The sequence below is a fragment of the Pelmatolapia mariae genome, linkage group LG16_19 (assembly GCF_036321145.2).
Source record: "Pelmatolapia mariae isolate MD_Pm_ZW linkage group LG16_19, Pm_UMD_F_2, whole genome shotgun sequence".
Classification (NCBI taxonomy): Eukaryota; Metazoa; Chordata; class Actinopteri; order Cichliformes; family Cichlidae; genus Pelmatolapia; species Pelmatolapia mariae.
The window spans coordinates 22520970-22592520 of NC_086241.1; the positions used below are offsets into that span (position 1 = coordinate 22520970).

General features: G+C 39.9%; 4 protein-coding genes across 10 annotated transcripts; 3 read left to right on the top strand and 1 right to left on the bottom strand.

Annotated features, from left to right (window-relative positions):
* The first annotated feature begins 3557 nt into the window (after positions 1 to 3557).
* Positions 3558 to 6549, top strand: col8a1a (collagen, type VIII, alpha 1a). The gene is made up of 2 exons (XM_063499225.1): positions 3558 to 3846; positions 4604 to 6549. Exons 1-2 carry the CDS (start codon positions 3558 to 3560, stop codon positions 6547 to 6549), a joined length of 2235 nt encoding a protein of 744 aa, XP_063355295.1.
* A 2974-nt stretch (positions 6550 to 9523) lies between these two features.
* jagn1a (jagunal homolog 1a) lies at positions 9524 to 11280 on the top strand. The gene is made up of 3 exons (XM_063498850.1): positions 9524 to 9633; positions 10045 to 10097; positions 10183 to 11280. The coding sequence occupies exons 2-3, from the start codon at positions 10057 to 10059 to the stop codon at positions 10643 to 10645; spliced, it is 504 nt and encodes a 167-aa protein (XP_063354920.1). The 5' UTR covers positions 9524 to 9633; positions 10045 to 10056; the 3' UTR covers positions 10646 to 11280.
* Positions 11281 to 11351: 71 nt separating this feature from the next.
* On the top strand, positions 11352 to 25225 carry tfg (trafficking from ER to golgi regulator). The gene is made up of 8 exons (XM_063499525.1): positions 11352 to 11492; positions 13436 to 13649; positions 13782 to 13865; positions 17618 to 17764; positions 18542 to 18709; positions 18827 to 18973; positions 23821 to 23913; positions 24020 to 25225. Exons 2-8 carry the CDS (start codon positions 13466 to 13468, stop codon positions 24409 to 24411), a joined length of 1215 nt encoding a protein of 404 aa, XP_063355595.1. The 5' UTR covers positions 11352 to 11492; positions 13436 to 13465; the 3' UTR covers positions 24412 to 25225.
* Positions 25226 to 25836: 611 nt separating this feature from the next.
* Positions 25837 to 51368, bottom strand: LOC134646230 (target of Nesh-SH3). 7 transcript variants are annotated; one of them, XM_063500032.1, is made up of 23 exons: positions 51078 to 51368; positions 45360 to 45539; positions 45181 to 45249; positions 44957 to 45089; positions 43593 to 43783; positions 43117 to 43160; positions 42315 to 42372; positions 41272 to 41334; positions 40983 to 41078; positions 38098 to 39747; positions 37592 to 37669; positions 37020 to 37202; positions 36406 to 36471; positions 32527 to 32598; positions 31097 to 31219; positions 30657 to 30746; positions 30337 to 30546; positions 29803 to 29908; positions 29146 to 29225; positions 28545 to 28574; positions 28287 to 28445; positions 27562 to 27684; positions 25837 to 27477 (listed from the first exon to the last, which is right to left on the bottom strand). In XM_063500032.1, exons 1-23 carry the CDS (start codon positions 51172 to 51174, stop codon positions 27362 to 27364), a joined length of 4017 nt encoding a protein of 1338 aa, XP_063356102.1. In that variant the 5' UTR covers positions 51175 to 51368; the 3' UTR covers positions 25837 to 27361. The 7 variants fall into 7 exon arrangements, with proteins under 7 accessions (XP_063356102.1, XP_063356100.1, XP_063356099.1 ...); XM_063500030.1 differs by having other exon boundaries at positions 36406 to 36474; XM_063500029.1 differs by having other exon boundaries at positions 37580 to 37669.
* Positions 51369 to 71551: the final 20183 nt, after the last annotated feature.

Consider the following 71551-nt stretch of genomic DNA (forward strand, 5'->3'; position numbering starts at 1 on the left):
TCACTTTTTATGGTCAAAGAAGTCACCCCCTGCTGGCCATGAGAAAGAATGCAAGATGAAAGCACTTGTGCGTGGCTTTCATTACCTAGATTCAGAGACTGTTTCCATCTCATAAAATATACAAGATGAAGTTTGTGTCTAGCTCCATAACCAGCTTACATTTTTAAAATTTGGTTTGTGATGAAGTTGTGACATTCATGACTTCAACTGCCCATGCAAAGGCAGCGGCTAAACATCAACATGTTTTTGCTCAATGCAGAGGGGCTTTGGAGATAAATGCATGGTTGACTATAGTGTTGGTGTCTTTTACTGAGTGTTCCCACCAAGCTAATTGTTTTAAGACTGCAACTCAAACCTTTCTGTGTCAAAGTACACTCTCCCAAAGCCGCTTGAATGACCATAAACTTCTGCATATGCAATGTAGAAAATACAATTGCAAAGGAAAATACCAATTCCAATTTATAATATTAATATTATTATAGAAAGTCTAATTTTTCTTTACTGTCTTTGAAACAAATATCTGTGAGAGGAGTGTGAACCGAATGACACACGGGTGGCATCTGCCTGGCATGGAAATGAAAAACATAGTTGCTGTTCCTGCTACAAATGATTGCCTGTCAGAGAGTCATCACTGAGGTAGTTGGATTGTTTTACACCAGCACTTCAAGAATTAAACTGTAAATCCTACAGGTGTGAGAAACGGCACAACACGTTACTCACGCCATCATGTCTTCTCACATCTGTGCCACATTTATACGTGACTCCATGTCTGCCATCTGTGTGGACACAGAAGAATGATATTAGCACTTAGTCTGTATAACAGAATCATTTAGAGGCACTTTGTTATAAACCCAGGCTTCTCTCTTTCTGTTTTCTCTAATAACAAGTTGACACTTGGAAATTGCTGCCTAATGTTTATGTCAAAGTCTGAAAGTGGCCTTGGTGTATGAATAAGTCTGTAGGGAGGCAACACCTATGTAGAATAATGTGCTGGAGAAAAGCACGGGAGGTAAAGACAGGAGGTATTTCCATCTCTCTGCAGGCACCATAACAACTCTTTAGTGTTGCTATGTGACACTGAACAGACCTTCGTTGTGTGGTGTCTCTGATCTGCAAGTTTTGTCAGAATATTTCCACCACTTTAAAAACATCTATGCATACACACACACACACACACACACACACACACACACACACACACACACACACACACACACACACACACACACACACACACACACACACACACACATATCCACATACCAGCTCTGAGCTGGGACATACCTGAAGGGCAGTAAAACTGCCACATTTGTTTTCTTTGCTTGTTTCATACATATATGGTGTTTGGTCAAAATCATTACACAGTATTAAATATCCATCACTGATATCACCACTGCAAAAATGCATCTGATTATTTTAATCTAAGAAATATTTTAGGCTCAGTTAATGTCTTTTTTCTAACCCACTCACCCAGCCCTTTTAGTCACACCTTTCAGTCATTACATTTATAATTGTGTGTAACGTCTTCAGGCTTCATGCCACCGATAAGAATAATGGAAACACTGAACAGCTTCCAATTCGCATGGGGGGAAAAAAGAAAGAGTCCCAGTTCTTGTTGAGAGACGTCAGTGGCATCCCTGTGGACTCTTTGCCACGTCTGGCCTCTGTCACCGCAGAAACTTGGTGGACTCTGTTCAAAGGCAAGCTCTCATTGGGGGAGACAGTGGCATTGCCATGTCAAAATCACCAGACAGCTGAGAAAAGGTCAAAATGCAGGAAAGATCCAAAGTGCCGGTGATGAAGAGGACATAAAGGATGTGGTTTAGGATGTGAAGCTAGAGATGAGTTGGCTGTAATAAAATTTGGACCAGGACTGTGTTTGAAGCTGTGCATGGAGTAGGGAAGAGGACTCAGTCTGAGATGAAAAAGATACTTTTAAGAAAGACTGAATCAGATAAGTATATACTCAGAGGAGCAGCTTAAAACCATTTTTATATTCAGTGGAGCCAAGAAAAGTTGCTTTTACTTGCTTTGTTTTTAGTTTTCTGTTTAAAGCAGTTTAAGGTTGAAATAATGGATATACTGAAGGACATTAAAAGGTGGTAAAAGCTGCACAGTTGGGCTTCAACTTTATTCGCTGACAGATAAGTACATCTGTACTGACCTGAATGTAAAATGAACAGATCCTACCTCAGCACACTCAGTCTGAGAGGACAAAACCCGATATAATGGCAACGCATGTAATAGACACACCGGTCTACTGTTTGGATTCCTATTACATGCTTTGCCATTAAGGTTGGAGGCCACAGCTTGTTTTATGTGGATCTTGTAGTCTACTTATGCCAAACACAGGTGGCAGAATCTTTCTCTCTGCCATTTTTGCACGATTATTGAGAATTTTCAGCCTTGTTTAACAGTCCAAGGCACTGTTAAACAAGTGCCAACTCACTGCATACCAGTGAGTTAGCTTACAGGTGGCAGAAATACTTCACCCACTTCTAAAAACAAGATAAAAAACAAATGTTCGCACAAGAGTTACTTCCTCTTAACAATCTTCTAGTTCATTCAGGCTGTATAAATCTCCATCATCATCACAATAATAATAATAATAATAATGTTATAGTATTGCACATGTCACCTCTGCAAATATCCAAGGTACTGCTGTGTTACTGCTTAATTATGATCGTTTCCAGGACATGAACTCTGAGAAAAACTGAGATTCTTTGCTGCAGAAATCCAGACAACTTGTATCAATAGTTTTTAAAAATATGTGGTTTTTATGTAAAAATTGTAAATTTGAGTGTCAAATTTAAACTGCAAAAAGCACAAGTAAAGGGGTATCGAAGAAAAATATTTAGAAAATCGTATTAAAATCATATTAAGCATTTTTATGAATCAAAGGACATATATCATCTTAAAATTTTCCATTTGATTGTTATATTTCATTTGAGCTTTTTTCTTCATAAAACCTGTTTGCTAATTTAAAAGATTTCTTCTAGGAGAGTAAAAATAAGAGATCTGAAGATCAAGTGTAATATTAGGACATTGAAGGCATTTATCATTTTTTGTTTAATGAAAAAAATGTTTCTAGAGGGTCATAATAATGATTGTACTTTTCTAGAATATCCTAAGTAAAATTGTCAAACCTAATCACTTTTTTAATGTTAGGCTTGGCTGCTAACTGCTGAGCTGCAAAAGGAATAAAATAGCCTAGCTTTTTGCCAAGCTCACTTCCCTAATCTATTGTGTTTCTCCTTATCGAGATGGTCCTGAAAACAAATTAAAAACTCAAACTTTTTGTCTGCCAATAACAGTGTTATATCTGAGGTACTGAGACTCACGTCAGGTGCAAGTCTATTGTCCCTTTGTATATCCAGCAGAGGGAGACAGAGTGTGGTTGTACACTGCCTCCACTTTGCAGATAGAGCTATCCACTTGAGGTTCATGGTATTGCAAAAAATACTTATCTGCATACCATCAAAAAAAAAAAAAAGTTGTAAAAACATCTGGAGCTTCATCATATCTTGTCTTCTCTACCCACCATACAGGCCTTGGCCATGCCTCCCCTCCTTGCCCCCCTCTTCCTGCTACAGCTTGTAGTTCTTACCTTTGTGAGTGGAGGAGCATACTACGGTCACAAGCAGCATCCTCAGCCATACCAACCGATGCAGCATATCCAACATATTGGCATGGGCAAAGGTGGCTTCCCTCAGCAGCAGTACCTAGGCAAAGACATGCCCTATTTGCAGTATCCCCATTACAGCAAGGAGCTCCCACCAATGCCCATGCACAAGGGAAAGGAAAATGCTCATAAGGGGGGAAGCTACAATGGTGGCAAAGACAAAGGTAAGAAAACAGTTTTAAAGACCTATACCACCAAGTTTAGCAATGCATACATGTGGATTTTGAACCTCTACTATTGAGCTAAAGAATGACCAGTAAACAGATGTCTCTTAAGTTTATAATATAAGTACTTAGTTACACGGTACTATGAAAAGGTCTTGAGTCACCCCTCATTTCTTTACATTTTGCTATGAAAATGGAAATAGATGCAGCAGTTTATTGAAGCATGTACAATCATGAATCGAAATACACTATATAAGGCAAAAACAGAGTTTGTACATTGGAAGTCAGTGTGGGTGGAAGTCAGTATTTGGCCTCCTTTATTTTTCAACACAGCCTCAACTCTCTCAAAAAAGATTTCTTGTAATTTCTCCACGTAATCTGCAGGAATAGTTCTCCAGGATTCTTGAAGGACATTTAAAGCTCTTCTTTATATGTTGGCTGCCTTTTGATCTGTTCTCTGTCAAGATGATATCACACCTTTTTACCTTTTTGTTCTTCACTTTTCCAGTTTCCTCAAAATTTTAAGGGACACACTGCACACCACACCAAGTTTTCAGGCCTTTGGGAATCAACTTGTTGCTGCAAAAATACTATTTTATATCTGCCAACCTGTCATCATTGGCATTTTTATATTAAACTAAAGAAATTGAAACAAATCTTCATTTGTATGTGTCATTTTAAAACTTTATAAACAATATGTGTCTGTGAATTTTTAGATTTATTATTTCTGTGTGAATAATGTACCAATTTCTCACAGGCCAGACAATTCCTAGTGGTGCTGAGGGAATTCCCCAAGGAGAGCCAGGCCCTGCTGGCCCACCTGGGCCACCTGGACCAGAGGGACCTCCAGGACCTCCTGGGCCTCCAGGGAATGGGTTGCCAGGACCTGCAGGACGGCCTGGACCTCCTGGTCCACCGGGAATTCCAGGAGTTGGGAAACCAGGTTTTCCTGGGCTTCCTGGAAAACCTGGAGGAACTGGTATTGATGGCCCTCAAGGAGAAATGGGCCCTAGGGGTGAAGAAGGACCACCAGGACAGCCAGGGCCTCAAGGACCCCCAGGACCACCTGGACTTCCAGGAATAGGTAAACCAGGTGTTCAAGGTTTACCAGGTCAAATGGGGCCCAAAGGTGAGCCAGGTCACAAAGGTCTTCCAGGTTTACCAGGACTGCCGGGACCTAAAGGAGACAAAGGGATGGGGCTGCCGGGACCACCTGGACACAAAGGGCTTCCAGGGCTCCCTGGGCCTGCTGGTCCAAGAGGATTGCCTGGTTTTGGTAAACCTGGATTGAATGGCACACCAGGACAACAGGGACCACCAGGGGAAAAGGGACATCCAGGACATCAAGGGCCAGCTGGACCACCAGGTGAAAAAGGACAGCCTGGCCCAGAAGGTCTACCTGGTCAAGGGAAGCCAGGTCAAAATGGTCTACCAGGACAACCAGGCATGCCAGGTGTGAAAGGTCATCCAGGACCACCAGGTTTGCCAGGAAAGCCAGGATTGCCAGGACTTGGTAAACCGGGACTCCCAGGACCAAAGGGTGATAAAGGTATGAGTGGGCCACCTGGATCACCTGGACCAAAGGGAGATAAGGGTTACAGCGGTCTACCTGGTATGCCTGGACCTTCTGGACCAAAAGGTCCTGAAGGTCATCCAGGTCCTACTGGACCCCCAGGGCCTATGGGTGCACCTGGTCCTAAAGGAGACTGTGGAGAAGAAGGACCTAAAGGTTTTGATGGAGCCCAGGGTGAGCCTGGTCCTCAAGGGTTACCTGGAAAGGATGGCCTGCCAGGAGACCAGGGAGAGCCAGGACCAAGAGGCCCACCAGGACCAATTGGTGCCAAAGGAGACATTGGACCTGAAGGTCTACCTGGTGTTCCTGGTTCTTCAGGACCTCCTGGTCCCAAAGGAGAAAGAGGTGAACCAGGTGAAGTGGGACCACAAGGCCCTAAAGGAATCCCAGGAATGGATGGTGCAGCAGGACCAATTGGACCCCCTGGTCTTCAAGGACCAAAAGGAGATTATGGTCCTCCTGGTCCACCAGGCATTGCAGTTGAAGGAGGTCCAGGTCTACCTGGTTCCATAGGACCCCCAGGAAAAGAAGGTCCATCAGGACCCCCTGGGCAACGAGGTCTGCCTGGCCCTCCTGGACCACCAGGTCCACCTGGAATACCTAGTGTGTCACCTGAAATGGCAGGAGTGCTTTCTGAGATGGGCCCAAGACTAGACGGTGTTAAAGCTGGAAGTTATGGCAAGAAGGGCAAGTATGGAGGCAATGGGGCAGAAGTAATGGGTCCCAGTGGGCTGGAAATGCCAGCATTCACAGCTATAGCAATGACTCCGTTTCCACCTGTCGGCACTCCAGTCATCTTTGACAAGCTTTTGTACAATGGTCGCCAAAACTACAACCCCCAGACAGGAATTTTCACTTGTGAAGTACCTGGCATTTATTACTTTGCCTACCACATTCATTGCAAAGGAACTAATGTTTGGGTCGCTTTAATGAGAAACAATGAGCCCGTAATGTATACATATGATGAATACAAAAAGGGTTTCCTAGACCAAGCATCAGGGAGTGCAGTATTACCTCTACAGCTAGGGGACACTGTGTATATTCAGCTGCCCTCAGATCAGGCTTCAGGACTTTATGCTGGACAGTATGTGCATTCCTCCTTCACTGGGTACTTGTTATATCCAATGTAAAACCACAAACTGCAGAGAGAGAGGCTTTGGTAAGAAGAACACAAGTGCTTATTTTTGTATGACATAAAACACAGATTACCTTACATTAAGCTTACTTTTAATGCAAAGTCAAAGCAAATAGTCTCGTCAACAGACAAGACAAGATAAAATATTTTAAAGAAGATATTAAATCTGGCAAATTAAATCTGTACGAAGCCAAAGAGATGGTTTAATTGGGAGAGCAAAAATCTTTCTTTTACAGCACTGGATGGTATAAAAGAATGTAAAAAAGAAAAAAAAAACAGAATTTAGAAATGGCTACAAAGGTACTTTCATACACGACTTTTAAGAGTGGAAGTTATTAGTATAAACATAGAAGGGAAGTATAAGTAAATGAGGGTAAAAAGAGATGGTATAATGATAGTCACACTGTTGCAGCTGTGTCAGATTTGGTCCCTGTATGTCTTTAAAATTGGCAGCTACCCCATGTGGCAACATATAATGTGAAAGTATAAAATAGTAAGATAGCATTCATTTCAACAGGAAATCTTTTTTTTTGCATGCATATATTTGTATAATCAATGACTTTTCTCTATTGATAACAATAAGTATGAAAAAAAATCTCTTTCAAATGAGAGTTCAGATTGGAGCAATGAAGTTTGCATTACAGCAGTCTGCACATTGCCATGTTTTATTTTTGTTTTTGTTTTTTTAGAGAAATACATTTCTATTTGTGTTGGTATCTACGTTGGGTTGCAGAGGACTAAACTTGGGGGTAAAGATCATTTTAATTCTAATTTTCAGTAGACTGGACTGTTAAGAACAAGACTTGAGTGAAGGAATTGTATGTATAAGGGACGACTGGCACCGGTTGGTGAGCTGAAACAGCAGTTAGTGTACTCTTCTTTAGAAAGACGCTACACAACGCATAGATTGTCAAAATTAAGTCAATAACCTGAGTGTGTTGCTGGCTGATTATTGCTCTTGAGTGAGGTTTAAAGTTTAAGAACGTATCATAAGTTTTATGTTTTATTTTTGTGAGGTAGGTTTGTGGTTACTGTGCTGTATTAGAATTGGAAATAGGACACAGTTTTGCTCTGATCTATTAAAACCACTCAGTATATTCTAATAAATATTGGTACACTATCGTCATAAAATTTCACACTTAACAAAAATTCTTTATCACCAACTAAACAGTTGAATTATATGTCAGTGTTACGTGAAAACAAACACAAAGTTGCATGTTTACAGACGGTTTATAGTGAAAAACAATACTCCACAGCCAATCCCATTGATAGGTAACAAGTCTCTGAACTACAAGTCGCTGAGTCTGAGTCGTCCTTTAAAGTCAAAACCGGTGTTACCCGTTAATATTTTTATTTACTGCTTTTACATAAAAATCAACTGATTATATTCTTTGACTGTTTTGCAGGCCATATTATTTTTTCCATAGAAGCATATCACAGTGCATTATAGTTGTTATGAGTATAATTACAAATAAGATGGCATAATATGTGGAACACAGTTTATAGATGTTTAAAAGAGTGATAACCAAATTAAGTTTCCTGTATCTGCAGTGTGTTTCCTTTACATGTTTTTCTGTATTCATTAATGGACTTAAAGCAAGTGTTGAATGCTGCAGCAATTGATTAACAACAGTTATGTCATTAATTTATTATTATTATTGTTGTTATTGTAATTTTTACTGCTGATGACTTGCATGCAATAAACAGCAAAAAAAAAACACGGGAAATGAAAATGACTTTGGTGCCAATATTGTCATTGTAATCAAATTATGTGTATCAATGTTTCAAGTTTGTTGTTATTGTCTGTGATGTTTTTCTAAATAAAAATTGTTTGATTAAAAGAATTGCCACATATATCATCTTGAGCTTCGCTGAAACCCGTTTGACTAAAGCTGTTATGGCACATTTAAAGAGCAAACAATAAGAAAGCACTGGAAGACTCCTTAGTAAAAAATTTGATAGGACTGTCACACATATCTCATTAAACTCCTGTTAAATAATGTTAAATCCACCAACTTGATAATATTCCATTATGCAAAGCAGGTGAATGGCAGTAAGCACTAGCCATAGTAGCAGTATTTATTCATTAACCCAAGACAACATATGTCATGAAACATTTCTTAATTCTTTGTTTTCAGAAAGCAGTTTATATTTAAAAGGACAAATGAACAACAAGAGTGTCATATCCTTTGTCTATCCTTGAAAATTTGTATTTTATTTTTAGAAGAGATCAGAGGGAGTTTGAAGAGAAATATGAGTTAAAAAAAAAAATCACACTGCCATTCACTTAACACCTCCATGAGATCTGGTTTTATAGGCTTAACATATTTGACCCACTTGACCCTCATGGTTTAATAAACTTTACATCATATAAATATAATTTACTAAATGTAGCCATGCATATATCAGGATGCCTAAAGTGTATTCATCAAGAACTGTTGCCTGAAAATCAATATCGATATTAAGTATGCTTTGTAGCACTGAATTTCGATCTAATAGTGTGATTTAAAAACAATAAAACAAACAAACAAACAAAAACACAGAGGCAGGGTACACTCTAGACAGGTTTCCAGTCTGTAAATATTTATTTACATTTATATTAAATAATTTATATTTAGATAATCAATCATTATATGCTTAAAATGAATTAAATGAACGTATACTAATCAAGTACACTTCATTTGACCAAATTCAATTCAATTTGACATTTTCAATTGTACATATGTAGCAAAATTACCTGAAAATTTTACATGTAAACAAATTTCTTAAAGTCAGCATCTTTTTCGTTTTTGCAGAAAAACATTTTAAAAAATGGTATTTTAGCCCTGTAGAGTGGCGACTAATTATGCTTAATCAACTTAATTAACTTAATCAATACTACCAAATAAAGAGTATCAGATAACAGAACTATTGATTGTGACGTGAAAAGAAGATGCTGATGCTGCCGAGGGCTGTCGGTCGTCAGTGCGCATGCTTAAAGCTGTCGTTGATGTTCACTCAGTCAGCACATCTCCTTTGGATAGAAATTTAAACAAGGAGCTCGGCCAAACGTGGAAAAAGTCAGGTGTAAGCATCATCGGTAAGCCACGTTCACTCTGCTACTATCGTTACTGGTGATAACAAATAAATAAATAAAAATGCTAGACTAACGTACAAAACGTATCTGTGCAAAGTAAACGCTAAACTAGGTTAGCCAGCAGCAGCTAATGCTTCAAATCCCAGCCTACTAGTCTGCGCGAAAACGGCCGTTTTCTGTTTAAATCGCTGTTTGCATCATGTTGTGAGAGCTGGGAAACGGTGACGTTTATTATTATTATGGCTGAATCTGTCTCCTCTATTATCTTTCTCATCACGGTGTCCTTGCATTTACCAGGCTGATTATTCGCACACTGGGACATTAGCAGGTTAAATCTGTCACATTTTTTTAGGAGTGTATGCTCTTTGGTTGCAGTCATTTGCATGTTACATTATTTGTCTTGTGCATTAACAGATTTCTCCAAACATGAAAAACAAACTAAGGATGGCCCCACAGTACCAGATGAAGCAAGTATCTATGTTTGGCATTTGTCAATAAATATGAACATTGTCTCTGAGTTGCAGTCTGATGGTCTGTTTTTCTCTTTTGCAGCGCTTCCCTGAAGTCAGAGATACGGAAGTTAAACGTGGTCCACTTTCTCATCTGGCTGCTGGTGGCCGCGCAAGTGACCGTCAGCCACTTCAACATTGTGTCACAGGACACTGTGTCCATGCCGTACCAGTGGGAGTACCCCTATCTGCTCAGCATCTTCCCTCTGCTCTTCAGCAGCCTGTCCCTCCCAAAGAACAACATCAGCTACCTGGTCCTGTCAATGATCAGTGCAGGGCTGTTCTCTTTTGCACCTCTTATATATGGTAGCATGGAGATGTTTCCTGTAGCAAAGCAGCTCTTCCGTCAAGGAAAAGCCTTCCGCTTCATTTTTGGCTGCTCTGCAGTGACTGCTGCGTACATCGTTATAGTGGTTGCTGCTCAAGTGCACGGCTGGCAGTTGTACTACATGAAAAAACTGCTGGATTCATGGTTTGATGCTACTCAGGAGAAGAAGAACAAATAATGGAGGGGTTTTTTTTTAAAGCTGTGAATGGACAAAACTTGTGTTTTTCATTTTATTTTATTTTATACATGAGTTATGTCTCCTTAGTCTTCATGATTATGTAATATGATTAATCCTGCATCCCTGATTTTCATTTAAAGCTAATGATTGTTCATTTCAATAAACTTATTTATTTAAAGCAGCAGATTGATTTCTTGCAAACACAGTTAGGCTGGGATTGGGATCCAAAGCACCAGCGATAAAAATGGAGTCCAGTCACTGTGACTTCAGCCCTTCTCCAATCAAAGAAAAAAAGAATAATGTTGGTGTCTCTCTCAAAAAAGTCTTCCTATGATTTAAAGAAAATGTGAAGTTCATACTTAAAGTATTAAAGCAATTATTCATACACACACACACTTACAAACTGTTAAACAATATGCTTTGCCATGTGTTTATTTGTTCAGTATGTTAAGTCTACCTCTTATGATATTTTCTTGTTTGGTTTTTGTAATGGGCACGTTCACAGTATCTGCATGCACTGCTGTGTTTAAGATATTCTGTTGCAGCACGAAAACACCAGCTTCGCTTTACTGCAGGCTCTGTGCGTGCTTAGCTATCCGGTGTTCAAAATGTAAATAAATAAACGCTGCTCAACATGATGGCTGAAATTCTGTGAAGGCTCTCAACGCACTTTGTTCCAGTCGGTCTGCGGCTGCGCACACTGAATGCCACGTACTGGTTGACGTTGACAGTCTGGAGGACACTTCCTGATGCTGCTGCCCGGGTCTAGCTAGGCTAGCTAATAGATTAGATTTTCACGGTTTGGGGAAACCCGTGAAATACATCGTGGTCAAGTCGTCTGGTTCAGGTATAAACATGACTTCGAGTTATGTTATAATTTAACTACAAAGCAGTTTCTATGCTATTACGTACTGTTGTGGTGCTAGCTAGCTACGCAGGGAGCTAACGCTACGCTAGCTCGTCCAAACAGGTGTCGAGACTGATACAGAGGGAGTTGTTTAACAAAAGATTCGTCAATTAACTGATCTGATCGAGTCTATGTAAGGTGAAGTAGGGAAATTATCAGTTTATACCTTCTTACCTAGCTCTATTATAGGTAGAGCTGTTAAAAGTTACACAGGAAACAGATTGTTGACGACTCATTGTCATAAAGTAAAAGCTAAGTGTTATTATTCCAGCTTTTTCAGATATACATCAGGAAATTAAACAGATTATTCATTTTTTAAGTGTACGTAACGTATACAGTAAACACTGCAATGGCAGTGGTGAAACGGCCTAATAAGCGTTAGCAGTCAGTCCTGTTTGTTGATGGGCCACTGATAGATGACTGCGACTTTTGCTATTATATAAAAGTTTTACTTTCGCTTCTGTGATATTTTAAGATTTATTTCCAGAGCTCTAGAAATTAACTTGATAGACTCCGTTTCGGTTTAATTTTATCCCAGTCGTACTCATTGAATGTTACTGTACGCTAAACGTTAGCTACCACCCAATCCCTAGCATCCAGCCAATTACTCATCTGGCCCGGACAGAAAGAGTATATTGCTAAGCTTACAACATCAGGAGGTAACGTCAGAGTTAATCCAACTCGTGACTGTACACGAACGATGAGGTTTACGTTAACTTTACACAGTGTGTAAACCCCACCTTGTTTGATGAGTGCAGGCCTCTTATTACAAACCCCCCCCCCCAAGAAATATCCGTTTTACCGGTATGTTATGAGTAAAATGGGTTTTAATTTGCGATTACTTTGTAATCATTTATATGATTCGCCAAATGGCTTTGAAAGCTTTTTTCTCCTATCAGAAGAGATGATATTTTGGGTCAAAGTCTACAAGGTCGTCTGTTATTCTATAGCCTGTGCCACCTCACATGAAGATGTTTGACCCTTAGACTCTGGAGTGACATGGTTTTGTTGCTTTGTTTGATTAAATCATTTAAGTCAAGGGAGGAGTGCTCCTGTTCTGTGTGTAATCCCAAACAGGCCTCAGTCAACATTAAGAGAGTTTTGTGACAGTGAAGACAAGCTGTTAATTTTGGCATATTAATGTAATCATAGGACTGTTCTCACAGCAGCTGACCTGTTGACCTACTTATTCTGACCTAGCATTTTCCACAGTTTTAAAAAGGGCTTAATTAATAAATATATATTCTGTTCTGTAAGATAGACATACATGTCGCTTTGAATGCCATGCACAGTTATTGCTGTTCTTTTAACTGTCATTTTGCTGACTAGTGGTGTCCTGGCACTGCAGTATGCATACCTCCTAAGTAGTTTTTGCGCTCTGATGTTCACGCAGTTAAAAAAAAAATGTTATGACACATTTTTCCATGTTACTGTTTTTAGCCTGCTCCTACTATTCTAGCTTTTTCAATAAATTTCCATTTGAACCCTGCAGAGAAGAGATTATAAAAATTAATGCAAATAAACTGCCTTGGTGTGTGATATGTTTTGCTTTTCACGCCAGCTTTATTTACACATGCAGTTTGGGAAGTTTCTGGATAGTTTCCCAGCAGGGAATGATTTAAGAGGGTAAAAAGGAAATAAAAATATAATGTGGCGCAATAATTGTTTTATCTGAATTAGCCTTTGATAATCACTAAAAACTGTAGAAGAAATCGTAATTGCAAATCAAATTTGAGTAATTATACAACCCTACTTGGTACTAAGGAGCTGGAAGGTTAAAGAGTGGCCAGTGTTCAGTGGGACTGTGTGTCACCCCCTGTTGGGTAATGCCTAGAAGGGTTCAGGGCTGCACTGAAATTGTGAACACCTCTACCTTTGTCAAGTGCTGGGAGCAGAAGAGGTCAGACGGCACCATGAACGGCCAGCTGGACCTGAGCGGGAAGCTGATCATCAAAGCCCAGTTGGGTGACGACATCCGACGCATTCCCATCCATAATGAAGACATTACCTATGATGAGCTGGTGCTCATGATGCAGCGTGTCTTCAGGGGAAAGCTGCAGAGTAACGACGAGGTCACTATCAAATACAAGGATGAAGGTGAGTCAGGACACAGAAAAGGCCTGTGAGGGTGACAAGTGTACTTCATGATGGTAATCTTAGCATATTTTGTTTGAAAGTGACAATCTGCTGTACAGTTAATCATCTTTTGTTCCCATTTCCTGTTTACAGATGATGACCTCATTACCATTTTTGACAGCTCTGACCTCTCATTCGCCATCCAGTGTAGTAGAATACTCAAACTGACTTTGTTTGGTAAGAAATTAACACATTTCCTCTTACGGACTGTATGCATGTTTTTGCCTTGATGAATTCAAGGCTGTAGATCAGGGGTCCCCAATCCCAGTCCACGAGGGCTGGTGTCCCTGCAGGTTTTAGATCTCACCCTGGGTCAACACACCTGAATCACATGATTAGTTCATTACCAGGCCTCTGGAGAACTTCAAGACATGTTGAGAAGGTAATTTATCCATTTAAATCAGCTGTGATGGATCAAGGACACATCTAAAACCTGCAGGGACACCAGCCCTCGTGGACTGGGATTGGGGACCCCTGCTGTAGATGTTTAGTCTCTTACTTCAGCTATTACAGCAGCCAGTCACTGGAGGGCAGTCTAGCTTATTTTTCCACACAGCAAACCTCAGCTCGTTACTGTCCAAATGAAAATGATCTACACTCCCTTCTGACTAATTTGTTTTGGAATTGCTGTTTCTTAGCACCGATTTAACAAACAAACACTATGACAGGTAGTAGATGTGTGTATTTTGTACCAGTTATTCTGGACAGAAAATAGCTTGGAGCAGGTTCGAACCAGAGCCTCTGCAAAGACCTTATAGCTTATGGGTCGCCACCTCAACCTGTTGGGCTAAACCATTGCCCCGCCCAGATAATTCCACAGTCATTCAATAGCTCAGCAGGTGTAACTCGCTGAATAATCAGTTACCTGACCAGCCAATATGCCTCACCCTAACATGTTATTCGGGCCTTGTTGCTGTCAGTAGTAAAAACATTGTGATGAAATTTCTGGGATTTTGTAGGACTTAGTATGTTAGTTTTCCCAAAGTATGATTAAGATAAGTGAAATGGTAAAAAAGTGGACTTTGATCAAAGAGGTGTACTCAACATTGAGATTAATGGGCTTAGGCGAGTTTGTTTTGTTTGCGAGTTTATTCTTTCTTTTCTCTTTTTGTTTTAACTGGGCTACATCCATCCATCCATCCATCCCTTTTTCAGTGCGGGGTTACAAGCAGGCAACAGGCAGGGTTCACCCTGGACATGTTGCCAGCCTATCACAGGGCCCTTGGCTATTTCGCTATAATATATCACTATAGTAAATATGCTGAACACATAACCTTAAGCAGGTTATGTTCATTTCAAATCAGCTGTATGCATCGTAATTTTCCTAATTATTTTTTTCCCAAACATCAAGCTCAGAGTATGATTTAGCTGTTATTCCTCACTGAAGCAGAAGGATTGGAGTTTTAGGTTTAAGAAAGCCTGGCTGTGTCGACCATGCTTTTGCCGTACACGTTTTAGCCTCATTGTTTACAGGTTTGTGGTTAATAGGAGGCTTAAGATTTAAATTATACATTTTATTTGTAATATTTAATATTTTACAATCGTAATAGTCAATCTGTAGTCCCACCCTCCCCTATTGCCACTTGCTTTGGATAGTGATTGAAAGGATGAGACTGCAGATAGAAGTGTTCAAAATGGGTTCCCTCCCTTAGTGGTGGGGTGAGGAGCTCAGTCTCTTTTTAGGATGCCTCTGAGGTGTTTCCAGCATGCCCAACTGGTAGAAGATCCTAGGACATGCTGAAGAGATGATGGCCCTTGCTTTACTTGAGAACACCTCAGTGCCCCCTTGGAGAACTGGATAGAGAGGTCTTAGACCGTTAACTCAGATTAGTAGTAGAAAATTGATGAATGCATGGAAAAAAATGTTTTTAAATCCATAATGAAACACTACATATAAAAATGCATTTTTTAAAATGGGCCATCAGTTAATTATTCTTATGTCTAAGGAAAAAAGGTACACTTTCGCTTATACTGAAGTGTATTGATAATCCTTGCTGACTGAAATGTATATGATCAGATATGCTACATTTTCAGATTTATTTTTCTTTCAGTCACAGCAAAGCTGTATATTAATGCTAGGCGGTAAGAGAAGAAATATTCTGAGCCTGTGAAAATTTAAGTTGATTCTTTCACTAATCAAACTTTCTGGGGCTCCATTTTTACAGTACAGGTGTTTTGTTATTCTGTTAACACAACAACCGAGACTGTGTCCAGTGTTTGGCTTGTGTTTTAGAGGATTGTCTTTCCTGGCTGTAACTAAATAGTGTTGGAGTTTTGTCAGTTTAGAAACAGCATACCAATACCGTTTTTGGGCTCTGGAGATTGGACAGTAACAACCAACAAATATTTGAAGCTTGGAGCACCTGATTGTGCTTCAGTGTCTAACTGCGTGCTTGCTCACTGAATTGTAGACAGGAAGGCATGTCTCATCTGAGTGGACTGTGTAGCAGTACTGTCTATATGTTTTTGTGAAAAAGTTGCTCCAGGGCAATGAAAAGTCAGTAAGTTTTTAGTAGCGATGTGAACTGAAGTGTGTTAAATATCCAATGAACATATTGGAATAGTTATGATTGGCTTAAGCTTACTTTAAGTCAAAGTCCAACTTTGGGGTGTTTAGTATGTAGAACATTACCTACAGCTGCGAAAAAGTGAGACTCGTAACCATAGCAAACCAGCATCAAATCTGTCATTAAAAAACTCTTTCACAATATTAGAAGTGCATCAGCACACATTCTCTACTGTCTAAACTGTGTTAACAACATGATGTTGTTTCCTGCTCTCTGCTCTCAGTCACTCCTGCTGTAGCCTCTATTATTAGGCTGGAAGCTGAAAGATTTTTTTTTTTCTTCTCAAAAAAAAGAGAAAAAGTTGTTTAAGTTCCTACAAATCAAAACAGAGCCCTGGCTCGTAATCGCATGTCTTGACCTCACGTGGAAATTACACCGTCCAACATGTGTTGATATTCAGAGGCAGGGAGAGGAGCTGGAATCCCATGACGGCCTGCGTCTCAGCACAGTGCCTCGTGAGCCCATCCGTCTCTGTTCAGCATTATTCAGTCAGACAGAGAAACTTGTGTGAGAGAGGAATGTGGAGCGACCTCCAGTTCATTCCTTTTGCAGTGGAAATTCACTCTTTGGTCAGTGAGAAGATGTGGTACAGGGCATATAGAGTTGACTATTTTGAAGAGGTTTGTCACATGTTTCCTGCAGATTAGCAGGTTTCACTTTATTGCCAACAACCCGGCTCCATTCTTAGTTAAATGCTTGGCTGTCAGGGTGGGGTGACAGCGATTCCTGCTCAGCTCAGCAGCCGTTGTGAATGGCTTTGTGGAAGTAACCATGTGGTAGATGATCCCAGTAATCCCAGGTATTTAGATTATGGAGCCAACAGATCATCACTCATAACATGCAGATACCTTATTGGCTTCCAAACAACTGGAGTGCAGAAGTCAGATAGTTTTAAATTTACCATTATGTGTTGAGCTATTTTGACTGGCCTCTTAGCTGCCAGGCATTTTTTAATTATTTATTTCCATTGTGATTTTCTGTCCAGTGCATAATATGAAGTTCACCACATGAGTTTATTGTCAGGCGTCAATCCTTATAAACAGTTTTATTAATAAGTCTGGAGGAACTTAGGTGTTTCTGAGAGTGTGAGCCAATGCTGTTTGATTCAGCTGCTGCATTAGAGTCCACTCTGACCCAGATATTCTACTCTCGATTATCATCCAAACCATGATTTATATGACCAGGGAGTTCTAGACAGTAAGATATCACAGTGAATGAGATGCAGTTCCAGTAGTTTACAAAATCGGTGGGAGTTTTGTAGTTTAAAAGTGCTCCACAGGAGCGCTTATGGAGAAGATTTTACTCTGCTTTATTACCTAAATAAATTATCGTTTTCTGATTTCTTCATCTTATTATCTGCAGTTAATGGTCAGCCGCGGCCTTTGGAGTCCAGTCAGGTAAAGTACCTGCGCAGGGAGCTCATTGAGCTCAGGAATAAAGTCAACAACCTCCTTGATACCCTGGAGCCCCCGACAGAGCCTGGTCTGGCTGCTACAGCCCCAGACAGTGGTAAGCACACTCACTCACACAATAGACTATATATAAGCTTGTTATATAATATAAGCCTTTTGCCAAATGCAGTATAGTGTAGTCATAGAAAAAACAATTAAACATGTACACGAATTCATATTATGAACAACTCACTGGGTCATTAGCAACTCTACAACGGGGTGGTTCTGTGATTCTTTTTGTTATAGTTTCTACTTTTAGATCTCTGGGACTCACTATAATCTTGGTAATGTGGACTGCGTGACCTCCTTAACTAATAAAAGTGGTTCATAGTCCACAGTATTGTAGTTGGAGTTATAAGAGCTGTATCCCGCAAAGACATTGGCACCAAACTGAGACGGTTTACTGGAGTCAGTAACTGTTGGATTAATTGAACGCATTTTTTTTTTTTAACAAATATTTGTCTGCAGTTTGACTCTAAATTTGTTACACGCTAGATCAGTCCAGCCCGAGTGTGGTCAATTGCGCCCACATATGCGCACATGTTGAGCAAAAACAAGGTCTCTCTGACTAATCATAGCTGCGACCAAAGCTTTGATATTGTAAGCTGCTACATTAAAAGTTTTTAAAATATTTCTCATTACTTCTTAACAAATATGCTCATATAGTTTTTGGCCTTTAAGGATCAACTGAGTTAAATATAAAAGGGTAATCTGGAAAACTTGCAGTTTGTCAGAAACACCCAGACCCTTATTCGTTTTATTACACTTTTGTCTCCATGGCATCTTAACAAGCTAAAATGTTGTCTTAGCATCACATTTCCTCTTCCCTTTCCAGAATCAGTGGATGGGCGTGAAGGAAAAGTTGTGACAGCTGACCCCACAGTGAAACAGGCCACTCCAGTCAGTGCAGCCAGTATGTCGGCCTTTGATCCATTAAAAAACCAGGATGAGGTCAACAAGAATGTCATCTCCTCTTTTGGCCTGAGCGAGGACCAGGCCCCAGGTAGAGCTGAAGTGCAAATGCTATCTTTGAAAATTGATTGTATTTAATTGTCTAGTTTCTATATCAGGCATCTGTGTCTCTTCTGATCGTCTGTGCATTTGTGTGCCGTTTGTATAGCTCCCCCAGCAGTTGCAGCAGAGGAGCGTTCAGGAACCCCTGACAGCATTGCTTCTTCCTCATCTGCAGCGCCTCAGCCAGGAGTGCCCCCTCAGCCACAGGCTCCATATGCTGGAGTGCAGCAGGGACCCCCAGCAGGCATGGATGGTGAGATGTGTGCACACGCACTTACTGTAGAAAATACACAAATAAAAAAAGCATACAGATCCTTTGACAGAGATATGTGTCCTCCAAAAAAGTAAGCACAGTTACATAATGTCTTTATAAGCACAGGGGTGTCAGAGGCCCTGCAGTGTGGCGGATTAAGCAATTACTTTTTACAGTGGTGCTGTAAACAGAATGTTTTTCCAAATTTGCCACCAAAGTAGCCTTACAAAAATGTGACTGCCTGCTGAGCTACTATGTTGACAAAAGCTCATACAGGAGTATTTCATTTCCAAAGAGTAGTTCTGACTAAAAAAGTCAAAAGTCCTCCCAATCCCAGTTTGTGTTGTTGAACTATTTTTCAATCTACCTTCATTGATTTGAGTTATGTGTGTGTAATCTACCAATAAGTAAAGCTGTAGAGTAGGAAGGATGCACCAACTGTTACTGCTGCCATTGTGGCTCACTAAGCTTTTAGCTTTCATCCTGCCAGAGAAACACAGTAGACCAGAGCTAGTGGAAATTTATGGAATTGAGGAAGATTGTTTGGATCGGAACAGATCAAATGGAGAGAAATATGATTGAATTTAAAAGAGCACACTGGGCCTCATTCACAGTGTGTGTGCACAAATTTGTCTTTAAACGGCGTGTAGGAGCGTTTCACACACAAATGTGGAATTCATCAGTCTTGTCCTTTCACAAATTTGTTTGTACAAAGCAAAAATTACCTCAGAGCACAGGGTGTCAGAGGCCCTGCAGTGTGGGTGATTACAATAACATCCAACAGTGCAGCAACATACACTGCAGGCACAAATGACAAGTAATTTAATTTCTGTCATATTTAACAGTTTTCCAACACAAACCAAAAACCAGGCACATTAAAAAAAAAAGATTATATGTAGCCAAGAAAAGCCTTTAATGTGCTGTTTTCTTTAAACATCTTCTAATAAGCAACGGTTTTGCCTACATGTCACCAGTTCAGGCTAAATGGAAACCACAAACTTTCTTGACACTTGGTGCACATTTGTGATCATGGATCAGTTTTAAAGGCGTACTTTGTTAAAAGCGCTTTCGCTGTCTCGGGTGATGGAGCATTCACTAGCCCAGTTATTGCAGCCTGAAGCTCCTAACCACTTATCTATTTCAGGGCTGGGCTGGAGCAGGATTACACACATGTAATGCATATGTAGCTGATCTTGGGCAAGAATGAAAGCACGCCTTGTGTAGGGCATCACTATTGTTTGCCCTATACAAGCAATATAGGGCCTATAACACTATTATATCTTTTTTTGCACTCACATTAGTGAATGAGCCCCACTGATTTCATTGCATAGGTTGACTGTACTGTGCCTTATGTGTGCTTCACATTGACTTATAATACATTTTTTCCATTTCTCATATTACTGATTATTGCATGTACTCTGACCTTGTTTTTTTGGCAATCAGACCCATTCTGCAGTTGAAATAGCATATTTTTTTTTATAATGACTAATTAACATTTAGTTTAATCTTAAACACAGTGTAACCATGAGCATCCCCATGTAATTAATATTCATCTTTCAGCACGCCTTATCGTAGCTCTCCCTTGGGTGCAGTCTTTAACTCTGAATCATCCTTGATAAAAACAAATGAACAAAACATACCAGGCAGTTTGTTTGGGGGGAAAGTATTTTGTTAACAGAACTACATTCTAGCATCAAGCTCTCAGGGGGATTTGGTTTTACATGCCAATTTGTCTTGTTCTCATTCTCACTCCATATGCAAACTTTTCACTTAACATTTTCTGGCCTAGTTTTTTGTTATAAAAGGCAGCCAGACAGGTGCAGCCACAGAGGTGAAGCATTTTGTATCGTTTCACTTATTGCTGTGAGTGTGCTGGGTTGTTTTTTAGCTTGTGGTTTGGCTCAGCTGAATGTGCAGGCCAGTGGAGCAACGAAATAGCCTCATGTTGCACCCTGTGAGAGCTGTAACTTTCACTCTGAGCAGTCACTCCACAGACTCCTGACCACACCTGCTACGCTGAAGATCAGCACACGAGTTGTATGACTTCCATTTAGCTGGTGGTTTGCGGTTTGGCCTGGTTAGAGCACCAGAACCTATCCAGAGGGCATAATAAGAGTTTAGCTGGTCCAAAAGAGAGAGAGTGGGGATGGTTAGCCAGCAGCAGCAGCAGCACACTATGTTTTATTCAGAAGACCGAACAGAAAGATCAGGATTTTTTTTGTCCTTTTGTCAAAGGAAGATTAAGACAGGAGTCAACTGCTTTGGTCGCCAATATGTAGCCGTGGTCACCAGTAGCATGCAGAGAAGACACTCAGTTGTTCAAAGTAAACGAAAGGTGTTGGTTTCAGAACAAGCCACGACTTTTCCTTTGAAGTCATTCTCCGTTTCTAGTTTGGTTCAAACATTTTAAAGTCAGAATCTTCCATACATACTATGAGTAATCTGCTATTGACCAAAGCAAACGCAAGGAGGGGGCTTTAGTGTATTGTTGTGTCACTGAAGGCCTAATGTGTGGGTGCATCAAACAAAAACGTTTTAGATGTTGTGTAGCTATATACTGGATTTAGGTAGTTATGAGATTCATTCACCACGTCACACGTAGTTAAGCAAACTTTAACCATCCTGCACTCTAACTTTGCTGTGCAGGGAGAAAGCTCCCACAGATAAGAATAACTGTTTAACAGCTGCAGAAATGATCTTCCAAACCCTGTCTTTATGCCCAGCATGCAGCAGGTTGGCATCTTTTCCTTCGGTCGACCCTTTCCCTCACGCTATTCCTGTCCTCGGTTGCAGACTAGTATGAAAGCCTCAAGGCAAATCAGAGCAGCCTGTCAATGCACAAGAGTTTGTAAAACGGTGATCTGTGAGACTAGATGCCAACTGAGCATGTGTGGCCTTTTTAAAAGTAGCCTCAAGCTCACTTTTAATGCAAGCCTAGGTTACTTGTTACCATAAGAATTCTGCTAACAAGATCCATAAGCAGATGGTAAAGATTTTACGCTATCCTTTGATGGACACTTGGCAAACTTTTTTTTACATCTTTGCAAGAAAGAAAGAAACTGTAAACACGTGCGCATGTAACAGTGACTCAGAACAGTTACACGAGACTCTTAGTCAGATGGGCAGATGTGTGTTCGATGTGAAATGTTTATTTAAAAATAGGACCTCATTATTCCTCCTAAAGACAAGTGGAGAGGTCAGCAGGCTTGCAGCCAAAGTGAAAGTCATTCTTCAGCCTACCTATCACATCTTGGTTGACCTCTTGGCTACACTGGAGTGAAATGAACTTCCAGGCAAGAGAGGTCAGACAGCCGTGCATCTTTCCATCTCTGTTACATAACTCTGATGATGGATTACAGGCGAGGAGAACAGGAGAAGCCAGTTTCACACACATGCCTCGCCACACATGTAAGATTCATGTAAGAAGATAACACATGGTTGCCACACCACTGAGGTGTTTATACAGAGACATCAAAGAGGTAGTCTTTCTAAGCATTTAGCTGTCAGGTGTCTCCCAAACCAGTCCAAAGGTTTCAGGCTGAATATTCCAGCAGACATTACTTTGTACTGTATGGAATGTGTTTTTTGTGGAGTAATTTGCCTGGAGCATGTCGTTATATATGGATTTACTTTTGAATGCAGACAGTACAGAACAATCTGATAGGGGCTTAAAATCTCCTTTGAGCTTTCCTTTGGTGTAGATTCTCTAAGAACTGTGGAAAATAAGCACCAGTTTTTACCAGCACTTAATAATCCAGTGAACCCAGCCCTCTTTCATTATGCGTTCTCTGTGCTTTTCATGCGTCGTCACCCTACTTATTTGCCAGGCCAAAGATTTGGGGGTAGTATTTAGGCCTTGTTAAGGGAGAGCACAGTTGCTCGCCAAGTCTTTGCACATTTGCTGAACTCTAAGGCATTCGATGGAAAATGTAATGAACAAATAAAAGTAACAATAACAAAAAGACCTTTCCCTGTCATGAAAGATATACTCCTGATTACTGACTGTATTAAAGGGTGTAGCATGACGATGCTCCAGGTTTAAAGGCCTCGTAAGAATTACTATTTAAAGTAAAGTATTGGGATGATTGGACCTTTAGACTTGATCATTCTCCTCATTTGTCCATAGGCGGTGCAAACCGATGAAGTCACTGTCTGCAAACATAGACGCGTCTTCTTTCTTGCAAAAAAATCCAGGGTTATGTCTCCAAGCCTGCAGTGTTATTCATTTATTTATTTATTTATTTTATGCCTGCTCCTGCACGTGCATGCTTCTCTCTCGCTCGAAGCCAGATTTTACTCTAATGTGCCACAGAGCAATCTCTGTGGGAGATTAACAACAGATACTTCTATCAAAGTGGTTCCAGCTGTTTTCATTAAAGGAGTTGTGTGTTATTCTATCCCAATGCACAGGTGTTTCCGTGAAGATAGTCCCACATGTGTCTGGGGTGGATCAGATAATATTGGATCTCAAAAAAACCAAAGCCAAGTGTAAATGCAACCAAGGGGCTTTCGAGCTGTTGTAAATGCATCCAATTATCTGAGGTCTATCGTAATCTTTAATCCTCCCAAATGTCTGTGGAGGTAGCCTGGTGATAATGGTGGTTAGAATTACACTATTACACCAAAATTAGCTGTTGAAAAGATGCTCTTAAAAAAAAAACCATGAAGCTGATTTGAAAACCAGCTTGCAGTGTTTCGTAGTATAAAGGTTAAACCTCACTGTTCAGTCCAATATTTTCTCCACGCTTGCTGGTGATGAGGATACAAATCCAATAGGCAGTGGTCATATTGCTGTTGGACAAAATTAAATTCTTTGGCACTGATCATGATCGTCCCCACCTCTTCAGGTCAAGTGTACCAACAATACCAAGCTCCAGGTGGATACCCTCCTCAGCAGCCAGGTGCCCCACCGCAGCAGCAGTACGGTATGCAGTACCCTGGTAAGAATAAAAGTGATGCTAGCAGACAAACAGGTATCTGCTGTTCTGTGTAGCCAATTTCTTTTATGTCTGGAGAGAATTAAAGATTCTCTCTCCCCTCTCGCAGCTGGATACAGCCCTCAGCCCGGAGCCCCTCCACAGCCGCAGCAGCAGTTCCAGAACTATGCTCCTCCCTCCTCGCAGGCTCCAGCTCCTGGTGCAGCGCCAGCACCAGGATTCCAGGGTGGGCAGCAGCAGCAGACCCATCCACCTCAGGGAGCCCAGCAGTACCCACCAGGAGCATTCCCACCACAAAACTACACCTCCCAGGCCTCCCAACCTGCTAACTACACCATGCCGCCCAACTCCCAGCCCGGCTCAGGGTTCCAGCCCCGCCCAGGATATACCCCGCCTCCAGGCAACACTGTCACCCCTCCACCTGGAGCTGCCAACCCCTATGCCCGAAACCGCCCCCCTTATGGCCAGGGCTACACTCAACCGGGGCCTGGGTACCGGTAAAATAAGATAGCAGATGTTACTGATCCCATCATCATCCTATATGTGGCTCCAACTGTTTGAAGTGGGTGCAGAAATCTGGTTTACTGCCCTGCACCTTCCCTCTTCCCCTACCCTTGTACAATTATCAAATCCAAATTTAAAAAAGCGCCCCCATCCCGAGTCTGATGGTTAGTGTTTGTACGCTGTCGCTCCAACACACCACTCTGTTCTGGCCCCGGTGTATGCTCCTTGTGTTATTTTTCCCGTCTTTTCCCTCCAGTTCCGCTGTCTGCTCGGCCCTCTTGTGTCTGCCATGGTAAAAAATGTAACCAGTCTGTATGCACACACATGGAAAACCAAAACAGGCTGTTGCACAAACTGTTTGTCCTTTCCATGGTAACGCTTCATTTCGAGAGAAAGATCAGCATTCAGTCTGCATTTACAGCAAAAGTCTCCACATTTTTGTCTTGGATTTCCTCAACATAGATGCGTTCATAAAACACTATCTCGATGAAAAGTTACCCCTTAGTCATGTTTTATTTTATTCTTTTTGATCAATTTCACCACCGTGTCGGTATTAATGATGTGTCAGTGATGGTGGGGTACACTAGCTAAGTGATGGCCTATGGGAGGTATAGATCCCTGTGTCATGAAGAGGACTTTTTTTTGTTTGTTTAGCTTCTAATATCACCTCCAGTAAAGCTAGCTATTCCTTTCTTTCTCTTATCACTGGTTTTTACTAATATCAAATCAAATTGCTCCTTCAAGTGAGATTAGTTGTTTATGTATAAACTGTAACATTTATTTCTCTGACCTAATAAATGATTGAGACCCATTTGGAGTCCCCCCTTTTTTCTTTTTTTTATGTTTTGGTTGTGGTACTCTTGGTCCTGTGATGTCTTGCAGTCTTTTCTTCAACACACTGACTCTCTGTGGTTTTTATGAGTTCATGCCTCTGTTAAGTTTGGCTCGTCTCTTATTGTTCTCCCCTGCCCGGATTTGGAAAACCGTGGTAATGCTGGTATTCCCATTTCATTTTCCTGCATGTGGGATGTGGTTAGCCTTTCATGTCAAACTGTCTCAGTGAGTGAGAGGAACTGAGCGCACCGAGCTAATAACATTTAGACAAGGGTGTGTAATATTTCTCACCACCTGGTGCGTGCCAGACTGAGATTGCTTTCTAGAGGTCTTTGTCCACTGTAAATGATCCGCAGTTATTGATAGCACAGTGTTGGGGTTTTGTGTCTGCCTCTGTTACAACAATGATGCCAAGCATGCTCATGTGTGCAAAGCTGATGTCGCAATGAGTTGCTTTCTTACTGAAAGAGGACTGGTGAGATCACGCCATTTAAAGCGTAATGCATTAGCATTCATTTAACAAGAAAAAGCAAGGGACTGAAATTCATCAAGTCTGCAAAAAGGAACAACTGTTTTCATTGGTTTGCACATTTATTACAAAGATACATACATATATGTAACATATATATTACATCAGACTATTTCCCGATAGGACTGGTAACTTTACTTCAGTCTTCTCAGGTTGAGAGGCAATGACTTGTTACAACCTGTTACGGTGTAGTTAACTGTTCACATAACCTTAAATTGTGAATGGTCTTTAACTTTTTTTTTTAAATCTATATATTTTTGTACAAGTTAAATCACATAACCTGTTGATTTGTGGGATTTAAAGGTGCTTGAAAGTAACAGGTCAGCTGTTTCTCCTTTATATTACTTTTTTGTAAAGACTGTACGGGTCTGAAAGTGAAGCCAAAGTGTTAGTGCTTTTAGGCTGCACTTTTTTCTGTTAGCCAGCAGGGGGTGAGACCCCAGGATACATTTACGTCTATGACAAAACAACTTCTGCTCTTATACCTTTGACCTCACTTGAACACTCTCATAACGAGTTAATGGTTTAATTACAAATCGAAAGTCTTTTTTAATGACATTTATTCAGCCATGTCTCTATAATATATATTTACACACGTATCAGTCAGTCTGTGGTGCTCGAGGGAGATAATGTCCCTAACTATCCCCACTTTCTCTGTCTGTTTGCCAATAAGAATAAAACAGGATCGATTGCTGAAATTATACACAATGCATCAAATCACTGTAGCCATAAAGGCCACAATTTCTTTTAATCTTTTGCACAGCTAAGACTAGAGAACACATTCTACTTGTGCAGTTTCCACTTTGAAGCTCTATTATATTTTTACTCTATAAAATACAGGACAAGGCGACATTAATGGCATCAAGTCTCGTTTCTAAATGCTCCCATAGAAATGCTGGCCTGAGCCACTGATTATTCTCTTTTACCTGAAATCTCTTTTACCACCATCTGTCGGACACTTAATAAACTGTATTTGACACCATATACATATATGAGCAGACGTTTAATACTGTGCAAACTGCAACTGTTAATAATCCCTTAGAGCCAGCAGAAGGTGACTCCTGCATCTCTGTGTGTTTGTGTATTTTACAATCAACCTGTACAATGAACATATGATTGGCACCTGTCTGTATACACATGACCAGTGCGGGCGCGCAATACAAATACTGGGCACGTCTTTTTAGTTTATCTCAAAAGCCCGAGCACACACGATTCAATATTCTTGATAAATATTATCATACTTTATATCAAGTTATTACACTTTGGGAGCCAGCTTCCCAACATATTCTCTTGTGATTAATTGTATGTTCAACATTTTGGATCACTCCAACTTCTGCATTCTTTTGTCCCTAGGGACATTTTTGATCAAGAAATGCACTCTAGAGAGTTTTGTGACGCCTAATAGTTCTGTAGAAGTCCACGTCCAGGACAGAGGTGTGATTTTAAACAGATAGAGCCGTCTACAGAGTCCACGAAAGAAAAGCCCACCTCCCTTCAGGTTCACTCAGGCGTCTTCGATGTCCATCTTCTTCCTCACTACTTAGTCCATGATAAGTCCATCCTCCTGGACAGTCCTGTGGGTTCTTACCACTTTCCAGGTATGGGCGTGCCACACTCATACCAGCCTACGTAAGTCGTGTGCGACTTTCCTCCGATCTCTCCAAAGGAAACGGGCTCTTGTCTCAGCGCTCTGTAGAAGCCTGGCAGCAAACAGAGGAAAGATGAGACTCTGCTAAATTAAAGGCATTAAATAATCAGCGGTTGTTTACAGCTAACCAAAATACCTTGTCTGCTTGGAAGCTGGTCTGCCAGAAAATGGCTGCCAGTCTTGCCATCCAAGAAAGAGTCCACAAACTGACAGTGGTCCTCGCCGTATCCCGTCTGATCCCCTATGTTGTAAAACTTCCCTACAGTGGGGAGAATAGAAGTCATTGTTTAGTTACCGCATAACGAGCTAACTCCCAGTTCATTACAAATGAATTTGAAAAACAGAACCAAGAGAAGCATGTGACCCATCGTTCTCTTCTTTGGTGTTTGAATGGTGTGCGATGCTAAGATGCTTTGCAGAACGAAATCTTTTGAGCTTTTTCATGTTCCATACATGTTTTCTTGGATATGAACAGTACTACTTTCTTTTACATTATTTCCATTTCTTGTTTCACATTTATTGCTGTTTAAAAAAAAATCAGTTTTGGTTCACCTTTTCTCATTACACAGTCATACAAGCAGCTCCTGTGCAGCTCCCAAGTCAATGTCCTCTTAGAATTATGAGGAAACGTTTCATTTCCATGCATCAACTTTTAAACTAATCTAATCTACTGCTTCAAATTTATTAACAGACTCATTAAAAAAAATCAACAAAAAGATGTTGAGGCCAATTTTATGCTTTTACGATAAAGAATAGGCTGTACTGCTGTCCAGTCAAGCCGGTTAAGGATAACATTGTGTTTGCAAGTTATTGTAATGTGCTTGTGGCTGTTCCTGTTCACTCATTTGCTTGCGTAATTACCATTGAGAGTCTCGCTCAGGTAGATCTTGTATCTTAAGGAGTTGCAGAGCTGGATGCCCACAAACTTTCGGTACCAGGTTCTCTTCACGAACTGCTTTCCATTGCATTCAGAGTAGGCATCAGCTTTAAACGGAAACTGAGTCCAGATGGCATCTTTGCCTGTGGGGTTTGTTCAGAATATCAAGAGAATCTGAAATATTGATTCACGACTTGTCGAGCTGGTTAAAATATTGTGAAGAGAGGGGGGAAACAAATCACCTGAAACATACTCGCTCACTCGAGGGTCCGCTGCAGACAGAAGGGAAAGTTGTAATGAACAACATCATTAAGACATTTCAGATTTAACAGGCAGTCATGAGATGTCCTGAAACACTGTGTTAAACAAATCCAGACTTGCGTCAGAGTGTCTAGCATATTATTTACAGTATACAACCCCAACAGGATAGGCTTTGATTGCAGAAGAGCAGGAGGCCAGTTAAGCTAACCACTCAGCCCTCTGTGTTGTCATTTTGAATTAAAAACACAAGAGCTGATCAATGCGAGGACACATTTCAGCTGCTTAATGGATGGAGCAAATTCAGCTTAACGCTGTGATCACCAGGTGCGTGATGTGTTAGAAATGAGCCTCAGAGGACATCTGGTGAGCTTGACAAGACTCAAGATTTGATCCTTAATCAGCTTGCTCCCCAGTGCCATGCTGAAATGATTAGACTAGCAACCGCCTAATAGTACAAGAGAATTAATGCTAATCACAGCCTGGAAAGTAACATGTACAGTGGCATTTACATGCAAGTAATGAGTTTCTTCTGTGAGGGTTTATGGTGGATTTGACCTGCATTAGATGGTTTGTAAAACTTGCCTGACTCTGTGCTAAAAGTTACAGGATCGGAGGAGGGTCCCGTTCCCAGCTCATTCCTCGGTGTTACTGTGAATTCATAACTGAAAAGAAATACATATTAAGGGCAATAATAATAATAATTATACGCTGAAAGATTAAAATAAACAGCAGTGTTTGACAGCTGAGTGTGGGTTCACACTTAGAATAACACACACAGAGCTGATGGTTCTTCCACGTGTTGCGCTCAGATGTGCTGGCAATTGTTCATGTAGCAAACCCAGCCCCAGGGAGGGTTCTGGTGAGCCTTGAGACTCCAGATGCTGAGATCTAATTGAAAACTCAGTGACCCACTCCACCCAGATTTCCTCAGTTTTTTGCCTTGTTTTTTTTTGGTGTCACTTTGGCCATTTTGTGTGAGCAAAACCAAATGTGACTCACTGCACGAGCACAAGAGTTCAGGAGAATCTGGAATTAACTTTAAGTGACGCAAACTCGGAGCACTTCAGTGCAATTTAATACGCCTCTCTTAATTCCATCAGCGGTGAACTTTATTAATGCAGTCAGTCATTTTAGTTCAGCCGGGCTGTATTTGTTCATCTACAGATTTATATGAACAAATCTGGTGTTCGATCCCAAACGAGATTAAGGATAATATCAGGACGTCTGTGGGGTGCGGACCTGCTCTCTGGTTTGAGATTCTCCACGGCTGTGTGGGTCTGGTTGGTTGTCAATACTGACATCTCCCTTCCATTCGGGCCTGTCGTGGTGGACACAACTTCATACTCTGAGAAAAAGAGGAAAGGGAGAACTCACATAGTGCTTTTTATCAAAACATTTCACCAGGATCTATTCATGAAATCGTTCCCAAAACAGTGACATATCTTAATAAGAGACACATGAGAACCGGAGGCAGAACACATCTTTTTGTTGTTGTGATGTGTCACTGGACGCAGACCTTGGATTCACTTGTTGCACGTGGTTTATAAAACAGCTTAAGAAACCATCTTAATATTTTATAGAATGATCTAGGGTAATATCCACAAGGCCACACGTGGTTAATAAAAAGAGATTACAATGTAGTAACCTAAACTCTTAATCAAGACTTGCAAACAAGTATAATGAAATCCAGCCACCTCATACAATTCAGGCCACCGGGAGGCAGTTTCAATCTCCGTCCAGTCATTCGTAAATGTCAGCCTTTTCTCTGCATACCTCTAGTTTCGTTGTCGGTTTTCTGCCAGTCAAGAATGACAAAGGACGGGCAACCCTCCACGGTGACCACAGTGAGGTTGGATGGAGGTAGGCGGGGAGGACCGGTCACATTCTGATCGCTGCCTTCCTCATCGGGGAAGTAAGCGAGGGAGGAGGTGATAGAGCACGGCTCTTCTGGCGGCTTATCCGTCTTGTAGATGACGTGGGGAGCTGTATGTGGGTATGTTAAGAATTTATTTTATTCATGTCACATTAAGACCCTAATTGGTGCTGCTAGAGAACTGATTAAATCATTGACGACAAGTACTTTAAAATCTTACCTATAAAGCGCGGGTTGCCCATACTGTCTACCTCTGACTTAGGCAGGGGCCTGAATATGGAGGAGTTTTCATATATGTCAAAACGGCTGGCTGGAAAGGAAACAGTTTAGAGGAGATGGGGTTAGTTTGATGAGCCAGGAGTCCCTGGCAGCTCTCCCTCTTTTAGTTTTACAGCTTTGGCCCAGGTCAGTGACCAGCTAGCCCAGCACCTGCTCTGGCCTGCATTCAGACTCTTTGTCTGCTTCTTGGTGCTTTTTAAGTTTGCTTTTCTCTTTATCTCCCCACTATACACATCTGCCAGCTGCATCGCCGACGCATTGTCTTTGTTAACGCAATGTCTGCAAAGCTCATTCAGTCTCTATCCTTTTACAGGGAGGTGATTTAGCATGCATGTGATGATGTTCCTCAGAAGAAACACTGCAAAAATGTGCTGCTCGTACTGTTTAGAGCAGGGGCTGCGGTGGTCGTCTGCTGTTTAGGCTCTTGCTTGGGTCTGGCTGTGACCAGCGGGAACGGCTTCAAGATAGACGCCTTTTCTCCTTGTTTCAGGTCCATGAGTTTATCTGAGGACAGAACAGCAGGAGGAGAGTTCAGTTCTTCTCCCTCATTGTCTGACTCACAGTCACACACAGTTGCAATCCATCTGCTCTGGCCATCCTCACCGAGCAACTCAGTGGCCTTTTCCTGGCTGCTGAAAGATCAGAGATTGATCGTCGAGTAATCTCTCTAGTGCTCTTTAAAGGGGAAAGAGTGGTGCCAGAATGCATACTGCTGAGACCGAGGGTGCCCAGATGCGCTCACATGCACACAAAAACACTTACTTAATGCTCATAAGTGCATTTATATGACAACGGTGAGAGAAACTAAGCAGGGAGACAGCTGAGATGTAAAAGGTGAGATAAATACAGCATAATTGCAGTTTTGTGCGTTAGTAATATAATAGAAGGCTTAAGATGGTGGCTCTCAAACTGTGAAGGACATAAAAGCATAACAGCTGTGACTGACTCAGAAAAATAAAAAATAAAAATCATGAATTTAAGTTGAACATATGGTGGGTGTAGCAGGAAAAAGTGTATTTAAAAAAATGCTTTCACACTCGCAAGCCTATTAAAATTTAGTTTTGAAACTGAACAAGAGACTATTTTACAGGGAAGAGAGGATAGCAAGTGATGCTCGTGCAGGAGATGTAGCAGTTAAGCAGACTTCAAACTTTGGCACTCTGGAAGAAGTTTAAAGCAATAGTTTGGATATCTTTGGAAACAGATTTGGAGATGTTCGTACTGACAGAAAAAAAGACTGATATCTGTCTGCTCAGCATGAAACGCAGCATAAAGACATAAAGACTGGACAAAACGGTCTTCCAGAACCTCTCCCTCACTAACTCAAAACTTGATATGTTAGAAAAACCTCAGCTTGTTTATTTATGACAAACTGGTACTTAAACTTTAATAGAATTGTTTTTCTTCCATACTCTTTTTTTAACACTCGGAAGAATGTGTGTGTGTGTGTGTGTGTGGACGGGTATTAACATCTTCATGGGGACCAAAAATTGGTAGTTTACTATACTTGTGGGGACAATCAGCCCTCGTGGGGACCAAAATCCCGGTCCCCACGAGTTTGAAGGCATTTTTGAGACTCAAAATGTGGTTTTAGTGTCAGGGTTACAATTAGGTTATGGTTAGGTTTAGGGTCAGGGTCAGGGTTAGGCATTCATTTTTGATGGTTAGGGTTAGGGTAAGCGGCTAGGGAAAGCATTGTGTCAATGAGATGTCCCCACAAGGATATAAATACACACGTGTGTGTGTGTGTGTGTGTGTGTGTGTGTACACCAGGTGAGGTGCAGTTGCATTCACTCATCTGTTGCCCTCACCATGACTGCCATGACTGCTAGGCTTTCCCACCAGGTTGGGCTTCTTGTTGCCAGTAACAGAGGGACGCAGAACTGCAAGGAATTGTGGGAAACAGAGTCTCTTTCAGAATAAAATTCACAAGTGAAGCAAACAGAAAAGTGGTCAGCACTGGAGAAGAGAACTGAAAACAAGTGTTGATTAATGTAAGAGTGCAAAAATAATGAAAAATGTCAAATTTCAAAGGGGAGATGGATCAGAGCAGACGTACGGAGAAATACTTGCACTAAAAGAAAATAAAAAGAGCACAGACACATAATACAACATAAACTTAATACAAGCAACAATGCAGCAGCCAGACAGGTTGCATGTGACGTGCTTAAAAGCTTCTTTGTGAAATCCTGCCACAGAGGAGTACCACAACCTGTAGCTCATGTAAAGTCAGTGTGAAAACTGGAAATAAAAGTTTGAACCACTCATCCTAAAATCTACAGAACTGAGAAGTGAGAAAACGAAAAAAATAAAGCCAATACTTAAACCAAGGCAGGCCAAATTCTGGGGTAATGAAGCATTTTTTGACTCCACTAGAAAAATGTTTGGGATTTGATGTTGATCGACCATAAAAATGTTCCACAAAGAATGCAAAATAAATAAATAATAATAATAGTAACAATCGGACCAAACAGTGAAATCCGTATCACATCACGTCAGTCTGAGCTGCTTAAATGAACACGAGGAATGAACTGGCTTTTGTGGTTTTGGATAAGTGATCACAAAGAAGTGCATGGTTCTGTAATGAAAACACCTCAGCTACAAACTGTCAAACTCAGTTTTCTTATCGGGAAGATTCTGCTCTGACTTTATGCTTTTGCAAAAAGCAAAATCATACTTAATTAATGTCGTTGTATCACAGAGGAGGTAGAGAAACTCTGGGAGGCTTGACACATAAAAATGCCTTTACGCATTTCATATTTAACTTCTTTAAAGAAAACCTGCTTTTGTGTTTCATTTCCAGAGCCATTTGTCATCTCTTATCTTGGATATTCATTAATGGTTGCTCTGGCAACAAGATAAAAAATAATTGTCTATATAAAGAGGCCAAAAAACATTTAATTTGGGTTTGTCTGGAGTTGACTTCTCCATGGTTAGTATGAATCAGCGATGTCAGGCAAAACAAACTGAATCAATATGATTAACACTGAAAATATAATCTAGGAGGACATCTGACTCACATGTAGTGTACAGCCATGGTAAAAAGAAAGTACACCTTCATCAATTCTAAGATTTCACATATAAGGACATAATGAAAACTAATCTGGTCCTCAGCAGGTTTTAAGATTATTTCAGTACAACAACATATGACATATTAGACCATGTCATGATTTACTTAACAAAACCTAGTGTGTGAAAAACTAAGTACACCCTTACTGGTTCCATAGGAATTAAGAGGGCCAGTGGCAGCCCGGTGCTGCTAATCATATTCACTTGATTAACTGATCATCAGCATATGTGCGCCTCTATAAAAGCAGCAGTGGTTTGCAGGCTGGATTATAAGGCCATTTCCAAATAATGTGAATTCCATTATTCTACAAGGAGAAAAATTATTCAATACTAGAAAAGATTCAAGACATTGGCCAATCTTCCCAGGAGTGGATGTCCCAGCAAATACAGCGCAAGGTCAGACCGTGCAATGCTTAGATAAACTGCAAAAAAACAAAGAGCTGAGCACCTCTACAGGTCTTGGTTAACATGTTAATTGTTAAAGTCCATGATAGTACAATTAGAAAAAGACTGAACAAATGTGACTGGGTCAGAAAGGTTGCCAGAAAATAACTCTCCAAAAAGAACACACGGCAGCACAATCAGCTGATAACAAGGCATAGTCAGGCATGGTGGTGGAGGGGTGATGATTTGGGCTTGTTTTGCAGCCACACCTGGACTCCTCTGCATACCAAAGTATTCTAGAGTCAAATATGAGGCCACCTGTCCTGTTGGACAAAGCTTGGGCAAAACTGGTTCATGCAACAGGACAATGATACCGAACACAGCAGGAAATCTACAACAAAAATAGTTGAAAAGAAAAGAATCAGGGTGTTGCAATGACCTAGTCAAAGTCCAGACCTCAACCTCCTTATAAACCAATGCCTGCAAACCTCAATGGACTGAAGTAATGTTGTAAAGAAGAGCAGGACAAACTTCTACAACTTACAAGTCATAGAGGAAATGATTACTTCCTACAGCAACATACTACTGCTAAAGGTGATTCTGCAAGCTACTAAATTATGCAGTTAGTATTTCGCAAACTGCTTCTGAATTTTGGCATGGTTTCTGTTAAATTAATAATGACACAGTGTAATATGCCATGTGTTGTTGTTCATCTGAGGTTGTATTTCAGGACTATTAGAAATTGGCTTGTACCAGATTTTTCCTGACACATAAAATCTTGGAATTGAAGAGGGCATATTTTGTTTTTACAATGACTATTGTTGTCCAACTATTACCAAAAATAGCCCATAAAATCACAAACTATGTCGATTGGGTATGTGTAATATGAAGAACTGACAGCTCTGACAGCGCTGTCATGGTTAACTGAACAAGAAATGAGCCATCAAGGTGTAAAGTGGAAAGTCAACAATATGTCTACAAAGTGTATGACATGATGAGAGCTGCTCTACAGTTTCTACAGCAGGTGAGTTTGGTTTGATGTTTCACAATAAAACCACTAAAACACCACATTGAGCCTGCAATATGCCAAAAACATCTAACTCAGATCTGTGATTTAAAACAGCAGCAGCAGTGTGAGCGCTGGTTTCTGTCAGATAACTTCATCTTCTTTGGGGTTAGAATGTGAAAATATATGCAACCAAAACACCAAGATTTACGGTCAGGCCAGACAAATATTCCCAGTGAAATACATACCAGCGTCTCACAACACCGGGGTTATTACTTTTGCAACACACACTCAGATTTCATGGGTTTCATGGATGTGATTCAATAACGGACACGTGCATCCAACTATAAGCACAGCTTTCAAAAACAATTTCAAGTTTAAGTGCCAGTGTGAAACTCAGCTCTATAAAGCTATTGTGGACACGCTCTAATTCTTAGTTTCATTAAAAGCACACACTCTGTACCAGCTGCTAGTGTAGTATGCAAAGCTTTCGATATCAACATGAACAACTTAGTTACTTTATAAAGGCAGGAAGGTGAACTATGTGTAGATGCTGTCCTTTAAACAAAGTCAGTGTGAGATTTCTGCTTAGATGAGCGGGGCGGCAGGCAAAGTAAATGTTCCTTTTTTTGTAGAGTTGCTTCCAGAGAGCCTTGCGACTCCTTAAAGACCTCTGAAACTGTCCAAGTTTCCAGAAATAACACATAACAGCTGTGACATGGGACTGAAGCATTGAACCGCTCTACACAACTCCCAACAACAAGGAGTGAGCAGAACGCCACCATTAATACATGCGGTCCAGACGTGGTTTGCATTTGCTATTTGAGATGGATTCAATTATTCTAATTAACTGAGCCTGCCTGGCAGAATGGAAACAATGTGAATCACCAAAAAAAGGGGCAACCCACATTCACCTTTCCCAGCTAGCACTCTCAGACTAATGTAAACCAGTCCATAGACTTGATAATATGAAGACAGTTTTATAATAGATTTCATAATATGTGGCTTCAGTCTCAGTCAAGTGAAAGCCTCTGGGACTGGACACATCGGACAACACAGACCATGACCAGAAAACACTGTCACATTGACGGATAAGCTGAAAGTCACAGAGCGGAAGTGCATTGTGACAAAAAGCACAGATCAGTGTGATGAAGTGGGATGGGGCTTGACAGTGCCTCTGAGGTTAGTGAGTTAGGAACACTGGAAGGCAATTATCTTGGTTTGTCTTTACCGGGTTTTTCTTTGGGCCACACCATACGTCTAGGAAGAGCATTGCCCCTATGATGCGCCCCACTGGCTGCTGGAGGGAGAGAAAGGTCTGTTATATAATGTTTTGTGCCAATGAGGAAAAACATACCAGTACCAAATAAGAAGCAAGGCGAGATATCTGGGTAGTGAACAGGAGCGTATGTTTAAAAGAGAAACAGATACAGAAAGAGAAAGAGAAAGAAGGACTGTGGTGGCTGTGCTGTCGGCACAGCACTTGTCTTGGCATTGGTGGTGTAAAATGTGATGTGTCCTGGCCAGTGCTGTGGCCAGTCTTCCCACCTGGCCAGCGAGAGGGACCGTAAATCATGTTAACGATCCTTACACCATAGACGCCACTGCTGCTCGTGGTAAAAGTGTTAAATACACACCAAGCACATGTGGCAGAATGTGGAGAGGACAAAATTGATTGACTACGGTATGCTCTCACCACATATCATGTAGCTAAAATCACTAGTCATGAGTTTGTTTATCTTCTTCTGTAGCTGTAGTGTGTGTAAGCGTGCTAAGAGAAGGTAATAACTTGAGGTAGCTGCTTGGAAAAAGAAATAAGTGAAGGGAAAGTGAGTATTCCATTACCGCCAGGTGTGCTGGAACTGTGAGAGGAAGTGACTGTCCTGGATGGTGAGAATGGTCTGGCAACATGATTAGTGGAATGAGAAGGAACCCATGTGCGACGCAGGGTGGTGTTTCTTCCTGCTGTAGGAACAGATGAGCTAATGGGAGAACGAGGAACTTCAGACGACCCGAGAACACCAGGACCTAGATGAGTAGAGAGGCAACTGGAAGTTAGTTAGTTTGGAGCTGGAAGGCTTGACCTAGATGGGATAAATGGTAAAGCATGTACGTGAAATGCAGAGGAGCAGACACTGGATGAAATGACAGAGCGCCATAAATGAGATCGAAAGCTAGCCAGACTAATTTGTTTGCGAATGGGCAGGGGTGAGGTGAAGTGTGCTGCACTGAAGATGGAGCCACACACGGAGACAGGAACAACAACAGGACAGGGTGTGTGGGGTGATTGGATGGAGATGGAGATGGGGAAGCAGTGGTTTGAAATACAACTCAAAGCACCATTCTCTGTGTGGCTTGACAAAAAAGCAGAGATGGTAATGGGACAAACTTGTCATGGTGTTTACCATGGTGTTTACCATGATTGTATCTACCAGCCTTCTCTGTAGCCAGGGCAGGTCTTGGTAGAGGCTTGCCCTCTTCTTGTGGACTAGGAGCTGTGTGAAAGAAAACTCACTTTATATCTGGTATAAGATGCTTGTGAACATAGTTTTAGTTTTTTAGTTTTTTGTTTTTTTAAAGGGGGCTTACCCTACTACTATTTGCCAGTTGTTGGTTTCAAAATGAATGCATTCAAAGAAGTTGTTGTGATCATAATATTTAAGAACTCATACACATGTCATGCAGTTATCCTCTTGGGTTTAACTAAGGTATGGATTACTATCAAAATATGTAACTTACTAAAAGATACATTCTAGCTACTTCTGAGATAAGAGATGTAGAACTCTTTCTTTAAAACAGTTTCTTCATAAACTAATTCTAAACTTATGCCCCCATTAAAAATTAAATAATAACAATTAATAGCTAAGGTTTTAATGCTTAAATTGCGGATTACAAATTGTGGATTGAAAAGTAGGGTCTTTACCCGTAGGGACTGCCTGCTTTGAGGTGACCTTGGTGGGATCAGAGTAGGTCCTGGAATGAGGCTGAAGCCCAGCTTGAGGTTTAGGTTGGGGCTTAGATGGAAGTTGGGGGTTAGGTTTATGTTGTGACTGGGCCTTTGATGGAAACTGTGGCTTGGTAATGGGTTGAGGTACAACATGGTCCTGGGTATTTTTTGGAGGTTGTAATTTTAACTGTGGCAGAATTTTTGGTGGAGAGTTTTGCTTATCCCTAATTATTGGCTTTGAAGGACTTTTTGGAAGCTTTTTCAGTTGAGTTGATGGGTGAAGCTTGGGCTGCCTTTTTGGTTGAGAGAGTGGTTGGGGCTTGGTCTGGTTCTTGGGTTCGGGTTGTGTTGAGGGTTTGGAATGGTAAGAAATTATGCTTGGTTTTGATGCTGGTTGGATTCCAGACTTGTGCCTGGTACTTACACCTGGCTGTTGTTGTGGTGTCTTTGGTTTAATCTGTTTTTGTTTATGTGGTGGATTTGGAGATTTATTTTGTGGATGAGGTTGAGTTTGAGTCTTTAGCGGTCTTTCCTTGGTATAGGGAATGTGCTGGGGTGTTGGATAAGTGGATTGAATGGATGACACAGGAGTGGTTTGGGAACTTGGTTGATCTTGTCTCTGAGGCTGTGTCTGGGTCTTACGTTGCTCTTGTGCTAGAGGTTGGGCCTGGCGTTTGGTGTACGGTGTTGGCTGAGGCTGTGGTTCTGATTCAAGATGTGGTGTGGTTTGAAGATGTGATTGGGGTTTTGGTTTTGTCTGAGGCAGTGAAAGGGGGTGGGTATGCTCTGTAGGCTGGGATACTGCCAGGTATTGTTGAGGTTGGGTGTGGAGTTTGGGCTGGACTGTTGTTTGGATTTGCAGTTGAGGTTTTGTTTGAAATATAGGCTGGGCTGTTGATAGGGGTTTTGGCTGTGCATGGAGCTTAGTACGGACTGTTGTGTGGGGTTGTAGTTGGATCAGGACTTTCTGCTGGGGTGTTGTGTGGGGTTGTGGTTTCATTTGAATTTTGGACTGGGGTGTTGTGTGGGGTTGTGGTTTGGTTTGGACTTTTAATTGGGGTGTTGTGTGGGGTACTGGTTGGATCTGAATTATGGACTGAGGTGTTATGTGGGGTTGTGGTTGCATCTGAATTTTCGACTGGGGTGTTGTGTGGAGTTTTGATTTGGTTTGGACTTTGATTTGGGGTGTTGTGTGGGGTTGTGGTTGGATCTGAATTATGGACTGGGGTGTTGTGTGGAGTTTTGATTTGGTTTGGACTTTGATTTGGGGTGTTGTGTGGGGTTGTGGTTGGATCTGAATTATGGACTGGGGTGTTGTCCGGGGTTGTGGTTGCGTCTGGATTTTGGGCTGGGATGTTCTGTGGGGTTGTGTCACAGTTTGGTCATGGGGCTTTGGCAGACGTTGAGCATTAACTCTGGGCTTCGTTTGAGGCTGTTGGGGTTTGGGCTTTGGTAGTACTGAATACTGTTGCTGGAGCTTCAAGTTAGGTTGAGGTTGTACGTGCCCTCCACGATTCTCCACATTTGCCTGGACTACTGGCACAGGTGCCACGGTGGTTGTTATATGTAGTAAAGGATGGAGCTTGGGAGTTAATGGGACCTCAGATCTGGAGAGGTCTCCTCCTCCTGGGTTATGTGAGAAAAAGAAAAGATGGCCATGAAGCCACAGTTGTGTACTGTAAAATGTCATATATAATCTTCTGTTCCATTTACAAAATGTAAAAAAAATATATACATATATATTTTTTTCATCATCCAGGAAAGACTTAAAAGCAAGAGAGCCAACAGTTTAGACCAACTGATGTGCTACTCAGAGCAATTATTGAAAAAAAACCAAACAAGCAACACTGCTCTATGTTTGTCTCATAGTGCAATTTCAATGGCAGACAGGAAAGGCTATTGTGGTTAAGTGTGATGAGCATCTAAATTCACTGGTTATGATGACTTAGTGTGGAAGTTTGATAGACCATTCTAACCTGGTTGTTCAATCTAATGAGATGTTCCCATCAATGAGCGGGAATGAAGAAAAAGAGAAGGTCAAAAAATAAGAGAAGGAAAACAATAGGATTGTTTTAAAGTTAAATGTTAGAGTTGAGGTATGATCTCCATTTACTTGAGCAACTGACTATATCCCATTTTGTGTTTCAGTGTCTACGTTCATGGTCTGAAAATACATATCCAGCACTGTGTTTCTGCAGATCCCTGTGTTTGAGAAGATAAATGTAAAAAAGGAGGGACACGACAGTGAAATACAGGGAAGTAAAAGGAATAACATAGTTTGTTGAAGTTCCTGTTGGAAGAAAAGAAACAATTCCATCATGCAGTTTATTCATGCAGATTTCCACTGCCACCAACTCCACTGCATTAAAAGCAAAAGCCTCTAATCATCAAAAAATGGTAATTACCACACTGTGAATCCTGAAATAAAAATAAAGAGTTTAACATACCAACAAAAAAAAATGCTAGACATGGAAATGCAAAAAAAACAAACAAAAAAAAACCAGTGGATATATCTGAGATATAATTTGGAATATGTATGATATGACTGAAATCAATTTTTTGAATGAGCAGCAGTTAATGAGTTTCTCAGAGCTCATTAAAAGTCACTAATGTCTCAGGAATATAAAATCGTTTTGGCTTGCAGGCTTGTTCAACTAACTTTCAACAAATGAACCCTGAGAACATCATCAACAATCTCTGCAAGCTTTGTTGTTTCCCTAAAATCCCATGCATCCAAGATCACCCACATTATTGCAACCCAAACAGCTGCTCATGCAACTAGTGCAATTCCGTCCATCATTTTACACAGCTGAAATGAGAGCCATGAAGCTTTTCAAAAAGAATCATGATTCTCTGTTTACCAATTGGCTGTTTGTTGATCACAGCAGGTGCAGGTCCAGTAGTAGACAGGGTTTCCTTAGTAGTAGTTGTGGTTTTGGTTGTGGTTGTGGTTGGAGCTAAGAAAAATAGTGTATGTTAGTATAACCAAGAGAAAAGGTATGGGTCTACAACCTGTAGAATGTGCAGGGCAATATTGTTTGTATAATAAAAATTAGCTTTCACGACAGCGATAGAGCAGTCAGTGTCAGACATGTGGTCCAGAGATCTTTCTGACCTCTGAACTCAGTTTTAGGTCAGAAAAATCATTACCAAGAGTCGTCTGTGCGGCTATGTTCCTGGAGAGGGGCAGTCTGCCCCTGGTCTCGTTTTGGACTGACAAGGACAAAGCAGAGATTAAAGTCAAGGAGAGAAAAATTACAATGGCTTAATTTTCACTTCTGAAAAGCGGTAAATGATCATGATTAGTCAGTCATTTAAGAACAGCAAAATGTGTTTTGAAAGAGTCAGTTCACTAAACGTTTTGCACAAAAATGCTTAGTGCTGGTTTAATCCTTTAATATCAAATGTGGTATCTGAGAGCTAAAATTAGGAAATAATTCAAATGTGCATTAATTCATTTTGGTGTCAACAGGAACAATTTGTAAATGCAATGCTGACATTTCATCCCTCTGTCGTATTAATGCTCTTTACCATCTTTTAAAATGTAGAAGTGAATAGCAACCCTTTTGACATTACTGTACACCGCCTAACAACACAACACATCTAACAACTCCACACCATCATAATTGCTGTAGAAAGTAGTTAGTTGATTTACCAAATCAAAACTAATCTTTTTAGACTGCGTTCAGTGGAATTGTGTTAAGCATTTGAGTATCTTGTTTATTATCAGAGAGATTAATTCATGCTGTGGTATGACAACAACCTCAAACATATAATCACATTAAAGACAAATCACTTTAAGGAACACAAAAAAAGGAGTCCAACGGATGATATCACCCCCACAGAAAATTCTTCAGAACTTTATTGAGTCACTCAGGCATTACTTGAAGAGAAAGAAGAGCTAGAAAAGATGGAAAGTCCGTGGAAAGTTCTTGTAGATGTTTGGAATACAGTGCTGAGTACTGTTAAAAACTGTACTTTGCATGCCCAGCTAAGTAAAATTATTTTAGAAGCTGGAGGTATATGGGGAAATCCTGTCTGCAGAACAATAAATTATGGCTTTATTAATATTTCCAGTGTTAAATCTTAAGGTAGGGGTCAGTAGAAAGGAATTCAAACAGAGCTCTCTAAGCAGCAATAGATTCTGCCTTCTGTATCAAATGCAACTCAGCAGTGTCTCTCTGTTTGCTTACCTGAGGAAGCGAGGTGAGGAAATGAGGGCAAGGAACGGGGACCTGAAGGTACAGGTTTCTGATGGGTGAAAGGCAAAAAAGACATGAAGAAAAAGTGGGTGTTAGTCTATGACTATCATAACAGGTCAAAAGAATTAGTATTTGGGCTGTACCACGTCTTTTCCTTTGTTGCATAACCTATAACCTATAGCCTCTTTACACCATGTCAAGTTGGTAAAGTCCCTAGTGAGACTCTTGTTATTCAAAGCTTTCCTTTAAGGGCAAGTCCTGAGGCTAAATCTCAACAGCTGTGCTGTTTTATGAGATCGGCATGATAGAGCAGAGCCGCGCTGTTAGAAAATTTGTGCCACTTTTCTTCTCTGAACTCTTTTCAGCATTATTATCCCTCCTCCCTTGTGCCTCCAACTCATCTCCCTTTTTTTTTAATCCCCACTCAAGTTAGCTGTAGCTGCAGACTGCTCTCTTTGGCTTGACTGCTCTCTCAGTCCTGGCTGCATCAATGCCGTTTCCATTCAGCAGTTGGATGGAAAATTAATGAGGCAAACAACCCTGAGAATAGCATAAGCTCACCAAAGTGTACAAGGACTCTAAAGCAGATTGCCCGTTCCAAATGCACAACCAGTTCCTTTTTGTTTTCTTTGATTAATGGAAGTATACCTGTGCCATGTCATTACATACACTTGTTTACTGCAATACTGACCATATTCGACCTCTAGTAGTGCATGTATCCACATAAAAATAGAATAAAACATTGAATATTTAGGTTTGTTTCAATAACAAACTGGCTGTATCCATTACATACCGCAGGGCTGACTGGAGGCCTAAAGATTTTCCTGATGACCTTCTCTAGAAACACAAGAGAAGAATCAGTAAATAAATGACTTCAGTGGAAGAAACAATGTGAAAGAAAAAAAAATGGTTCGATTCAGTAACTGGAATTGCAATACTGCAGTGTAGCCTTGTCATGCTCACATAATCGGTAAAGACTGAAGCCCTATCTACACATGCACTGCAGCCCTGAAATCCTCTAGTCTTGCACATGTCAGACTGAATGCTGAATTGTCTTTAACCTGCTCTCAGACAACGAGACAACCAGATTCTTATGACACTGTTCTTATACGAAAATGAGTTGTTGCATTTGTCCCAGAAATTTCTACCTTTTTCCTAGCACTACCTGTCAATCCATGTTTTTATTAGGATGTTAAAATAATTATAGTCAGATTCGAGGTATTTGCTACAGAAGGTGATAATATGGCTAAGCAAAGAAGTCAAACTTGCCTTCGATTCCTGGCATGCTGATGTTGTGAACAACCGGCCTGCTCCACACACCGGTGCCATCCTTAGAATTTGGCTGGACACCAAACTCATAGACTGTGTTTGGCTTCAGTTTGTCAATGACTGTATCGCTTGTTGGACAGGTCTGGTAGTTCCACTTCCTGTTCTTCTCACGGTAACGCACTGTGTAGTGTCTGAGAACAAGACACAGAACAAACAGAACAACTCACACACAATGCATCCACTAATGATCACATCTGGAGGCATGATGCAAGAATTACAAGAAGAATACGATGCTACTGTCGTAATCTTTTTTTATTTTCTTTTTAGCGAAACCTCGTGTGCTAACGATGCTGTCAATTAATTCCATTTCATTAAACAAAGTGACAAATGAATCTTTCCGTGCCACGTTTACATTTCTCTTGGATTTCCCTTGGCTACACGGGGCGCCTTGAACCCATCTTCTTAAAAGATGGAGTCAAAATCAGAAATCCCTCTGAAAATGGTTCAATCAAATTTATTGCTGTGTATCGCTGCCATCATCTGAACTGCACAGTGAGGTCGTGATTTGACTTGACTTGAGTCTGTGGCACAACTTAGTTTCTTTCCTTTCCTTTAACAGAACCAACAAACACATGGTTATTAATCTTTATATAAGACATACATATGAAAATAATATTTAACCACTGGAAGATTTGTTGCAAACAACAGAACCGTCACTTAAAAAAAAGTAGTACTTCATCAAACAAAATCTGTGTCACACTGTTGTGTGGGTTGACTCCTAAACACCTGTGTGCACAGGCTGCCCTGGATCCACTGCTAAGTAACATGAGAGGCTTCAGGGACTCATTTACTGTTTATGCACTTATTCCAGACTCTCTGCAGCAAATGTGTGTGTGTGTATGTGAGGATAGAGACTGGACAGAGAAAGATTTATTCCACCAGCTGTTACTGAGCTCATCGTAACAACAGTACAGCATTGGTACAAAAAAAATCAAAACCCTACACTGGTACTTTAGGAAAAAAGTACGAGCATTTAGTCTAGTTTGGCTGCAGTGACAGTTATGCCACTGGTAAGCAGTAATATATTGCAAGCAGTAAAAGGGACAGGTGCATAACATATCCTTAGAATAACAGATGTCCTCATTCACTTCTGAGGAGCTGGGTCAGTGGGATTGATAGCAAGGTTGATAGGTGATAATGTTGCCAAACTGCCAAAATTTAAAAAACAGACTAAGCCAATAGGGCTAAAAAACTAAATGATAGGATATTAACATTATATTGTGTTTATATTACCAAAGTCACAATGGTTCTGTCTCATTTTTTAAAGAAAAACCTGCTTTGCGCAATGACAGATTTAAGCTCACCCATCCTCTAGACAGTCATTCATGACATTGCCTTCATAAGGGGTTTTCAGCAGCGTCCCCCAGGACAGAAGAACTGAGGTGGGCGTCACCGACCCAATGACCAGGTGCAGCGGCTTCTGCAATTCCACTTTACCTGAGAAAAGGTTTGCATCTTACTAAATGTGCAAAAAACACTTTCAGCAAGTCACATTGGTGATAACTTCTTTTGCTTTAAGCAGACATACCTGTGCACTGCTTCTTCACCTCGTTAGCAGGAATAGGCTGGACAGCTATAAGGTACTTGGGCTCAGCATCTAAAAGCAGAAGAATAAACTGCAGGTTATATTTCCTCTGAGCCTCGGCAGCAAACACAATGTATTGATAAACACCTGGTCCTGCAGGGCACATCACCAGGCTTTCTTACCAAACTCTGTCTCATATGGTTGTCCATCTTCTGGCAGCTGAATAAACTGTTTGGAGAACATGCTGCCACCGTATCCCAGGATGTATCCCTCCAGCCTGGTGTCAGTGTTGGGACGCAAAAACTTCATCACAATGGTGTCTCCTGTGGTGCTGATGCGGACTTTCATGTTTTGGCGTCTCACTGAGGAAACAGCATAAGATTTATGCATTTTCTTTTACATTTTCTTTTGTTTCTTTCTTTCTTTTTTCTGCAGAGGTACAAAAACTGTCTTTTTCAGTACCTACACCTTCTCAGACTTTTCTGCTGTCCACTACTTCAAAAGCAACAAAGTAGCAAGTACAGTAAAAGCAGACATTTGTCTGGTTGAAGTTCAACTGAGGTACAAGCCAATAGTTGTGATTTCATAAGCAGGCACACATCTGCTTGCTTTCCAAATTGATAAGAACATTATTGCTTTCTGCAAACTACAAACATCATAAACTGTATATACTGCAGCTTGTTGCAGTGATCAAGGACTTTAAAGTGCTCTGAAGCGGTTTTTTAAAAACAACAGTGCATATCCAATCTTTGATCATTTCAGATATCAAAAAAAAGATCAGCAAAGCTGGAACATGCTTGTATTGAAATGAAAACTGGCAAACACAAACACAAAGAATATAGTCCCAGTCAGTTAGGACAAATGCTAGATGAGAACAGGCACTAGAGAGGAAGAGAGCTTCCCCAGAATGCACATCATGGCTGTATTTTCATGGTGACCTAGAAGAAACCTTCAGGGTTGACACGTCCCATGGAAAATGATCTGTGTTGGCTTTAAAACAATCTGCTTATCTATATTAAATGGTGTCATAAATTCATGAAAAAGTTGGCATCATCATAAAGTCAAGGAAAAAGGAACTCTCCGTGTCTTCAAACGCAATATGTGGAAAAGTTTGTTTACCTTTTTTCATTATTTACCTCTGTCATGTGGCCCATCACACTAGCCAATAACTAGGAATGCTAACAATTAGCCAATTTACAATAGGAATACTAATAAACATCAGAGAACTGAGACAAGTGCAGCTGCCCCGCGAGTGTGACTGACCCTTGCCTGATGCGCATGTAAAGCACAAACACCAGTGCACACTTGAATAATACGCTGTGAGCAGTAATGATGGAAAGACTGCCAGTCTGCTTTAATTCAGTGACGTCATTCTCTGCATCTTTAAATATGTTTTTGCAGTGGATCTCACAAATGAGCCTACATGCACTAAATTGCTCATAGTCTACAAGGTTTAAAACAATGGACTTTCTGCTTGGATTACGACTTGTATCATAGTCTCCACAGCACATGTCCTTGGCTCATATTTCAGTTAAATGAAATAGTGGAACTTTGCAGGAGGAATACTGCCAGGAAGCAGCCAAACGCCAAAACAGACACTGACAGTGAAAGAGGGGGAAGCCCTGGATTTGAAAAATACCCTTATGCTTTTCCAGCGATGTGTTTCCTATCAAATCTGCATTTGTTTCGATTCTCACATCAGTATTTCCGATAAAAACAAGAAACTGGCGCAGGGGGAGATGGGCTCCGAGTGCATAAAATATTAGGAAACTTCTGGCAACGCATTTTAAACTCCAGAACAAGCAAACATCGAATCTGCCCCATGACAACCTGCCCAAAGCCCGGTCATCTGGCCCATGCAACGCTTACACACTGTTAAGGCTTATCTGTATTTCCAGAGAAAAATGAATAAAGGTTTAGGAATGAATCCAGTCAAAGTGCTGACAATAAATCAAGTACAGTGAAAAGGAAAAGCACTGATGTTCAAGCTGTTTTTACACATGAAATGTAACTTTTACTTTTACGTTTGCTGCTGTAAAATACTTGCTTTGATTTAGGCAAGGGTGTAGCCCGAATAAAGCAGAGGGGGGCAGGACACAGGACAGCCACTCACAAGCTCTGAATACACCAGACCATCATTACCTGTGCTTCTCTTATATCAGAGCAAACCATCATCACACAAAGAGCTGGCAAGTTGTGGACCATTTAATGTCAAACAGTGTGAGACATTTGTGATCTCAGATGCACCTAGAAGAGTTCAGAGCTGAAATTAAAATCTCACCCCTAATAACCAAGGACGGAGTACTGAACAGGCCAAAAGGAGGGTCAAAAAAGGGAACTAAAACAACAAATTCATTTTTTTAAGCGGGCTGGAGGAGCTTTTGCAGCTCTGCCCAGGGGATCAATAGTAAGAGTCACATAATCGGTCCATATTAAAGCTGGAGAGCGGGACTTTTGTATGAACATGAACCTTTTGCCATATAAGTTAACCCGATGTTGATTAATCCAGCACTGAGTAAATCTCTTGGCAATATCCTAGAGTGTTAAAGTATCATTTCTGTGCTGGTACGCCAGTAGGTATTTCACTTCAGCGAGCAATGATTAGTTTGCCTTAGTTGAAGGAGCAGACCAACACACGCAGAGCATGCTACACCAGCTAGGAGTATGGTGGAGATCATGGCAGAAAGACTTAAGGAAACGTTGAAGAAAAGCTTGTGATATTAAAAAGAAAAATCCATGTTCTGAGGAAAGATAAGAGTCTGAAAACGATAACGATCAATGCTGAGAAGAAGAGAAAATGTCATAATTGCAAAAAGAATGAAAGAAAACTGATTAAAAAAGCTGCTGCTATGCCAACCTGTTTTAATCAGTTTCATCTGTATGTTGCACACACACACACAAACACGCACTGGGGGGTAAAGCCCATTCATCACAGAATACTGTATAAGCACATCAATCATAACACTGGGAGTTGGCCAATAAACTTGTCGGATTATGCAATAAACTTTGCCACATCACACAACAAACAATTCGGCTCGTAGTCACTCTGGACCGATATCAAGACAACGTAATCCTGCTGGCTAGATATAGAGAAACACCCTCAAATGGGAAACTTAATCTTGGCTCTGCAGAGAGGCCGTGTTGGATCACTGATGGATGATCCTGCAGTGAAGAGAGTAGGTTAATTGGGTTGTCAGTTGCTCTCTTAAGTTTCAACCTGAGTGCAATGTGATATTTTTATGTTTGGTCATTAAAATTAAACATTGCAACATGGATCTGCATAACATATGGCTTGTTGGCTTTAAAACATTATGATTAAATGTCTGACATTATCAAACCACAAATCTTCACCATGAGCAGCCCTCTCTTGATGTAGTAGATTGTACTAAATGAGAACAAGTAGACTGACTTTTCCACTCATGCTGATTTGAGAACCAATGGATGATAAATACAGATGCAAAACCCAACACAACCTCCCCATAAAAACAAATCTGAAGGAGGCTGCGAGGCTTGTTTTGTTTTCAAAATGCAATGGAAAAGAAATGTTGCTCTCCTTGTTTGAATTTTATGCGGTAGTTTTGGTGGATGGAAGTGACACAGAACAGTGGTTTCATGTTAGTTTGTCTTGAGTCAGAGCAGCCGAACACCACAGCTAACCAAATTTCAATACAATGCTTGTGATTATTGCTCTGAAGCCCGCATTAACTATATAGACAAACATGATATCCTTCCCAATATCCTCTGATCTGGTGTAGAGTATTTTGGCCTCTCAGATTTCTGTCCTGGAAGTAAAGACGTAGAGAGACTTGGCTTCCTTTTCCTGTGAGGACAGACAGATGTTTTATGGAGCTTGGTATAACAGTCACTTTCATTTAACAAAATGGAGTGTTAACATTTCTCAGAGCCCCGTGCCAGCCAAAGCAGCAGGTGTTTGAAAAACTGACCTATAATGGCTCTAATGAGAATCACTCCAGACCAGCATAATTCAACCCAGAAAATATCTACTGTAATTCAGCAGGAGACCGTACCTTGCGGCCTAGCAGCAGATAATTGTGCCTGGAATTTGACTCCTGCTTTTTACCCCAACTTTGGCTTCCATGCAGGTCTCGCCGCGCTCACATTTAATATCCCCCCCTGTCAGATTCAACTGCAAGGAACAGCTGTTTTCCCTTGTTCCTTTGGCGTTGCTCCATCTCGTCCTTCACCGCCTTTTCTCCATCTCTGCCATCCTGCATGACTCAATAGCCATCTTTCCATCAACCTGATCCTCTTTTTAACTTCCTAAAGTGCTTTGAATTCATCTGTCTTGTCCTCTAATCTCGTCCACTTTCCTCTCTCCTGCCATATTTCTCTCTCATTAATCTCCACATGGCACGAGGCCATGTTTGGTCTGGCACAGCTGCAGTTAGCATCCTATACAATATATTGTCCTCAAGTGGGACAGTGGTAAATAATTTTAGCATTAGCAGAGATTTAACTCGTTCAGACACAGATGGAAAAAATGTTTAAGAGCACAAATGCATAACTAAGAATTAAAAGCACTGGAAAGTAGACTGACATCCATATATTTTGCTCTATCTGTCAGACAATAAAGCAAACTAATTTTGCAGCAAACCAGGTTTTATCTTTGGTCCAAGCAGAACGATACAGACATTTACCCCTCTCTTCCCATAGCATCAATACACACAGCCCCTTTCATCTAACTGCCAAAGCTGCACACTGAGATTTGTCTGTAAGCCAACTTCAGTGAGCAGATTACACACTGGAAGCAGCCGTTTTTTTCACCAACTCCAGCCCTCTCACCTCAAATCACTTTTAGTACCATCCAAATCTTTAAAGGGCACCCAAGTTTTAGTCACAAAATACATCAAGGCTATGAAGCATGGACTCAAAGTTTGCTTTACTTTGTGTGTGTACTTTGGTTTCGGGATAATTACATAACATGTAAAACATTTGCGTGTTTTTCCAAGAATGTTGCAAGAATCAAATCAGACATAAGACTCAATACACGGGGTGGTGTTGATGAGTTGGAAACCTCAAACTGATTTTTGTAGATGTCAGAGTGGAGGCACTTTAGCAAAAATCTTTTTCAGTCAGCAGGTTTTTTAAATCTGAAGAGTCTGTATGTATTTAATTTTAAGTGGTGTTTTCAGGGAGGCTGGTAATAATCCTCTAATGAGAAAAATTTAATTTAAAAAAATCTTTTGCCAGAGACAATGTATGCAAGTAACTGGCCAATTTCTGCACTATTGAGATCAGCTTGGTGGGCATGAATTCAGGAACAGTTTTTCTACAAGTGTAACCCTTGACCCCAAACTTGGACTCATTAAATCAAGAATGTGGACAAACCACAGGCCTAAAAAAGATTCACAAAGCATCTAATCAGTTTGCATGACAGGGTGACATTAGAGAGAAAGGTTGATTTATGTTCCCAAATTAGAGCTAGGGTTAAACAGCATTTTAAAACTCTTATCTAATTTATCACTTATCAGCTTCACCCATTTTTGTTAATTTCTTTAATTGTTATTCGAGAACTATCATGGCACTTTAAACAGGAGTATCTATCACTTTGCAGTGAGAGGTTGACTCAGTACTGTTATGAGTCCTTCTGTCATTCATCCTTGAAACAAATATCCATCTTCCTAACAAAATCAAATTGTCTTTCTAAGCCTTTCTCAGCATGCAATTGGAAAAAGACAACAGTCCAACTAACACAGAAAGAGTTACATTCATTTTCACTTGCATGGCTCTTAAACTATAGAAGGAGAACTACAATGAAGAAAACCACAATGATCACTCATTAAAATATGTAACAAATACCTCACTTCAGTACTTCAGTAGTTTCCCCCGTCGCTGATTTTTACGCGAAAGACAGTAAGACAAATGCATAGACCACCTACCTCTGACCACAGAGGGACCAGACAGAGCTATCCTAAAGATGAAGACTGCAAGGATAAGGGCTAGAAAGATGTGCGAGTGCTGCTGCATCTTCATCATCTGCTGATGTCGGCTCTCAGATCTGCAGTGATCTGAATGATCTCAGAGCTCTCACACCACGAGTGAGTCAAATAAATGCTTTCACTGATTTGGCAACAGGTGGTTGAGTGAAGTGTCTGCTGCAGGAATAAGGCTAGACGTGTCCGAGTGGCTGGATACTAGTCTGAGCTGCTGGTTCTCGGGACTAGTGCTGTTCCCTAGATTGGACTTCTGGATGCAGCAGGCTGCTCCTGCACCATCTATACCTCTGGATCAGAGGGAGGGGACAGATGGAGCAAGACCCACCCACTCTCCTCCTGCTGCCCCCTCTCTCCTTTCCCCCGCACTCTCTTGTTTTCACACTCTTTCCCTGCAAATGGAGAGGAGGTTTTCTCCAAGCCACCCACCCTCCACAGCCTTGTTTTCTTTTCTTAGATCATTATGTTGTGTCCCCATTTCTCCATTTGTTACCTCGTCACTGTAAATCTTTTCAGGACCTCTAAGAGTGTCATTGGCCCAAATATGACATTTACATGAAAGTTTAAAAATCTTATTATTCATATTGTCAAACCCAATTTTTGTCTAATCAGATTTTTGTCTGAGCAGTAATCTTTGGATTTGAATTTTACGAGACCCTAGATTTTGTTTAGTTTCTGTCACTTTTGAACAGGGGGAAAATGTGTTATGTTTAAAACATGTTTAGGCAACTCAAACACTTAGTTAAAGATCTTTTTTTAAATAAACTCTGCATGAACATTGAATATTTTGTATCCCTATCCTGTGCAGCAAAGTTGAGCTGAGTCACATTAAAACTTGAGGATGAAGCTGTTTCAGCTTCTATGCAATACTCCAGCTGACATATACTCTGTATATCACACAGCTTTATCCTCTCTGACTGCTGACCTAGAGTCTCAAAAAGAGAATACAAACAGTATAGGTCTGTAGAGAAAGAAGAGATTGTGATTTTAATGCTCAAATCATGCAGAAATCAGAATAACCAGGTTTCATATCATAATCTAAATATCATGAGTGAAATCTATGGATAATATAATGAGGACAAATGTTTAACAGCTGATGTTGGCTTCACACACTTGGTGGATAAAGGTAGTCTATTAGAATCAAATTGAGAAGATCGATTCCATCAGGTGCATCATCTCATCCAATGCACTTTTGTTGTTTCCAAAAAAGATCCTTGTGTCTGTTTCTATCTTCTTCTATAAATACAATCACATTATCTGTGTAAAGATTGTCAATGGAAAAAAGAACTATAAATGGCCATACAAGCTCAAACAATGTTGAGTAAGTCTGTCACCACAAGGTACTGCACATCTATCTGTATGTTACAGAGTACTAGAGTTGCCATTAACAATGCATCTTTGGCCATGCAGCAATGGGTGGTTTGCATGAGTGGAGTTCAAGAGATGAAGAACAATGGAAGTAGGCTACTACCTGACTTAGGAATAGAAGAAGAAGAATAGAAGAAAAGCCCTTTATTATCATTGTACATGTACAATGAAATTGTGGGTGCGCCATGCCAAATGTGAAGGAGAGATAGATAGATAGATAGATAGATAGATAGATAGATAGATAGATAGATAGATAGATAGATAGATAGATAGATAGATAGATAGATAGATAGATAGATAGATAGATAGATAGATAGATAGATAGATAGATAGATAGATAGATAGATAGATAGATAGATAGATAGATAGATAGATAGATAGATAGATAGATAGATAGATAGATAGATAGATGCAGACATTTATACAGCCTAGATGAATATATACAAACTAGAGGAATATATACAAAACAAGAAAAAAACACACAACGGAGCATAAAGTGCTTGGAAGCAGCCTCCAAGGGGTGGCAGAGGGCAGCCAATGATTTTTTTAGGTGGTGTTAATTACCCATGGCTAAGCTATATGGCTAGTCATACAGCCATATAGCTTAAACCCATAAAAATGCTTTAGTTACAAAGAAACACAGCATTCAGCAGAATGGTTACCATCAAACCAAGAAACCCGATCAAATAGGCCAAACAGGGATTACCATGAGTGTGGCTTTAGTTTGTCATGTGTTGACAGTGTTAGTGTAAATACTCTCACTACCAGAAGGGGGAGACAAAAGTTCCACACTGGTGGTTTAAATGTGAAAATAAATGTGGGATTACAAGCAGCAGGTCTCCACAGCCTGAGTGTGTTCCAGTTAAATCCCCAATATGTCATTTAGTCACACATACACACACTTAAGTCTCTACAAGTTGACGTATTGTGTATCCAAATTCAACAAGTTGTGAGCGTACAGAATAAGGTTTTTACATTTGATGGAAACAACGCCATCATCCTTTCTATAAATACATTCTTTGCAAGTCACGTGCAGCACAGACCAGCTGACAAGAAAAACAAAAAAAATAACTGCCTTTGGCAACCATGTGTCATACATTTGGACATGATTTTCCTGTGCATCACTAACACATGGTGACAGCGTTGCATCATGAGCTTTCTTTGAAATCACCACTCTTTACAGTCAGAGCGTTTAGTTTTTGCATCTGTTTGTGTGCATGCACGACTGCGTTTCCTTGAGCCCGTTGTATTTCTGGTCAGCCAAGAATATCGGCCCTCACAGACAGACACAGACACAGACTGTTTGTGCAAGGCTCACACATCTGCTAGCACATGCGTGTTTATGTGCGTGTGTATTTAAACATCTCCACCCTCCAATACATCCCATCCCACATGTCATCACACGAGACGGGAAATGCTATTGCTCACCAGAGGAGGTGTTTCTTCTGTGGAAGTCCCTGAACAGATAGCTTTGGCCTTCATCACGTCAGAATCCATTAAGCCGAAAATGAATCATAGGCTACTAGTGAAAGTAAAAAAAAGTTATGAAGACTGGATGTAACCAGTTTCCTTAAACTGCTATTCTGTGGGATGAATGGAAACATGACAGATAAAGACCAAATAAATTATTGATTGATTCATAAAAGAGCATTAAAAGAAACTTTCTTAAGCAGGTCAAAAGAATTTGATTTCTAACTTAGGCCCCTCTGATCTAAAACTCACAAATCAAGTTAATATGAAAGCTTTGCCATTTTCCCTTTTACAATGCCAGTGTAAATGCGGGTTCATACAGGAATATCCACGGGCCAAATGTGAAAAAAACAACAGCCAGGCAACTATTAACAAAGCCAAAAAAGCAACTCGGCAGTGTGTTGCCACTACTCTGAGTACGGTGGGGTATAAAAATACTCTGGTTAATATACATCCACATCCAAAAGTGCATTACCTCCATTACATAACCAGAAAAATCACATATTTTATTTTCTATCTTTTTGTATGCAACTTATTTACATGGACAAATGTCTAGATGTTGTCCAACAATGAGCGCTATAACCAACAACTGCAAAACAGCTGTGAGTTAATCCCACAGGCAACTGTATGCATCAAAGTCAATGTGCTTTTTTTGACACTGACAAGCTTAGATTGTTTTTCTAAGTGAGTGTGATTGTTTTTGATATCGAGCCATCCTTTTGCTTGTACTAATGCCAAATCAACAAAATAAGGTTAGTTCCACTCTGTCTGCAGCAGGTCTGTCCAGTCTTGGAACAGCTTTTTTTTCCAGCAAAGTGCAGTTTTGGGTTCTTCTTCTGTTTGACTGGCGGTAATCCTTCCAGTTAAAATGGTCACGGCAAACACAACTGCCTGCAAGGCACAGCATAAGGTCAGTGCAGCTCCAGCTTCAACAAATACCTAGCAATTATAGTTGTCAAATAAATGTAATAGAGTAAAAAAGAAATAATAATTCCCTCTAAAGCAGGCATAGATAATTCATTTTCCCAAGAGTCCAAATGAGAAACTGGGACTGTTATGAAGCATTGCACCAATAAGCTTAAAAAGAGGTAAAATTAATATTGAGCAGCGTATTATTGTGGCCTTACAAAACAGTTCCTGTTTCTCAGGTCATGGAGTCAAAGTAAAAACGTCAAGAAATGTAAATAGAAAAATGCAAGTACCTCAAAGAGTACAATACTTCAGTTAAAGCACTTACACCATTTACACCATGCTATTGATTTATTTACTTCCATTTCATCTTTACCCCCACCACAACCAACAACAACAACTTTTATTCTTATACACTTATAAGAATAAAAGTTTTCTTTTCACATCTCTCCTAAATGTCTTATCCAAAAAAGAGCCTTCCCTTTTTTCAACTTTTTACCCAATGTTCTCACTGCCTTGCAACACCACCAATTTCTCTGGTTTCCTTCATCCCACTTGCCTTGTTGAATGCAGTCTGGTTTCTATCACTAGAGGAAATATATGTGGTCACCAACTGACCTAATTCGTATTTTCAAGAGTTGCAATGCAACAGAATGAATGTTATATTCAAAGCTTATAAACAATATTTGTATGCAAACCCTTTGGCAGAGCGGATTTTGCTGGAGGGAACAAATTTTTTGTGCGGCATTCTTGAAACAGTTTACAGCACAAACAACAATAGAAATGGACTTTCACTTTCAAGACTCACAGTACGAATCACACTACGTGGGCTGTTCTGTTACAACTTTTTATTGAAACACTAAGCAGCAGTGATTCAGAGTGAAAACTACTATTAACTAAATAAAAGATAAATGATTCAGAGCGTCAGATTTTACAGGAGACTCACAAAAAAAGAAAAATCCTAGCTCTATTCCTCCTGAGTGTCAACCACTTGGCATCATGATTCCCTCCAATTCCCAATCTGCAGCTTCTTATTTTAAACTGTTGATCTGCTTTCTGCCACATCCTGCAGTTAGTATTTCTGAAGAAATGTTTTGCAAATATAAAAACAGTTATGTTTGTTAGCTTTGCAACCAATGCTCTAATGAAAAAAAGCAGTCGCACTCCTCCATAAAAAGATGAATTCTAACAAGACTGTCACTCGTTACGACCTACAGTACATGATGCTGTAAAACATGTTACAGAGCCAAGTCATTTTCATATACTTATTGACTATGAAACTCTTAAAGTCTGCTGTTGATCTCAATAAACGTAACAGAGTAGCCTTTCTTCCCAGTGTTTCCCAACCACTGTGCCATGACACATAGGTGTGCCGTGGAAGATTATCTGGTTCCACCTGATTAGTACTCTAAGCGATCAGCGTGAGTAACGGGCAGAACAATTACACTAGAGGGCAGTACAACTACCTGCGCTAATTAAATGGGTTGCCAACTGCCAATAAAACAGAAGAAGAGGAAGAAGCAACTACATAATAGTCATGCTGTGAGAGGATGCAGAGCGTAATAGCAATAGATAACTATTTGAAAAGACAAAACTGGTCAGTCTGACCTGGGTCCTGGAGAAAATTCCGACCCAGATGAAGGCCCTAGCATGAGTAGTGGTCAGAAGAAAGCAAAAAAGGTATACTGGGGACAAACCGAGCCAATTCCGCTATACCTGGTACGTGGGGAAAAATTATCAATAGGCTTTTTGTGACATTTTTGTTTGGTGGTGTGCTGTGTGATTTTTCTACTGTGAAATATGTGCCATGGCTCCAAAAGGTTGGGAAATGTATTGTAGCATAATATTTATTCATTATTTTTTAACTTGACTTTTGTGCTGTAAATTTGAGGTTATTTCAAATTAAATACTGAAGTTAAATTGGAACAGCTGGCCAAAATAGCACTAAGTGGAAGAAGGATTTAATCCTGGTGTGTAAAACATGAGACTTAAAACATGAGGACTTGTGTACTGTACAAGACCCCCAAATTACACGAATGTATGTTACAACATTGTTTTGAAGGCGGTGGTTATATGTTTAAGTTCTTAACTTATTTAGTTGATGTTCATAATTACTCTGTAATAATTATGAACGTCATTATAACCCTGAGCTGCTACCAAAACACTGAGATAGAAAGATCTTCAGTGCAGAAAAAAAGTGCATGTATGAGAAGAACCAGCCCATTTACCATTTCCAGCAGTAATAAATACTCCGGGTTCAGAGGATCCCTGTGGATCCTGAATTATTTTTGTGGTGAGGAAAAAATAAAATCAGACATTTTCTCTGCCACACACTGTCATGAGCCACTGTGCAGCCCTTTTTTCTTATTTTGGTGCCTTTTATTCCACATTCCTTTCTCAGCTAAGTCACACTGTCCCCTTGCTGCTTTTGTCATCACAGATTCGTCACTTCTTTCTTTCATTTTATGGCTTTTCAGCAAATCGTCATCCAGATCTGCCAACATGCGCCACACAGCTGGAAAACCTGTATCAGTGATGGGTGCAAAAAATAAAACAAAACAGCAGTTGTACAAAGCAAAGATCAGTTTTTGTCTGTCAGTTTACAGTTTCAAGCTTGATTACACTTGGGAAAAAAATTCAAATTTCTTATCCACAGGACATTGGTCACCATACTCCATGAAAACAGATCACATTTAATCTGGTGGAAAACCACTCACAGAAGGCCTCACCAAATTCTTCCCAATATCAAACTGACATATTAAAATTTGAAAATCATGACTATTTTGCGCACCCTCCACGAGTTCTGTGCCTCCAGTAGGTGCAGGCAATCGGAAAATGTTTGCTGCCGTGGCCAAGAGTAGACGGTCTTTCACAGCTTAGTCAAGTGTGTGCAAGCTTCCTCGCTTGGACTGGTTGTGATTTTGAGTATGGAATAAGACAAGAATTTTGATTTTTTTTTTTTTCCACTCACTTTTTCCAACCCGTTGATGCCATGAGTAGAATGGCTTATTAAGTTACAGACTCCCATACCAGGTCAGATGAAAATACTGCACACATTAAAGGACACATTCATTCTTCCAGATACTCCACCTTGCCACCCCACAAAGATCAGATATTTCTGTCATCACTGTCTCACCAAGTTGCTATAATCTGAAATCTATAATGATACTTTTATCGAACCTCTCCAACTGCGGACCTTGTTACATTTTTGTAAACTTATTATGTGCCAGTCAGGATGTGCGGTCGTGCATAAAGTCCACTTTTCCATGCAGATAAATGGGTTTTGCATTCTACAGCAAAGCGGAAAAATCTATGGGATAACCATCTAAAGTTTCACGCACACACCCACAGTGTGCACACAAATATCTTTTTCATGTGTAAAAATCACCATATTGTACTGCATGCCCACTGCCATGAGAATGCAGTGTTTTCCTGAGGATTAGTTTAATTAATATATTTGTATTGCCCATCAAAGTGTAGTCTATGCATAGGAAACAAGGGGCTGTTAACAATATTGTGCTACTCAATGTTAAAAAGTGACGTAAACCAACAAACAGCATAAGAGATGAAATGCAAACACACATCCTTCCACATCTGCAAAAGACTTTTAAAGTTATAAAAAGAAATCTACAGAGGAGAGTGTTTTTGTGTGGTATGTTTAAAATGTTCACATTTATACCACAGACCTGGGACTAAAAATTCCATTTTTGAAAATGAGACGCACAGCCACATTATGATTTTTGACAGACAGGAAGAGTAGCTGCCAACTGCCATGTGGCAATTAGCAAATCTTTTTTTTTTCTTCTGGAAAGCCAAGGGGGACAACAGCGATGTAGATGATGAAGCAAAAGGATTTAGAGGAACTAGAGGACAGAGAAAAGAAAGAGACATAATTCATCCACTTTTAAATTTGTCTCAGAGAGCAGAAGAGAGCGATCAAAAGCTCAATGTGGTTCTCATTTTGTGTGCCTTTGCCTGTGTGTGTATATGCGTGCGCCCTCGCTGTGCCTGTGCAAGCATGCACGTATTTTATGTATGTGAGAGAGCTTGTCAGGATGGATCCTCCATCTGAAAGATAAATAACCACATTACATGGGAGGATCAGGCCTGCAGCTTAGAGCTGACAGCAGATAGGATACTAGACAAATCCACAGTCTTAAAGAGAGAATCTGGCTCTGACACAGAATCACAAACACACAGATGTCGGCATCAGAAAAGTCTGACTTTTTACACACACTCTACTCCGCTACTGCACAGTTTTTTCACTCCCAACAATCAACAGTGACCTCCATACAAATGGTTTCTTTTCATTTAAAGACACTACAGACACTGTGTAATCGCTTTCCTCCCAAATGTTATAATCAGTATTTGCATGTAAAGGGGTTCAACTACATAAAAGACCATTATTGATTTTATTGGTTTCACATATTTAATGATGGAACAATGTGAATTGTTTCAGGATTTGTTATGAAAAGCAGAAGAAATTTATTGAAGAAAATGAAATAAGCGCTAATAATGCTTCCTATCGTCTGAAATGTAAACTGTTTATCATTCAATAAGCAAATGTTACCTTGGTGTCACGCCCACTGCCTGCAAAGTACCATAGCATCTAGAAATTTCGTAATCCCACGTCACAATTACTTCATGTATGTATGTGTTTATTTATTTATAACTTTGAAGGAAGCACCTGTAAGTGAGAACAGGGCATTCTTTGAGCAGTCTTAAATAGGGTGAAGATGCATTACATTAAAAATGCAAGACGACTTTGACTAAATTTAAACACGGCAAAAAGCAAAACAACACTTTAACAGAATTATAGTTAATGTAAATTCAATTTCATTGTTCTCCCCAACAATCCTATATTGAATATATTTATATAACAGACACAGTCATGGCCCTGACTGTAGCTGTACTTTGAAAATCAACTTACAGTGACAGAAAGTTTCCCTTTTGTGCATTTTGCTGCTTTAGTTTTTATTTGTTTTGTTTTTTTTAACATATTTCTGTGATATAATGAAGAACATTTGTGAGGATCTCTTTATGTTTCAAAAACTTTTGTTAGCAAATAAATGAAATTTAGTTTTGGCAGTGATGTTCCTGCCTTTTGGCCATGACTGTAGAGCTTTCCAAGATAAGTCAATATCAGTATCCAACTGTAGCATGGTCAACTGTGTCCAACGATTTCAGCAAATTTTCTAATCACTCTACAGCTTTAAAAAATAGTTAACATATTTCAATATGAGATGCTACAAAGCAATTTCAGTCTTCTGCGGGGCATCACATTAGACAGTGAGTATAATGACTTCTCTCAAAAATCTTTCACTTTCAGGTGATGGTTTTTCCAGGATAATTTGGATCATCATAGCTGCTGGTGCTAGCATGCTGTTTTTGTGCTAAGCAAAGCTACTTTAATTAACCTGTGTGTTCGATATGTGGCACATATGTGGTACAGTACTGATCTTGATTTGTAAGTAAGTGCATTTTCCTAATAGTTATCAGGGACTAGAGCAGACAATAACAAACACATTGTCCTTCGTATATAACAGTAATAATTATGCATGAACAAAAATCAAACTTAAGTCAGTGAGGTGTGTTATAACAAGACATTCTCCATCACCCCACCAGGTCTTAAGCATCCAAATTTAAAATACAACCCACTTATACATACAAGATGCATCTTTGACAATTGTTGCACTATGTAAAACATAAATGACTTAAAATCACAAAGCAGATGCGCACGATGGTAAAATCATTTTCAGGCTTTGACACACTGAAAACTACTCAGCTCTGCCGTCTTTTGAGTAAAAATCCAGCATCACATTTTGTTTTAAAGTTAAGACACATGATGAAATAATGTTTTATGGTGGAACATTGGCGGGCTATGAGGGTCCTGTACAATACACAAGTCCTGCAGAGTAGGTCAGTGTGCACACAGTGGAGCAATAACAGAAGGCCTTCAGAAATCAACAAATAAACTGTTTAGATGTGTTTATACACAGTACACGGCTGCACAGCTTCATTGCTCCTTTCATTGTTTGTGAAAGTTAACACTGCATTTTTGTGTTGCAAATAGTCATAAATTTCACAAAGATGAGACTGTGGCTTAGAGCAAACGTGAAGAGTTCAAACAGACGTCTCAATTCAGATGTATTTGATTATGTTTCATAAAACAAATTTGCTTTGAATTCTGGGTAATTTAAACATGGCCGGGTTGCTTTGTCAGCCATTGTTCTTTAACTGCTCAGCTGTCGTTTTTCCTAACTGAAAATCCTTCATTTTTTATTGTTTCAGGGGTTTCTAGTGCAAAGATTCAGCAAAGACCTATGCATCTATACAATAAAGCTTACAAAGAAATGTTTGCTGAGATGAGGTGGCATTTTAGCTTGGCTCAGCACTTGAGTATATTGAGTTGAGTATATTCTCCTTATGACTTAATCTTATTATGTTAAACTTGGATTAGGTTCGACATTTCTTTGATAAAACGCCATCTTTACATTTGTGAAAGTATTTAACTTAGATTAAACTTGTGTCATTGTCACTTCATCCTTATGAACTCCACTGTGTGATAACCTTTGCCAGAGACTCAAACATCCTCAGGATCCACTATCTCAACCAGGAAATTGTTTTCTTTCTGCAGACTTTATGTTATAATGTTTCTTTAATGGTTCTTTTTGATCACAAAGTCACATCACCACCATGCTCGGTGTTAGGAGACACCTTGAAATATTTTACAGCCTCTCACTTGCCATCAAAAGGAAAAGGGGGGGGAAAGAACTAAAAAGAGCTTCAGCCACCAGAGAAACAGATACAAAATACAAATAAAAAATATATAAAAATTTTAAAAGAGAAGTAACATTTTTTTTCCTGGTTTGGTGATAAGACTATACTAAAGCCGTCTTTTGTCTCTGTGCTGTTTTTGCTGCTTTGAGTTAGGAGAAATAAATCACAGGATCAAACTAAGGGAAGCTTTAGCAAATGCCTTTGGTTGGGGAAGTGGAAAATAATTATCCACTCCACACCACATCATCAAATCATTTCTGAACAGAACATGAAAACCACAGTTTACACTAAAGCCTGTGACACCTTCAGGAAAAAAAAAAAAACAACCAAATGCACCCTCTTTCCATTTTTCTGTCCATTTATCTGCTAAACTGTCTGGACTGCAAAGCAGAAAAATAAGAGAGGCTCTTCCAATAAAGAATTTAGCTGGATACAACCCAGAGTAAATCAACATACGACAGATGATGAAGTAAGACACACTAAATGGATACACAGTAGTAGTTGTTCAACCTCACAGGAGATACATATAACTTACCACAGGTGTCCCTGTAGGGTTTAATCCATTTGTCTTCATGTCAAAGTGTTGAGGGTTGGCGCAGGAGCAGTGCTGGTTACGGCATCGTTCACTGGCAGGGTTACGGTTATAATTTATTCACAGAATGATAGATCGAGGGAAAGGAAGAGAGAAAGATAGAAAGAATTGGATTGTTTAAGCCACAGAAAACAATAGTTAATAGACAAAATTGATTCTGTGCCCAGGTTGAAACAAAGGCAAAGGCATATTTTCTCTTGGAATGCATGGAGTATGAAGGAAAACAATCAGATCTGAAAGTCCAGTTTTCTCTTTTCAAACTCTTTTCCCACAGTTTATTCTAACTGCCCTTGTTTAGGCTGTCCATGTGGCAGATGGGAAACAAGAATTGTATATTTGAAAGAAATAAAGAAACAAGAGGTCACATGATAGATAAGACCTAGGTTTATTTTTATGTTTCCACCTGAAAAAATTTTCCCAGTTCAGTCATTGTCAACTCTGCAGCTGTGAGGGCGGAATGGGCAATCTTGGACTGAAAAACAAGTCTTCTGGTCCCAATCACCACGGAAGAGTGAGATGGGAAAAACATTACTGCTTCTTAATCAGCCAATCAGACAGTAAATGCCAACCTTGTAAAAACAACTGTGGATGTTAATATTACCAAATGTGATGCAACAAAAATGAAACACAAAAATGCATTTTAGTCATAGTAATGAGGCTAACTTCAAACTGGCATGCTCCGTTTCTTGAAATTTAGATGTACAACCTTGGCCTTATATATAATGACGATCCTTAAGTCATCATTATATATAAGGTGAGCACATTGGAAACGTCATCACACAACAAAAGGAAACTGCAATTGCAAAAGGTCAAAATTAGCCAGAAAGTCTGTGCAGCAGTTAACTCACAGAGGAAAATATCAGCCAATCAGAGCACTATATCTTGTCCCCAAAAGGTGATCAGTTGTGAGGAAGTGAAATAATATAATACACAAAAGATACACAGAAAACGATCATCTAAGTACACCCTGAAAAACTACTGAAACAAAATATCAAGTTGCAATACCTGAATCTAGAAAATCTATCATCTATTATCTGATGCCAGGACTTCCAGTTTAGCCAGCAGATATTTAAACCAAGTGCGACAGATTTCAGGCAATTCTATGCTGCGGGTTTCCAATGAGCCCTGCAGCAGACTGGTCCAAAGATTACCCCAACTCTCGCCCTACAAGCTGAGCTCCCACCCCAACCCTGAAAAAGATAAGCAGAAGAAAACATATGAATTGCTGGGTAGGTTGTCTAATGACAACCAAAGCTTTTATGATTAGATTTTAGCAAATGCAAGCCCACTTTTGCACATTACATGAACCTTTTACCTGCATATTACCAAAGCTTGCTCAAATGTGAGAGCAGTCAGAGTACTACTGGCAGGCTAAACAGGCTAAGCTTCTTGTTTCTGTTTTAAAAAGCTTGGCCTTCACCTACATAATCTACACATTCATGTCCAGAAATCTTTATAAAGATAAAAAGCACAGTGACACATGACCATGCAAGAGAAAGTGCAAATGCTTTTCTATGTACGCCCAATAATCAAAAAGCAGCATTATCATTTGTTTATCATAAAGAATATTAATTATAGCCACTTTCTATGATCACATTATCTTTTCCTCACACTTTTGGTGAACACTATCAGATTTAAACCGTTTAGATTTAGTTAGACTGATAACAACAATAGTGTTTGGTACATTATCACATCAGTAAGAACAATTTTCAAAGACTAGCAAAATTACTAAACTTGTCTAAAACAATCAAACTAATTCATCAGAATTCATAGAATGTGAGCATTACACTGCTGCAGATGTCTGTGCATGCCTCTACTCCTGAAGCTATAAACAGGAATAAAAAATAATAAAATGACCTCAGATTAATTATGAAGTTAACAAGTAGGGAAAGCAAAGTGGGATTTGTTCACAATCACCATCTAACACATAGCAGACAGAGGTCTGGCCATGATGAACCCAATCAGTACAGAGTGGTGCATCTTGTCCTAAGTAAAACACTCTGTTTTTCCTCAGGAGCAGCATCTGAAGTGAATCTAAGAGACAGCTGATGATGGGCCAATAAAGCAAAGTTGTTGCTTGAAGCAGAATTCCTGGTGGAGAGGGATATCCTTAAACTGCCAGAGAGAAACTCATGAGCCAGTGGTCTGTGTTGTTTACTATGTTTTCAATCTCCTCTAATGGTAAAAATTCACATTGACTCACATTCACATTGCCTCACAGTGTCGGTTTTCTGCTCCGAAGGAGAGGATCATAAAGCATACTCTTATATAAAAGAAAAGAGATTTGGCATTTGAAAATATTTTTAACGTGTAATTAAAACTGAAGTACAGCGTAAAAATCTCGACTCACGCCTCATTTATTTGTTATTTTTCTTCCAAAGGGGCCAGACTTTCATATAATTTTTTAAACATGTTCACAATTTCTCCAGGCTTTCTGAAGATCTTTCAGAGTTTTTCTTTGGTCATTGGGTAGTTTTTCACTCATTTTCAGTCAAGTCTCTGAACCTGATCATTTTCAGAGGAAAACCTCAACCGTCAAAAAAAAACCCTATGAGAGAGCATTTGGTTTTGGGGGGGCGTCTGCTGTGACTGGTTTGGGGTGAGAGGAGAAAGACAGGATAAACCAAGACAGACCTATGAATCATTCATAAAAAAGGCACCTAACTCAAGAGATGAACCAGTGTTCTGTCTACTCACAGCAGACAACTCAACAATAAAACAATTTTAAATTGTATTTTTAGGCACTTTGTTACTAGCAGCCCATTCACTGAATTCATTTATTCCCATTTCTTTAGAAATAATTGAACAATTCCTTAGATAAAACAAGAGCTTTTAGTCAAAAAGTTGGGTGTGCAGTGTGTCCTTAAAAACTGGGGAAGCTGGACAAAAGGAGGACAAAGGAAGAAGTGGCAAAACTATCTACAACAGACGAACAGTATCTAAAAGCCCTGTCCTTGGGAAATAGGACCAAAAAAAAATCAGCAATGACTTGACATGGGACCTTGGAGATACAGCTGGATCTTCATTGGATCTACTTTCTGCTGATCACTGAATACTCATCACACATGGTCTCAGTGGAAGGGTGGCTGTCAAGAAGCCATTCTAAAGGGAAAGAGTGAGAAAAAGATGAAGAACGCCAAATTACGCAAGAACTGGAACGAAAATCAGCAGCAATAGGTCTTATGGATCAAAATTTGAACTTTTGGGTGAAAATGTCATCAATATGAATGAAGGAGGTCAGAAGAAAGGTACAACAATGAGCGTCTACAGCCATCTATAAAACACGATGGAGGTAATGCATTTAAGTCAGTGATGCTAGAGATCTTGTCCAAACTGATGGTATGGATGCAGAACCATCAGACTTCACCCATCTGGAAATCATCTGATTGGCAAAGGCTTCATTTTTCAGGATGACAATGAGAGTGTAGAAGGATAGATAAACATAGTGGAACACCACCGGTTATGGATTGGCATCCCCAGAACCAAGACCTCAACATTGTTGAAGCAGTGTGGGATCATCTTGATAGAGAACAGAACAAAAGGCAGAAACATCCATCTTTGAATCTCCTTCAAGACGTCTAGAGAACTATTCCTGAAGACTACTTAAAGAAATTATAAGAACACTTCCCTAAGAGAGATTGTGTTGAAGAATAAGGGCAGTCATACCAAATACTGACTTTTGTAAAGTACAGTGTGAAATTTTGAATGTCACTAATAGTAGAAAAGCACTATAAAATTCCAGTCCATTTAGTCTATGATCCTGCCACAGAAACATAAACATTATTCTCAGTCACACAAACACTGAAAACTATATCAAACATCCATAAAGGTTAAAGCAGAAGGATAAAGTAAATGAGCACTTCTAAATCAATGAGCTTTAAAATTTAGATTCCCATATGTCCTTGCACTTGCCAAAAACAAAATACTGTCTTACTGTACGCTAATGCTTCTGATGCCTTTGAGAAAAACTTTCTGCTGTAAAAAACACAAGTGAAAACCATTAGAGAGTTCTGGCACAAACCCTAACATTGCCTAAAAATGAACAACTGTATCCAGCAAAAAGAACTGTGAATAAATACACACCAGAAAGGCCCCTACGTAAAGGGAAGTACAGTAGATTGCAATGAACTGCAGACAACCTGACAGCATGTGCAGCATGTGGGAGATATTCTCCATGGCAGCATTCAGATCCAGGTCTGTAACGACCATGCTAATGCTTGATTGTGTTTAATTTGATACAAATAAGGACATTATCCAGCAATTTACCAGGAGCAAGTTTTACACAATATCTCACTTCATTACCAAACGGGATAATATGACTGGCAGGTCATCTCTAACATATGTGAAAACTGAACTGTGAATTTCTTTAAACCTTTTTCTTTCCCGCTCTCTCAGGGGACTGTACTCGAGAGATGTGGTGCTGGTGTCATAAAGTATGCTTCCCTGAAAAACTGCTGAAAGATTTCTGACAGAAACAGGCCAACATCTAATTGGGCCTGGAGAAGAGGAGAATTCTAGCTCTTAACTCTTTTTTTATTCATCCCTGTGTTTCCCATTAAAATAGTTTCCAGCCACTGAAAAAAGGATTTGAAACAGCCAGCCTCAGGTAGTACCTGCTAGAGCATTTGCCAGACCATTGGGATGAACTCTAGACCTGGTTCTGACGTTTAACTCTTTCCAATAACATTTAAAACCTTAAATTAAAAAAAAAAAAGTCTATGCACATTCAACCACTATTTTTTTAGGCCACCACACACTGAAAGCGCACATTTTTTAGAAAATATATAGTGATTATCTTCAAAGTCAAAGAGCATAATATATGATATAAACAATAACAACAGACAACACAAAAGTCTTACTTTCATTATCTGTTCTGTCACTTAGAGGTCTAAACATAAGGCTTCAGTAAATCTAAATCTAAGTTAGACTAGCAACAGATGTTTAAACGTTAAACAGAACGCGTCTCATCGTATCTGAATTAGTCTTAGTGCCGTTGATAGTCATGTGGAAAATGTGTTGTGTGTGAAAATAGGACATTTGACAAAGGAAAGAATGTACAGTAAATGGTTCCAGTTGTGGGGGGGCTCATGATTTTGATCCAGCTGTCAGAAGAAAATTAAGTTTATGGGGCCATTTTTTCACTAATTTGAATCAGCACATTAGAAATGCAAATAAACAATAACTGTAGGAAAAATGAAAAGTAAAATAAAATTAGAAAGTAAAAGTGATAGATTTCAGTCTAAAATGTTCAGGTAATATCCTATCCCTCACAAAAATAAGGAACCACAGACCTTTTATTCGCTTAATGTGTAGACATCTGTTTCATTTCAGCTCAGTGTGAGAGTCTCTAGTGTGGTAGCAAGCAGGACATAAGGGTAAAACATACATAATACCCCTCAGCCCCTTGCAGACACACCAATGGCAGCAATTTCAAAATCCTAGGTGACTTCCTTCTTGAGTTATCGCATTCACAAGATTTTCAGCAAACTTGACGTCTGACCTTTAATAAGTCGAGATCAATGAGATTCAAACTCGTCCCAGATTTTTGGTAGATACACCTAAATTATCAATTTGAAGTTGAGGTATTCCTCTTTCGCTCTTTCACACACACACACACACACAAACACACACACACACAACAAAATTGCATATTTGTTAGTGTACCTCTGTGTATCATCTGAGTTTACTTTGTTACAGAAGCAGCAGTTGGAGACCCAGTGTGTCTGTTTACTTCATCCTCGACTTTTTCCCCCACCCCCATTCTTTTTTTCTCACCCTTTACTTTTTCTATTTCAATAACAAGAGGAGGCTACAGAAAGTCTACGGTGCTCCTCCTGGGAAAGCAAATATGTTTCGAACAACAAAACTGGACAGGACAGGTTAATAAAAAATATATAAATAAATTTTTAAAAAAGTTGAAGCTCCTACGTCTGCTCTTTTTCCAGTTATCACATTTACAAAGTGGGTCCACGCCACCCACCGGCTATTTAGGGCTGACAGGTAAAAAAGAATGAAGCAAAAGAGCAGCTGAAAGAGAACCAGAGAAATTTTATGACAGCTTTAACTTCAACTGAAATTTCCCTACTTCTTTTCACAAGTTAAAGTATAGTGAATCAGTTGTGGCTGTATATAATAAAGGTTTGCTGTGATCTGAGGCTCTCTTGCTGCTACAATCATTACTTTCTGTTGACTCTGGAAGCAGGAAATAAACTCACTTGTGTGTCTCCCTCTCTACTTACCTCAAAAATAGTTTGTTATGTAGAGTACAGAACTATTGTAACCATGTTCACTGTTAAAGTGCTCGTAGAGTGAACTCAGCTTTGGAATATTCTTAAACTACATTTGCAGCATGCATTTTGTCTCTGTGAAAGGTTTCAGAGAATAAACAATTTTAAACCGAATATGTCCATTGTCTGTCTAAAAGTACATATAGTAGTTGACAATGTGTACATTAGGTACAGCTGTTTAATTACTCATTAATGTATATATAGATCAGCCAATATAACATGGCTAGAATTTAATGGATATAGGCATGTAGAGATGGTCAAGACAAGTTGCTGAAGTTGCTGAACTTATCCGAGTATTCCAGAAAGCGTTAATCCACTGGAATTTTTCCACACAACCATCTCTAATGTTTACACAGAATGATCTGATAAAAAGAAAATTTACAGTGAACAGCAGCTCTCTGGGTGAAAATGGCTTGTTCATGCTCAATGCCAGGTAGAGTGGCCAGACTGCTTTTAGCTAAGGAAGGCAATAGTAGCTCAAATTCAACTCTACCTGTTTAATTAAATTTTATTTATGTAGTGCTAAATCAGAACAACCGTTGCCTCAAGGAGAAATATGTCATACAACCATTTGTCGCAACTGAGGTATGCAGGAGACGGTTTCCAATGCTTACTCCTGTCAGCTAAGAACAGGAAACTGAGGCTACAATTTACACAGGCTCACCAAAATTCAACAATAGAAGGCTGTAAAAGTATTGCTTGGTCTGTTAAGTCTTGATATCTTCTGTGACATGGTATAGTCAGAATTTAGATGCCTTGTATCAACAGCTCAGACTGATGTGTCAGATATTTTCTTGGCACGCATTGGGCATCTTAGTACCAACTGATGATCGTTTAAACTTCCAGTAGGATGACATGCCATGTCAGAAAGCTCAAATAATCTTAAACTGATTCATTGAACATGACAGTGAGGTCACTGTACTGATTTAATGGAACAGGAGATTCACATCATGGATGTGCAGCTGATGAATCTGCAGCGACTTTGTGATGCTATTACATCAATATGGAACAAAATCTCTGAGGAATGTTTCCAGCACCTTGTTGAATCTGTGCCATGAATAATTAAGGCAGTTTTAAAGGCAAAAGGGGCTCCAACCTGGTGCTAGCATGGCATGGTGCACGTGTAGATATATGTTTGAAAGCACAACCATGTTGCTAAATGACTTAATATAAAAGTTTAATTCTTTGAGTTAGTATGGTTAGTAGTTTCTGAACACACAGAAGAAGAATAGAAGAGCAAATACATCTAGGTCTAATTGTAAGCAGGCGATTAATGTGCAGACTGGAAAAAGTGTCTCTGCTTCCAAGTGCCACCTGGCCCTTCTCTCTCTCGCAGGTCTTTTACATTTTTCATAACATTCTTTAATCCACCTGGCCGACTATGCACACAGCATATCCAGACACATGCATACATATGCACGCACACACACACAGATGCAATTACTTACTGTAAGTTTGCACTGTATTCCCAGTAGATGGATCCGTGACCTCGCAGTGTCAACAGACCATAGAGAAAGATCCTTCAGCAATCAGTGAATGAAGGACAATGAGGACATGAAGAGGTCGCACACATAAATATATTGTGTTACATTATACATGATACATCACACAAGTGAGTTGTTTATCTCCAGCTGACAGGTTGGTGTGCAAGCTGCAATGTCTTGATTTCACACACACACACACATTGGTTGAAGACTTGGAAAATGTATTTGGGCACAGGATCATCTGGTTTCAATATGTCTGTCACAAACAACTCTTAATATTGGCCAGACAGCAAAAAGATTTTTTAGCACTGCTAAGATCAGCAGTTGGCTAAAGAGCTCATCACTTCCTAAACCGAGCCGAGAAAAAAGAAATATATGCCTTTATTCATTCCACATATATCATATCAAATAAAAATGTGTATTAGCTTCAGGTACTTATTATACATTCAAGCTTTTTTTAACTCTTAGTAAGATATGAAGATCGCTTCAACTCTCATTTCTGATGGCGCATCATTCTAGTTACTGCTGATTTGGAATAAACAAGAATGATTTTATTTCTATGATGCTAGTAAAATCCATCAATATTTTTTCAGTTTTTCTCTTATTTGAGTAGGCCATGCATCTATTGTATTGACCGCCCATGTACATTGTGGATCAATGTTAGATTTTTATTTTTTTTTTATATGTCAGAGAACAATGGTATTTATCGCCGATTTACTTGTTTTCTATCCTTTCACTCGAATTTTGAATGTTCAGTCGCTTACCCCTGGCCCTTCTCATCTTGTGCTTTCCCTACTGGCTGCCTCGCTGGCTATGTTGCTGTTGTTCATGTCCTTAAAATCAGCTGCTTCCCCAGAGAGCATCTCATCCCACCATCAGATGCACTCCAACTCAGCTGGCTTGGACAGCAGCTGGAGGCAGCAGTCGTTCATCTTCTTCTCTGGAGATGTGCTGAGAGCTGGAAGGCCACCCTAACGTCATCCACTGCAGTCCAAGACAGTGAAGCTGTTAAAATAATAGCAAAAAAGAAACTTTAATTTAATTATTTGATAATTTATTTAAGAAAGCATGTACGGCACATATAAAAATATATACATACACCACTCCCTGACTTCCTCCCAAAATCTAAATCTGTGTGAAATAATAAAAGACACACTATTTTTTTAAAAACATAATCCACCACATAAACCACGTGCTGGCTTCTGTTTAATTATGTGTTATGTTCTGGCATTTCTCCTGGTTATCTACCAAGCCAGCAGGAAGTCAGTGCACTCAACCAAAACCCAGTCAGACACATAATCCCCAGTAAAACCGCAATGTGTCAGCTTCAGTGGAGAGACTTTATTTTATTTTTTTTTAAATGCAAAACACTCAGCCTAGACGTTAACATGTACTGTTAAAGCAGATGCATGGTATCTAATTGTTATGACAGTTGCAAATCTGTTAAAACACACCTAAAAGTAATTCTGCCTCGCTTAAGGTTAAATTGTCTAAGGTTAAGATCAGATATATTCTGCAGACACTTTATGT

What these genes read in the sequence shown, in the direction of transcription:
- col8a1a (XM_063499225.1), top strand. Translation starts at nt 3,558, where the DNA reads ATGCCTCCCCTCCTTGCCCCCCTCTTCCTGCTACAGCTTGTAGTTCTT. An exon ending in CAATGGTGGCAAAGACAAAG is followed by an intron (nt 3,847 to 4,603) that starts GTAAGAAAACAG and finishes AATTTCTCACAG; the next exon opens with GCCAGACAATTCCTAGTGGT.
- LOC134646230 (XM_063500028.1), bottom strand. Translation starts at nt 51,174, where the DNA reads ATGATGAAGATGCAGCAGCACTCGCACATCTTTCTAGCCCTTATCCTT. An exon ending in TCCTCACCTCGCTTCCTCAG is followed by an intron (nt 41,335 to 42,314) that starts GTAAGCAAACAG and finishes TGTCCTTGTCAG; the next exon opens with TCCAAAACGAGACCAGGGGC. An exon ending in CGCAGCCCCTGCTCTAAACA is followed by an intron (nt 30,747 to 31,096) that starts GTACGAGCAGCA and finishes TTTCCTTTCCAG; the next exon opens with CCAGCCGTTTTGACATATAT.
- jagn1a (XM_063498850.1), top strand. Translation starts at nt 10,057, where the DNA reads ATGAAAAACAAACTAAGGATGGCCCCACAGTACCAGATGAA. An exon ending in GCCCCACAGTACCAGATGAA is followed by an intron (nt 10,098 to 10,182) that starts GCAAGTATCTAT and finishes TCTCTTTTGCAG; the next exon opens with CGCTTCCCTGAAGTCAGAGA.
- tfg (XM_063499525.1), top strand. Translation starts at nt 13,466, where the DNA reads ATGAACGGCCAGCTGGACCTGAGCGGGAAGCTGATCATCAAAGCCCAG. An exon ending in GAGCGAGGACCAGGCCCCAG is followed by an intron (nt 18,710 to 18,826) that starts GTAGAGCTGAAG and finishes CCGTTTGTATAG; the next exon opens with CTCCCCCAGCAGTTGCAGCA. An exon ending in GTACGGTATGCAGTACCCTG is followed by an intron (nt 23,914 to 24,019) that starts GTAAGAATAAAA and finishes CCCCTCTCGCAG; the next exon opens with CTGGATACAGCCCTCAGCCC.